This window comes from Oryzias latipes, chromosome 21, assembly GCF_053564925.1.
Source record: "Oryzias latipes strain Hd-rR chromosome 21, Olatipes_Hd-rR_3.1".
Classification (NCBI taxonomy): domain Eukaryota; kingdom Metazoa; phylum Chordata; class Actinopteri; order Beloniformes; family Adrianichthyidae; genus Oryzias; species Oryzias latipes.
This window is the reverse complement of record NC_136257.1, coordinates 26,481,205-26,534,817: the sequence shown is the minus strand read 5'-3', so window position 1 is coordinate 26,534,817 and position 53,613 is coordinate 26,481,205. Positions and strand designations below refer to the sequence as shown.

Genomic DNA, 53,613 nt, shown 5'->3' with positions numbered 1-53,613 from the left:
ACATCAGAATGGAGCGGAACAGGGAGCTTGTGGCTTTCTGATTGTAGCTTCTGTGTCACTGCTACAAACTTTTTTCAGCTGCATTTTTTTTCTGCTCTTGATTCACAACAATTTGAATAAAGAAATTATTTAAAAAAAATGCAAGTTTGAGCCTAAATTTCTTTATATGTGTCCTTCACCATCAGAACAATGCCACACACCAAAAACATAATTTTCATTCGAGTGGGTCTTTAAAATCAAGAGGTTTCTTGCACACTTTTAATTTAATATTACAGATTATTGGCGAGAGGCTTTACACTTTGCTCTGGGTCAGCACCGGTGGCTGCCTGAACACTGGTCAGTGGGGATGTACATTACAGGGGATGTTCAAAGTAAAATGGCGACATTTCAGATCCAGCCGCTCTTTCAGGCGGCTTTGGATGAAAAGAAAAACCAAAAGCAAAGGCATGTCAGAGAAATGAATTTATGATGATACCCGAGAAGAAAATGAGCAGTTTGTAAGTGACATTTTCTTCCATACCTTGTCAGGATTAGTTAAAGTGTCTTCAGTTCCTCCTTGGCAGAGGCTACTGGAGTTTGGGGAGTTTCCTTGTTGAGCAAAATCCAACGTTTCATTATCTGGGGATCTCTCCAGCTAAAACTCTGTGTTTTTTAAGAACACTGAAGAGAACAAACAAAGACACTTCATAATTTATTAAATTTTTTGAGCGCTCTTTAACTCGTGCTTCATGAATAAATCAAAAGCTGGAAGCTCTGAATATCTCTGGATACCTTGTCATATCGTCTTTCACAAGACAAAACTTGCTCTGTGACATGACTGTGAAGACTCGTACTCAGATTTTATTAAAAGAGAAAGCATCTCTGCAACACAAAGACTTCTTCCCCACTGCATGCACGGCCACTTTATCACCACTTTCTAGGGGGCTCTCCACAAACATTTCAAAATGTGAGTTTAATAAGAGAAGAGCAGAGAAATCTCGTCTGCTCAAGGTCTTCAGGCAAATCTCTGACGAGGTGGCTCATTTCTGCAGTTCCAGACTAAAGTCTGTTACAAGCCTGGGTTCCTCATCGAGAGCTTGTTTCAAACTTTCTCTCAACAAGCTTGCCTCCTCCACTGTCACATTCCCCTCTGCCGGTTCCTTTGTTTGCTTGTTTACACTTTCCACATGGAAAAAGAATAATTGGATGTGTACAATCATTGAAGGAAGGAGGTTCTTCACTGAAAAATCGTGACGCTTTTGATTCCAGTGCCTTCAAATATTTGGATAGTGAAGCTCATGAGTGACATTGCAGCCACTTTCTCAAAATCCTATCAGTAATTATTGCTCAGTGCTGAAAATCTTGGTTAGTTTTTGTTCAGATTCCTGCAATGTGTTTGTTAAAAATGTTTTTCTCCAGTGACTGAGGCTGAAGATACAGAATTCTTTTTATTCACTTTTTTTTGGTGAATGAGGTTTTTCCTAAGTAGTCATTCCAACATACATCAAACTATAACTGATGTTGATAAATCCCTAGCATTGGTGCTTGTTTACTGGTCCAGGATCTTTTTCTGCATTCGTTTACAGCTGATTAGCTGGGCGAGTCACGTCTTTGCATCATCTTTATGAAAGCCGGCCTGAGCAAAGCGCCACAAACAGTTGCGTCATCTACACAGTGGTCTAATGGAAGCTGCATGTTTTGGCCCGGGAGTAACACAGCTACTGTAGAATAACAACAGACTAGCAAACTTTAAATATCATCTCATCCTGTTTGGACATATTTTCACTGCAGGCTTCACAGACAAACAAAGATACAGCATTACTAGGGTCTCAGACTCATTTCAATCAAACCATATTTCAAGAAAATATCTTATTAATGCTACATTTCAAATGTACATATTTCACTTTACTGTTGAAAACCTTTTTTTAACTTAAATTTGTTGTTTTTTGTGATCTCATTTAATGTCAGATGTAGAATAATAATTAACTAATAAATGTGACGGTTCCTACGAAGAGTTCATTTACAATATTTGTATGAATTTGCTTTCATGACTTCTTTCTTTAACAAGGAAAGAAACCTGAAACTTCAAGTATCTTTTCTATTTTCTTCCTAACCTCCAATATTTCTTGCCATTTTTGTTGGACCAGTGATGTTAGGTCGGGGTTGTGAGGGGGCGTAAGCCAAAGGGAGAGCATGAAAATAATTGGATGATGGGAAGTGGGGGCGGGCCTACGGCTCAGAGGCAAATTTCTAATACAGCAAATTTCTGATAGACCACTGCCGCTCTGCAGAAACTACAAAATGACACCGGATTGTTGATTTTGCCTAAAAACAGAATAATTATAATTAAAAGACCACTCAGAATGATTCTAAAATAGATCAAAAGATGACTGGAGTGGGACTTTAAGCCACAGGTGCGTCCGCTCATAGTCATTGTATTTGATATATTAACCTTGTAAATCCCACTTCATCAAAGATTTGACAGAAAACTCTGTTTTTTTTTAATTGAGATGTTTTTTTGAACACTTGATGAAATCCACAAATGAAATGCAATATAATTTTTTTTGTGAGAAATACATTGTATCAATTATGTTACATTGGGAGATTTAATACGTTTTTACAACAATGTTAGTTTAGGATGCCAGCATATTGACATTAGTCTTCAGGGAAAAAAGCATCTTATTGAGCGCCGTCTCAAGTTTCATGGCCTTCACACATTTTTGACATGATGTTACTGTACTGAATAAAGAATAATGATCAACACATGTTGTATTCTTTCAATACAGCAAGTATTCATTTAAAAATGAATAACATTATATTAGTTAGTCTCCCCATACATTTTTTAAAATTACCCTTACTTTTGAGATTTTTAAGGAAGTAGCCATTTTGAAATGAGGAGGAGAAGCTCTTTTACTGCTTCTAGTGGAATAATGATTAACTACAAGGCAGAAAACATGGACCAAATTATATACAATGGGGTTTTAAAGAAAATTTGGGTTAAATATGATAAGAATATTATAGGTTTAAGAGGCAAAACATTTGGATGTATTTTTAGTGTCTGTGTGTGAAAATAAAGTCTATTTTCCCCCCGGAAAAGTGAAAATACAAATAAGTTAGAAGCTTGTTTCTGACTGAAATAATGCATTGCATTAGTCATCTTCTTTACCGTTTATTCCCTTTCGGGGTCACAAGGTTGCTGGAGCCTATCCCGGCCACTTGGGCGTAGGCAAGGGATGCCCTGGACTGGTCGCCAATCTGTCGCAGGGTAGAATATCCTCAATCACTCATCCGTTCGCTCTCACATTCACACCTATGGACAATTTAAAGTTGCCAGTCAACCCATGAAGCATGTTTTTGGAAGGTGGGAGGAAGCCGGAGATCCCGGAGAAAACCCACGCATACAACGGGGAGAACATGCAACATTGCATTATTTGAAGGAAATCAAACAAAAGTGAATAAGAAACATTCTGACATGAATTCTTAACAGAATGTTTCAAAAACTGGATTTTCTCATTTCACTTGTGATTATTTTGACACACGACATTAATATTTATTGAAAGCAAGATGCTTCCGTGACACATTCAATGATTTGCTTGTTTCATACAATCTTAGCCTGTTAAAAACATGGTTTCTGTATAATAAAAATCCTGGCATTTTATTATAATTCAATATGAGGCAGGAAAATGCAACCATTATCCTTTAAAGTGATGTCTACATAAAAGCAACCAAAAATCCCACAACTATGAGGGAGAGAGAGAGAAAAAAAAACTCATGCATTTAACTTGTTGAGCAAACAGAGTGAATTAGTTATTTATGAAAGTGAAGCCTGAAATTTTATGGCAACATGAAAGAAATTGCAGGAGACTGGAGAAAGGGCTCCAGTGAAAATCAATTCCAGACAGACTTTCTATCTAGAACTGTACTCCGGTGTTGCTAATGCATGCATGCGGTTTAATCTGTGTGCAGCATGCTGGAGTGTTAACGGTCTACGTGTATGCACAGAAAATTAAACTGCTCGGTTTAGAAAAACCGTCTCCTTGAAAACAAACAGAGCTTTGCTTCTGTTTCATGCTACTGTGAACACATTCAGCTGAATGGCAGAGTTTGTCAGAGAAATGTGTTTTAATGTCAGGGTGTTACTGTTTGGGGTGGCTGATTGATTACACACATTGGTAAAGGTTTCCTCTCTCTGACTAAAACACAAAAGAAAAAATGAGGCTTTTTTGATGGCTAGAGATTATATTACAGTTGTTAACAGTAACATTTTGACCCATTCATTTATTTTTTGTTATACTGCATTTGTTTAAAATACCCTTTTCCCAGAAATGTTAATAGAATTTCTATGTAATCAAATTACTTTTTCTGCATTCATGCTATGATTTCACATCCCTCTGGCCGTCTGATTTCTTCACGGATTAAGCTCGGAAGTAAGTTTTATTCGTGTGGTATTTCATTTCAATTTATTAAATTAGCAGACACTTATCCAAAGCTGCTTGTGGGTGAGGAACACTCGAGGGACAGTTCAGTGTCTCAGCCAGAGACAGTTCGACATGAAGAAGGAGAATTGAGCATCGATCCATTAACCTTATAAATGGTGATCTCTTTTGGTCCGAGCCTGCTTCAGTAAGAAAACACACATCCACCCAGAGTGTTGCTTTCTCTAGAATGTAGACAGCAGGGATTGGTCATTAGCTGTGTTTCCATTGACTATGAAATTGCTCAAATTGGATTTGCGACAATTAAATTGCCTTTTGAAACACGAGGATTAAATAAAAAAACTCACATTAATTGCAAACAAGTTTTTGTGCTTGGAGGAGGTGGTTTTAGAGGCGTATTGAAACTGACATTTTTCGCAAAACTGCAATGGAAACACTTTTTCAAATAAAATCAAATTTCGTAAGTTACGTGACAAATAACCGGATGGCAGTTTGCTTCTTGGCAGGAACTGGCTGCCTCAGGCATGGCACAGCGAACGCCACAAGTGGTCCCACAGCATGATCAAAAGTTGAGTGTGTCATGGGGAATTATTTACGGTGGCCCAGAAGGGTCACAACACAACACATTAACTTTATACACAACACACTAACTTTACACACAACACATTAACTTTACACACAACACATTAACTTTATACACAACAAACTAACTTTACACACAACACACTAACTTTACACACAACACATTAACTTTACACACAAAACATTAACTTAACACACAACACAATAACTCACAACACAACACAATAACTCACAACACAACACATTAACTCACAACACAACACATTAACTCACAACACAACACATTAACTCACAACACAACACATTAACTCACAACACAACACAATAACTCACAACACAACACATTAACTCACAACACAACACATTAACTCACAACACAACACATTAACTCATGGCCCAGAAGGGTCCCAACACAACACATTAACTTACCTCACAACACATTAACTCACAACACAACACATTAACTCACAACACAACACATTAACTCATGGCCCAGAAGGGTCACAACACAACACATTAACTTACCTCACAACACATTAACTCACAACGGAAGTAAAGCAGCAATTGAAGTGCTTTTATTCTGAAATTTCTACTGGGCTGAGCAGTTAACTACCCAACAGAGAGTAACGTCACAGTGAGCTGTGGAGGGAGCATGTTATTGCTACAAGAGAAGCTAGCAGCAGTGTTGCCAGAAACTTTGTCTTTACTACGGTTCTCCTTCCTCTAAACACACACAATATGAACGCACACTCCTCCCTCCGCTCTGACACCCCCCTCTGTCGCTGCATGCGCGCTCCTCTCCTCTCCTTTTTTCCGCTCCGTTCTCTCACACAGGCACGTGCAGTCCCCAACACACACGCACACACAGGACGGAGCAGTAAAAAGGAGAGGAGAGGAGCGCGCGTGCAGCGACAGAGGGGGTGTCAGAGCGGAGGGAGGAGTGTGCGTTCATATTGTGTGTGTTTAGAGGAAGGAGAACCGTAGTACAAAGTTTCTGGCAACACTGCTGCTAGCTTCTCTTGTAGCAATAACATGCTCCCTCCACAGCTCACTGTGACATCACTTTCTGTTAGGTAGTTAGCTGCTCAGCCCAGTAGAAATTTCAGAATAAAAGCACTTCAATTGCTGCTTTACTTCCGTTGTGAGTTAATGTGTTGTGAGGTAAGTTAATGTGTTGTGTTGTGACCCTTCTGGGCCATGAGTTAATGTGTTGTGTTGTGAGTTAATGTGTTGTGTTGTGAGTTATTGTGTTGTGTTGTGAGTTATTGTGTTGTGAGTTATTGTGTTGTGTTGTGAGTTATTGTGTTGTGTTGTGAGTTAATGTGTTGTGTGTTAAGTTAATGTGTTGTGTGTAAAGTTAATGTGTTGTGTGTAAAGTTAATGTGTTGTGTGTAAAGTTAGTGTGTTGTGTGTAAAGTTAGTGTGTTGTGTGTAAAGTTAGTGTGTTGTGTGTAAAGTTAGTGTGTTGTGTGTAAAGTTAGTGTGTTGTGTATAAAGTTAATGTGTTGTGTTGTGACCCTTCTGGGCCACCGTAATTATTGGATCCACAGCTCCTTTTTATAATCACCAACCACGATTCCCCAAATTGCTTTATCTTTATCCACGGCCTGAACAAGATGATGATGAGCGCTAGTGCTGTGGCGTAAATTTGAATGTATCTGCGGTAAATTGAATAATCGTTCACATCCGTTGCCATGTTTCTGAATGACTTATCATGTGATGTGGTTTGTGTTTATTCGCATAATTATGTTTTTGGAAACAGTGTAGTTGCGAAATTGTGTTTTTCTGGAATTTCAATAAAGTTTTGCGGATGTGTTTGATGGAAACGCAGCTAGTGAGATGAAAAAATAAATACTGTGTTGAATTTCAAGAACAGAAAAAAAATTTTTCATGATGTTCTTTGTGCTTCTGATGACTTAAAAATAGGTTTTAACTCTTCTGTGAAAAAGAAAACATCCGTTTTGAGCATCTGCGTTGTTGGAGCAACATGCAAGTGTAATTGTTCAGGGTTTGTTTAATGCACTGAAAGCTTTAAAAGTCAATGTAGTGACAATTCTGGCTATAAGTAACATCACATTCTCCAATGTTCCAGTTTTTAAACAAATACCGACCTGTGTGTAATATTTCATATTCTTCTCATTTTAAGATGAATAACTTCATGATTAGAAACTGTAATTTGCCAGATGTGAACCTTAGAATAAGCATTCATAATTCAGCACAAAGAAATTATTGCTTCCAGCTGGCCTAAAAAGAATTATCTGACAACTTAATAATTGTAAAATATCAGGTGAGCTGACTAAGCTGAAAGGAAGAAAACTTATCTCTGCCTTTAAGCCAAGAAATTAAAAAATGCTAATTTTAGCAGAAGCCAATGGAAAACAAGGAATGCTGGCAGGACTGCAGTCGACTAATGCAAGTTTTGCAATTTGTTTAAAGGAACAAAGCAAAAAGAGGAACTTTTGCATCTGAACACTGCTGTGTAGAACCACAACTGAACTAGCTAGCAGAAGGTAATTTTAAATGTTGCAATGAACAGCATTAATTTATATATAATTTATAGATACAGTATATGTCTGCCACACTGCAGAAACTACGACCTAATCCGAATTCATCCCCCACCCCTACAGCTGCTTCCCCCACCCCTACATTTAGCCCTCCAAATGGAGAGTTATGGAAAAATAGTGTCTTTAAATTTGAACGTTCCTCTTGCTCGTTGATGTCATCAATAGTCACTGGTGAGTTACGTTAGCGCGGTGCTGCTAGCGCTCGGAAAATACATAACAACATCGGATTTATGACTCTAAAAATGTCAGGCTAAAACAAAAAGTCATTCCTAACATTTACATGTAAACTTCTGTGCTTCTGAGCCCACTTACATGAAGAAAAGTGATTCTCCTCTGCGGGACAGCGTGATATGGAACCCCCCCCCACCTGGCAGCGGAGGGCTCAGCATCACTCCGCTGCCAGGTTTAACCCTTACAAAAACTATTTCGGACAACCCCATCCCTCTAAATGCCCCTACAGGTGGAGGGATGGGGAGAAGCTGTAGATTTGGCCTACGTCCTAGAAGACGACACATTTTTTTAGTAAACCTAAAAACGGCATATTCATAATTAATTAAAATAGATCAAATCATCGCAGTGTGTTGTTTTAAACAACAGATCTTTTTCGCAGTTGTTTGATTTTTTTCAGCGAATCGATTAAACAATTAGGTTTTTTTGGTTTGCCGTAAGAAAAAGGAGGAAAAATTAAGCAACAAACAAAACTAATCCTTGACTGAACATAATCATTTAGGCTTTGAAAATCTGTTCAAAATTGGTGAGGGAATCAGTTTTTTCAGCCTTAAAATGCTCTGCTGTTACATTTTCAATTAATTTGGCAAATGCGAAGAAATGCTTTTAAAGTGTTATAAAAGCTATAAACATGATTTCAGTCATTTGAACAAAGCGTCTTTGGTGAAAATGTCTTGGAAATAAATTGAGGCATTTAAAACGGGTAAGTACAAACAAGATGCAACTTTTGTTCTCTTGTCTTATAAACATGTGAAGCAAAGTATCATGATATATCTGCCTAAACCATCTTAGAATAGGGAGGATGCATCAAGGACAAAATCATTTCCAGTTTCAAGGTTGAATGTATTTATTATGTTCTGTAACTGCTTTCAGTTTTTGTGGCTTGCCTGTTTAAGTTGCAGAGAAGTACAAGAACAAGGTTCTTCAGTGAGTTTACATAATGTAATTCTGTAAACTCAGGCACAGTCATAAATGATATGCCATTTACGCATTTCTCCCTTAATTTGCATGGGCCTTTATCTTTTCGGGTGACTTCTCCTTTTCCCATTTGCTTGCTAAGTTGCTGCTTCAGGGCAATGAAACTGTAATGTGGCGTAATATCCCGCAAATTTGCAAAAGGGTGAGACATGCAGGTCTACATTTGGCCAAGCAGAGAGTGTTTTTCTGTGTTCTTCATGTGGGTGTGTTACTCCACAAAGCTTTGGAAAGACTTGTCATGACTGTACAAGAAAAACAAAGCTATTTTGGGTTATTATTCAATTGTAAATCTACAAATACATTGGTAATAATTAAAACTCTTAGATTTTTTTTCTTCAGAGTGAAATTGTTTTGCACATTATTTGTTTCACGTCTGTCCTGACCTACCTTGCATGTATTTACTCCATATTTAAGCAGACGATGCCCGTGGCTCGCATATGTGCTCCTGTAAGTCTTTATGCACACAGATGTGCTGCCCCAGGGTGAAGTTGGGAAGCTCCGAAAGAAGGTCAGGCTCATGTGGGGTAAAACAGAACCAATCCCAACGCCTCCAGGTGCAGATACCTCCACGGGGGTCAGATTCAACCTTTACAATGCACCCCAGTCAGATGTGATGCAGATGGTTACAAAAACACAGGAGGAACCCAGAAGGGATGTTAGGTCTGGGAGAGAAACAATAGAAGCTGTAATAGGATTTCAACGTCAAATTGAGGCTTATGTTAGGGAAGTGGATATTGCATCAGCAAAGCATATAAATGCTGACTAAGTTTGGTTTTTCTATGTTTTTATAAATAAAAAAGAAAATTGATTCCACTTTGATTTATAAAATGCGGCTTTCAAATATTTACAGTGGTAGATTTATAACAGTGTTTAATTTTAATTTATTTTACTTTTGCCAGCAGCGGATACCAACCCTTTCAAAATAAAGTGCAACCTGTGACATATCTGCCGCAACAGATTTACTTGAATTAAAGGGCCTATATTATACAAAGTAAACTTTTTGAGCTTTTGAGTGTATTGTAATGTTAAATCCTCACGAAAACAACCCCAAAGGGGTATTTTAATCCACTCATGCATAGGAATAAAACCCTGCTCTAAAACCCTTGTGATGTCACATTGTGACATCACAAAGTGGGGAACAGCCTCTTCCAGGAGGAATCTGCGCTGCCAGATCCGACCCCAGGCTAACACACATTTTTACAGGGCTAGCAGGGATCGGCAAAAACGCTGTTATTTTATGTTCTTAATATGGACATCCATCTTTGCAAAAGTTCTGATGTTATTTGTTTTCGTGGGTTAAATGCAGATACGCTGCTGTGGCCGGCTCTAGGTTGACGTCATGAAATGGGCGACACCCAAAAGGGGGGAAAAGCGGAGTCTCAGAAATCGAGTCATCTTAGTTCGTGGTAGGAAAAGGAGCTTGAGAAATTAACTGATATTTCATTAAAATCTTTCTTTAGTGGGCCAAAGCGGTTATTTTGTCATATACAGTTTATTCCTAAAGGCTTAAGAAACCCATGATGTAAGCCCTTTAAGAACTTTGCCTCTGAACATTAACTAGACACTGTTGTGCAGCAGAAGATAAGAATATGTGCTTTAAAGTAATTCTAATGATAAACCAATCTAACAGCATGTTTAATTAACATGCAATTATCCACTAGATTAGTAAATAAGTAGAATTGAGGTAGAAAAGAGGAATATATGAATAATGTTTCACAGATTAAACATTTCACCATGTTCAGTAATCGGACATTAAAAATCTAAATATAAATGACAAAAATTATTAACTAAAACAAATGAACCAAAACTACATTTTTAAATCGGTTGCATTTTTCTTCAAGGCCAAAGAGCCGGGGGGGTTGATGGTGCCAAATGCCTCTTCGGAGCCGCAGGTTGCAGACCACTGTTCTAAAGTAAACTTAATACTTTCCAGGTAATCTATAAAACATGTTTTTACTGTGGAAGGAGGAACTCATATGTGCACAGTGAAAACCAAGCATGTGTGGGTATACTTCATTTTCACACTATATAAACCAAGCCTGGGTTTTAACAACAGCAATTAATTGCTACAAAAACAGACCATGAACTGATTAATTTTGCTCATGTTTCCCATTTTATTTAATTAACCCTTCCTCAAAAAGTTGCTTAAGTGGTTTGGAACAAACAAGCAACTGCCTGGTAGTCAATTGTTACTCATTACTATAGTAAAGAAGACATTGTGTTTAGAGAACATGATAATGTAAAGGCAATTAAAGACATGACGTTGGGCGATAATAATTTATAAAACTTGACTTAAGAAACATCCTGGGATATAAATGTATTCAATAATAACAACTTTTTTGTTGTTGTTTTTTGACCCCTTTTTAGATGATGAAAATGTAGCTCTGTGTCAACATTTTTACCAAACACAGAGTACATGTCAAACTAAAACTGAGTAGTTTAAAATATAAATGCTCCTTCTGAAGCAAGCAGACTGTGACTGAGCCTTGGCTCAAATCTGCAACCTGCTCATTGCAAATGCAGTACAATGCTCACTGTTCCACAGCCTGGATGATGGATTTAACCGTCTAACAATGAAACAACAACAACAACAACAACAAACAGTAGCAGTGTGTGTTCACTGCATGAGGTAAAAGGTCTGATTTACTCCTGAGGAAATTCTTTGAAAACTAGACACCAAGAACCTAACATAGATCCATAAGATATTGTATTTCTCTGTGTTATTACTCTGTTTTCACACATTTGCATCAATATTGTTGAGAATTATTTACCTGGTGAAGTTTTTTAATTTGTACCAAGCTTTCTCTATTTGGTTAAGAGTCAAAAATCAATTAGGAAGAGATTAAATCTTTACTCCTCAACACCCATTTAATGGATAAATTAGTCTGATATTTATCAGTAAATATCTCAAACATTTACCACTTAACAAGAATCAAATCTTTTACTTCAGAAATATGCAGTTTATTTTTTATTAAAACATTACTGGTGGTCTGGTTTCTCTTTTGTTTACTTTGTCACTAGTTTCCCTAACGAAAAAAAATAAGGAATTGACCAATGACTAAGTACTAACAAGTAATTTCTGATTGATTTAATTTTACATTGAAATTTCCTTGTACAAAATCACAAAAACATTAAAGAACAAATTGTTTTTGAATATCCGGTAGACGTTTTGTGAAGACAAACATCTCTGCTTTAGTTCTGCTTGTCTTGTTTGTTTTATTTTTTTATTTTTTTATGTTTTTGTGGATATATTTTATTTTAGTTTTGTAACATTAAGGCTCAGTGAGAGCTGGTTTAGCTCGTGCTGGTTTGCGGCGCCTTCCAGCCGTCAAATCCAGGCTGCTCCCTGTTCCTTTCTCTGCTTCTGTGCCGGTCCCAAGCCTGGTTGCTTTGAGAGGGTTGCATCAGGGAAGGGCATCCAGCATGAAACATTGCCAAGTTTACCATGCAACTCGTTCGCTGTGGCAACCCCTGATGGGAAAAGCCAAAAGAGAAACAACAACAACATTAAGGCTCAGTAATTATGCCTTATCTTTTTAAAAATATTTTACACGCTTTCCTTCATATTGCCCACAGGCGCCTGTGTTCAGGTTCTACCACTGACTATGAGAGAACCGGACCGATTGACTTTGATGTCACCCATAGGAAATGTCTTGCTTCCGATTCCCATGAAATTAAATCATTTCAGTCACCATTTTTTCGCAATACCGCTGTCGACATGTTGGAACCAGACGTCCTCAATAAGCCGTAATTGATAGATAGATAGCTTTATTTGTTCTGCCACAGGTAGAATGAATTTAAAAGCGCTTTGTGGTCAGTGCAGCTCTCATACCTTGATAACAACCCAAGGTAAGAAAAAAAAAGGTCAAAGTCAGTCGTAGTCTACGTTTCTATGGCAACCACTCTCTCCAATCAGGAATAGGCATGTAGAAGACCTCATGCCTTCCACTGAAAGCCGGATTAGAAGAGTTTGTCAATGAAATGCTTTGCACGCTCGAGGTGAGACCACCTACTTATATTGAGGCATCTGATTGGACAGTTTATAACTTGAAAAACTGGCACTACAGCACACATATCTTGAAAAATAAATGGATTACCAAAAACATCTTGAAAAAAGGTAGCAGAGCAAGAATGGTTATTCTGACAAATATAATGACTAAGTAATAGTTGATTATCTCCCAATAGAACTCTAAGGGATTTCAGCTTTTGAGACTTTCAATTTGGAGTGCAAGGGGGAACGATTACTCCAGTTCTCTTATACAGTCAATAGGTTCTTCTCAAACCTCATGCCTGAAAACATGTGTACATTAATAAAAAAACAATACCTAAAAATCCTTTTATTTCCAGCATGATTTTTTTTTTGACACGTCTTCCTGTGGATTGACAGTTACTGGGCTTATATTCCTCTTTTCTACCTCAATTCTACTTCTTCGCTAAGCTACCGGTAGTTGATAATGCCAAAATAATTTCCCAATAATAAAAAACACATTCATTATGGATCATTTCTTAATTCAATTTTTACAATATAGTATTGTCTTCAACCACTTTTATTTTGAAAAGTCTTTAATGCTGGGGGAAAAGTCCTTGTCCTGCAAGATTATTTAAAAAAAAAAAAGCAAGCACTTTGTTCTGAGGGTAGTGTTATAGCTGTTTTCCCAGTAGAATACATTTGTTTATTGAGGATTATTAATCATGTGCAAAGCTTTCATCAAAGAGAATCGATTCAGTCTGTAGGGACAAAACGGATACATAACATTACCTGTTTCATTTGCAAATCAGGTCACTTTTCTCATCTTTTTAAAGCATTTTAATTTGATGAAAGACATTTTTTTTGTTTTTTTCATGGCCTATATTTCTAGTAAATCTGTCTCATTCTCATTCACTCAGACTCATTCTTCTGATTGGCTCCTTTTACCTTTTAGCCTCAAATTTTGACAGATAACTAAACACTGAGTGTGACACATGGGTAAATTCATAACAAAAGCACAAACCTAATTATGCTTCACCGTTTGACTTGTTTTGTGTAAACATGCCAGTGCTTTGTTTGATATCTGATGATCAAGTGGCTAACCTCCGAACTCCTCCGACAGCTTTATTTAATCTCGGCAGGAAATGAAAGGGGAAGATGTACGTTTATTCAAACCGTCTTAGTAAGTGGCATGAATGGTAGCATGCTTATTAGTTTTTGCTGCTTCGACTTGACAAGGCTCAAGGTTGCATTCAAGGTTTTCGCGCAGTCTTATCTTTTCCTGCTTTTCCCTGGAGTTAAACATGAAGCAGCTTACCTTAAATCAGTCGAGACAGTTATATATTTTTGTAAAAGAAAAACCAAAAAAAAAAACGTGAAATTGTGGAAGACAACCTCCCATTCAGGCTTTAGTTCCTTTTGTGGTTATTAATACATAAAAAGTGAAGCAACTTTATTGCAAGCAATATAGTACAATGAATGCCATTATAAGGCTTTATATCTAACTGCTCAGTGGAGAAGATGCAAGGCGAATAAAAAGAGGACATAACCCACCTCTCTTTTGTCTCTTTGTTAGCGGCTTTTCTCCCATCAGTCTTGATGAAGGTTCACATCAATCTTTCAATCACCCTCATTCTTTCTCGTCTTTTCCCTTTTTCAGGATAAGCTCTCATTTGCCTGCCGTCCTCTCAACAGAGGAGCCAAATAAAAGAAAATCAGATGTAAAAATTTCTTTTCACTTTCACCGCTCCTCAGCTTTGAACCTTTTCTTCAACCACAAATAGGGGTGATTCTGTTCTCCTGTAAAGGTTATCCAAGCAGTCATTATTTCTAATGACCTGCTGATCAGTAAAACAAACTGCTCTCACCCTCTCGGAGTGGATCGAATTTTCCAGTAGGTCACTGTGCATGAAGGGCTGACAGAGCTGCTGGCAGTAGCCACAGTGAGAAAGATGAACATTCTTTGTAGATTCATCCTCTGCTACCTGCAGCAAAAAAAAAACAGATTCACAATCACCTCTCCACCTCTGATATTACAGCCTCTACTTGCAGTTATTACCATGGGAAAATGAAAAAAAGGCCATAGCTGTCTTTTTTCAGACCCTGGACTCAGTCGACACCACCTCAGTATTAGGAGATGGTTTTGGCACTGGTCTGTATCCTGGGAGACGAGGTGAACCCAGATCCTGTGACAGCTCTTCATTTTTCTGCCAAAATAAAACAACATCAAACGTGTTTTATGGAAATAAATGTACATATCATTCATGTGTATGTATCTATATTTAAACCTGAACGTTCTACCCATAAAAATTACCTCCTCGTGGAAACACTCGAGCATTAATATTGCGGTCAAACCAAAGCCCACTTCAAACCAACAACCTAATTCTGCATCTGTATTATGCTTTTGTTTGCAGATTGCTACCTTGGTATTTTCAAATATGATTTTTCCTGTGATTCATCACTATGCAAGCTTATTTAAAACAAAAGAGTGTGTCCCAAGTGGGTAAAAATGCAAAATAAGAGAATACAAAAGACTTCATGAAGTATGCAAAGTGAATAAATAAAAACACTAAAGGAGGTGCTAATTTTAACCCTTGTGCTATCCTAGGCACTTTAACATTGGGAGTGGGGTCATCTAGACCCCACAAGACAGTGCGTTGAACCTTTTTTTCTTTAATGATTTGTGATCTTCACTAGTGTCCATGGATTACATGAAATCCTCTTCACCTTTATTCACCTTTGTCATGGTAGGGAGAACAAGTCAATGTAAGGATTGGGTCATTTGGACCCCATAGGATAGCACAGGGGTTAATAAACAAAACAATAGACAAAAGAGGTTACAAGATAAATTTTGTATAGTTTCATCACGTTGAACAAGTTGATCTTTACCAACCTAAGATTCTCAGTTTTGACTAAACTGACCGTCTACTTGCACTACACGCACACTGGGCATGTGTCGAGAGTGTTCAAGAACGCACCGGACACGCTGAATGAAAAATGCTAAATGAACAGGCTTTTAGCATATGGTGTTCACACAGGACTGTTGATACTAACTCAATTGGAAGAGGCTTGGTGCAAAATGTTGAAGCAGTGCAAACCTTATAAATCTTGCTCCAGGCTTTTTCTTTCACAGCTCTATTCCGATGTATGCAAGACGTGGTGACATGTAGTTATGACCAGGCACAAACTGCAATTATTTTTCCTCCATGATTACTTTCAAACGGCTGGCATTTCCGTGAATTAAATGGGACAGCATTCATACTAAATCTGAGTCCCCGAGTGCTCAAAGTTCAAACGGATTAACTTCCATTGCGCTTTAATTGGTTGTGCATTTTGTCTTGAAGTGATTTGGATGCTTAAAAAACTTCACCTTCTCATGTAAAAAGTTTGGTTAGGTTTCATTCTACACTCAAAATACAACCTAATCACCAACTCCTAACAGCCATGGGATGTCATATTTATCATTTCTCACCTCTGATTAGGAACTAAAACAATGAAAAGCCCACTCTATGTTTGACTTCCTGATGGTAACATTTGCAATAATTTGTGAAAATAATATCTTTATTGGAGCCTTCCACTGAACCATGCAGAAGGAGGTTCAGAGCAAATTTTCTGGTTTGCTAGCAGCAGACTAGCAAGCAAGTTAACAAACACGTCAAAAGGAATTGTAGAACACCCACTAAAGCAGAAACCTAAAGCAACCTGTCAAAACAAGACAGACTTGGGAACGGAACAAGGAATACCGAAGAGTATACAACGCATGTGTGGAATGCAGGTGAAGGGCTATCAGATCAACAGGAATGAGGCTGTTTAAATGTAACAGGAAGGAAGGGAAGCTACAAAAACAGAAACTGAAACACTACAAATAATCAAAACCATATGGAGGAGGTTGTCATTCTACTATCTTAGCATCTACCAAGGTCAAAGAAGGGTATTTCCATATCATATTTAAGGATTTATTGTTTTATAACTTTTCAAAATAAATTCCAAAATTTAATCTCTGTATTATGGAGCCCCTAAAGGGACAATGAAGAAAAAAAAGAATAAATACAAATAAAAACTAACTGGTAAGCACCCGTTACTAACAAGTGTGCATCTGTTAGTAATGGGTCCTCACCTGTTAGTAACGGGTGCACACCACTTAGTAACGGGTGCACACAAAATACCAGTTATTATCTGGACATTTATGATCATTTGCGCACAGAGACATTTACCCAAGTTACCTGGAAATGGCATTATGTGAGCTAATTGAGTTCTACTTTGGTTTTGGACTAGTCTACAAGGAGATTGCAGCTTTGCTTGCTCACCTTCACAGTTATATCATCTCTGAACGTCATCTTAAACGAGTTGTAAAGTCATGTGGTTTGTTTCGACGCAGGAGTTAAGATCAGGTTTTCCCTTTTATTCAGGAAGAATGAAGATCATTCAGTAAGCTCCATTAATATTGGTGGATGCATGCAAAGTGCGTTCAGAATGGGCTGCACATAAGGAAAGAACATGTCCGTCTCATTCTACGAGAACTTGACCCACAGGGTGTTGAACTCTGAAGAGCCAGACGTCTGCATCGCCACAGTTACTTTGCAAAGCGTCCAAATTTTATTTGGCATTTGGATTCTTACAACAAACTGAAGCAATTTAGTGTTTCTGTTAAGTTGTTTTTTTTCTTTTTTTACTTCAATTGTTTTGTTCGTTTTTCTTCAATGGCCCTTTAGGGGCTCCTTAACAATGCCAATTGTTAGCAGATAAAAATGTTCACAGTCACATTGTGCTGGTGTTCTGCTTTTACAAAAAAAACTGACAACATTTCACATTACACCTTATCTATCAGGGGGAGTCATTCCAAATTTTCCAATCATGACTTTTTTTCCTATTTATGCAGATATTCTACATGAATATCTGTTTATGGCAAACAGTTATGGTAGCTTTAGCAACACACATCTAGTGGCAATGGCAACGTTTATTTTCAGTTTGCAGTATGAAAAGCTTTTGCAACACTTCGGTGCCAAATAAGGATTTTTTTAACTCAGATGTTGGCAAAAAGTAAAGATGCAAAGAAGAAAACCAACAACTAAAAATTTCTGTAGATTTTTAGACAGATTTTGTAAACTACAGTTCCTTTCAGATTCTTTCAAGGTTCCTATAGGATCTTTTTTTTTATTTCCTTGAATTAATTCCAATCAAATGTTGCATTCACGCTGAATACTGTACAGAAAGTCTTGCTGTGAGCATTTCTCATATTCATTTTCAACTCACTTTTGTCTGTTCTTTGAGAGGAATGCAGGAGCAAACTTCCTCAAGGTCATCTGTCACCAGAGAAGCACAGATGTGAGGAGATGTGGAGTATTTATTGGGTGCACTTTTAACAATGGGATCTCTTCTAGTTGTAACATGTCCCAATGCTCCTCCAGGCTCTTCAGGCTGTCAAAACACTGTCAAGGGGAGAAGTCACCTTCTTAGGACTCTGGGGGGAAGCAGAGGCGCCGTATTCCAGGTAGGATGTGGTGAGACTCATGTTTTTAAAAGGTGGTATGTCAAATTAGGCAAAAAAAAAGGAAAAGTCACCTAACACTGAGCCCTTTCCTGTCATATTTGTTATACTTCACGTGCAGTTTCTTGGCAGTATAGTGGAGAGGATTTTTCTGGCATGCTTAAAATTAGTTATGGCTTCATACGGTGGTGAATCTTTTGTTGGTAAATGTACAAAGAAAGAGATTTAATTACATACATATATTTTGTGCAACAACATTGTTTTTCTGACACGATGATGGAAAAAAGGAGCATATAACCGAAGCTCATAAAATGATCTCACTATGAGATAACAGACGACTGCATGCTTTCATTTCAGGTGAGGCATCTGGAAAAGTAATTACAGTCACCACTGACAGATCGATGAGTAACAATACCTCGGTCTATAAAACCCCGATTTCCTATCGCTAAATTCAAACATTTACAGCAGGCGCACCAACAAAGACTGTTTTTTTGTGGTTAACAAACAGGCTTTTTCTTAGGTTTTGCAGAGACGCGTTCACAGTGTTTATGCACATCTGAAGGTAAGCTGGAATGATTCTCTGCGTCTCTCTGTATCTCTGTGTTTTGTCGATTTCTTCTTGCCTTTTGAATAGAAAATGAAATTTATTTTTCTCATCAGCTCCATACTTTGACGTGACTCAAAAGGCTAACATATTTTTTTTTTCACCTTCCATTTCTTAGTTCTGATTTGGAAAAAAATAAAAACACTTCAGCGCCTTTTGTGAAAATCATTAATAATGTGGACCTGGACGTTCATTCTGTGTTTTGGAAATATTCTCATCGGATTACAGGCAAGTGATCAGAATTCAGGATGGCTCCCTCTAATTGAGCGCTCTGAAACAGCCTCCCCTAGTCTTTTAATGCCAAATAAACAGAGCTCCAACAGCTCGTTTCATCCACCAGAAAAAAATGGGGGAAAAACACCCCAACATCCCATGTGCTCCCAGCCAGCTCGGATCAGAGACACCTTCAAATACATCAACCTACTGGCCTCTCTGCTTGTATTTGTTGTCGGGATTGTGGGGAATTCTGCCTTACTTAAAGTCATATATGTAAATAAAAACATGAGAAGTGGACCAAACATCATCATTGCAAGTCTCGCTTTGGGGGATTTGATCCACATTGTGATAGACATTCCAATCAACTCATACAGGGTGAGTTTCTCTGACATATGCAGAAATACCACAACAATACCCTTCATATCTGGCTTTTGTTTTTTGAATGCAGTAGTTTTCTGTTTTTTTTCCTTTTAAGAGAATCCTTTCTTTTGTTGCAGCTCATGGCAGAAGATTGGCCCTTTGGTTTAGTTCTATGCAAACTTGTCCCCTTCATCCAGAAAACTTCTGTTGGGATTACCGTATTGAGTTTATGTGCTTTGAGCGTTGACAGGTGAGGAGATAGGCTGAACTATTCTATGCCATCAAAGAGGAGTGTTTTGTTGCTACTGTCTGTGTTTCATCAAAGAGACACATTGGTTTAGCATTAGTCCTTGAATTGCATTTCAATTGAAAAGAAAGAAAGAAAGAAAAAAAGAAAGAAAGAAAGAAAGAAAGAAAGAAAGAAAGAAAGAAAGAAAGAAAGAAAGAAAGAAAGAAAGAAAGAAAGAAAGAAAGAAAGAAAGAAAGAAAGAAAGAAAGAAAGAAAGAAAGAAAGAAAGAAAAAAACAATTAAATTGCTCCATTGTTACAAACAAAGATCTCCAAGCCATAACATTTTCTGACTGATTTTGAAGATACCGAGCTGTGATATCCTGGCATCAAATCAAAGGCATCTGGGTTCCTGTGTGGACAGCAATTGAAATAACCCTGATATGGGTTATTTCAATCCTGCTGGCTGTTCCTGAAGCTGTCGGCTTTGATATGATAACGATGGACTACAAAGAGAAGCATCTGAGAATATGTCTTCTTCACCCCATGCAAACCAGCCAGTTCATGCAGGTAATGAAAAGCCGTGTGCACCTAGAGCACAACAGTATGAAATAAACAGATTGAGAGTTATTTCTGAAAGGGAATTAAATTCGTGATGACTGATTTTATTTTTTTGTACTAATTTAAGCAGAAGCCAGAAGTCAAAAGCCATGTTTATCGATGCCCTTGTTAGGCTAGATATGTATGTGTCAAATACTGCTAGATGGATTTGGTAGCATAGCAACCAGTGAACTTCATACCACCCGCAGCATTGACAAACTATTTAACACTTTCTTTTCTAACTTAGATGTATAAAGCAGGGAAAGACTGGTGGCTCTTTGGCTTCTACTTCTGCATGCCACTGGCCTGGACTGCAGTTTTCTACACGCTTATGACCCAGAAAATGCTAAGAAAAACAGAAAACACTTTGAGCGATCACATCAAGCAGGTTAGAAATGACTCTTTTTATTTTTGAACCACAATTTGCCCTTTTTTCCAACAAATAGGATTTTAACACCCTCTTTTTTGTTGTTTCAAAGAGGTGGGAAGTTGCAAAAACTGTCTTCTGCTTGGTGTTGGTGTTTGCACTCTGCTGGCTGCCTCTATATCTCAGCAGAATCTTGAAATTAACCATGTATGATGAGAAAGACCCTGATAGGTGCCGTTTACTGAGGTGAGCATCTATTTTTATTTTTACATCCCTTGAACTTTGACTTATTTTACAACAATTAATATGCTCTTTTTCAGCATTTTTCTTGTTCTGGACTATTTTGGCATAAACATGGCATCGCTGAACTCATGCATCAACCCAATTGCGCTGTACATAGTCAGCAAAAGATTCAAGACATGTTTCAAGGTAAAAGGTCTTTCTGATCTCACCTTAAAAGGAGAGAAAGGCTGAAACATTTTGAAAACAGTGCAGTCCACATTGGATGAGCTGGTGTGTGTGTGTGTGTGTGTGTGTGTGTGTGTGTGTGTGTGTGTGTGTGTGTGTGTCATCAAGCACATAATGGAGTCATGTCTGTGAAAGCTGCTGCCCAACAGCACAGAGTGCACCTGAGGGTGTAATAAGTGAAAATGGTCTGGAAAAACATAATCAGAAACAGACACTTGGTAGTCGACCAAAGAGTGAATCAGAGTGACGTGTTCTGTGCAAAAAGGAAAACATAGCTGCGGGGCAATTTTTAAAGTAAGAAATGTAAAAACGTTTATTGCATTACAAGCTCAGAGGAACATATTAAAACAACTGTTTTATTTTGACAAAACGTCAGGGCCACAGGACACGTAGAAAATTATTTAGCATGCTTGTTCTATTTGGTTTATATGACCTCAATTATATCAATGAAAAGAATCTATCAGATACACAAAAGAGCCATATCTTCCCAACCCCCCCCCCCAGTATCCCCTCTGAATCGCTCTGTGGATCTTCGCTGAATGAAATACAACACAAATAACATTTTCTCCCTGTGAAGTTGAGGAATATGTCTTGCTCTCTAGTCATTTTTGTTGTGTGCTCCTTCAGGCGTGTATGTGCAGTTGGCGTCTGCCTTTTCAAGCTGATACCCACGACGAGGCGCAGGCTGTTTTGAAGTCCAGAATGCAGGATCAAGGCTCAGAGCAGAGCTGCAACATCAAAGCTGGCGGAGAGACTTCCACACCCCTACCTGTTAACAATTTACCTTGTTAACAAAACTCACACGCATTTGTAAATTTGTGCTTTTGTCAATATAACTATATTAAATGGACAGTTAAAAAAAAAATGCCAGAAAATCTCTGGTTGCTCAGCAACCAGTCCCAATAACACAATATTACCTTTGAATAACAACGGAGCGCTTTTTTATGTAATGATGCCGTCAGTTAAACAGCTGTTTTGGCGAGAGCAACCTCCAATCAGACTGTTTAGACCATTGTTAGCTCCTGGGCGCATGACTCCCTTCCAACAATTACATCAGATCTCACCTGGTACCTTTGCTCTATCATGCATCACAGTTCTTAAATCACTGTTTTCGACACTGTGCTGTATATCCTGTCAAGTCTGAAGACCTGCATATAATTTCACTGCTGGGCTGTAGTACAACGTTATGCCATAGGATATCATGCAAATGCAAATTCAAAAGGACTCTCTCGGAAGAGGAATTATTAGCACTTATATTATTTTTGTTTCAGTTCCATGCATGCCCTGGATGTGGCATTTTTCAAGTTTATAGTCGTTCTTTCCCTGAAAAACATATCAAATTGATGCCACAAGTAAATCCTGTCCTCAACACTGAATGAACTGATTGATGGTGGCCTATTTTTAATGCATTGTTAAATGTGTAATGCATGGAGACACTTTATAAAAGACCTGAGAGTGGGAAAGAAGGGAAACGAAGATGACAGAATGAGGTCAGGAGGAGAGAGGCACGGGGGGTGTTGGGGTGGAGGGGATGCTGGTGGCACCTGATAGGTCTTCCCGTCACAGGACAAGGCAAGCACAAATGAAGCACAGTCCTCCCAGCTAATGCTGTATCAGCCTGAAAAACTGTCTGGCTGCTTGTGTGGCGGAACGCCTATTAAAAGTTTATCTTGTCTGAGTGAAGTTAAGTTGTTTGTTGGAACAAAGTTGTTGAAATAAAAGAGTGACTTTTTGTAAGATGTGTGGGATGCTCCTTCATAGTAAATAGGAACACGACTTGAAGGTGTTTTCTAAAAAACTAATAAAAGTTTCAACTTGAGTGTTTCAAACTGGCCAAATGAAAAAAACAATAAATACAAACAACATAAATATAAAATATAAGTGTCTTACAGAAAACACTACTTAATAGACTTTGTTAGTAACATTAAAGAGATTACGTTTTTCCTTTTTATATTTTATAGGCACGTTTTATTTGTGTGGCAAATTTCGTGTACAAAAACAGTTTAAAGAATTTACATAAAACATTAAGGGAAACATTCAAGATAAATATTACACAATTGATCATTAGAATAAAAAAAAGTTGACTTAATTAACTTAGTTAACTTAATTTTAAAGTACACTTAAAGTAACAGTCAGATGTAAACTTTGAAAAAAAAACTAATCAAATGCAGCACAGAACAGGTGGCTCTTTAACCTGGTGGTAAATAGACTGAGTGTTTCAGCTGATCTACGGCTTTTTGGAAGTCTGTTTCAGATCTGTGGAGCATGAAAGCTGAATGCAGCCTCTCCATGTTTGATTTTGACTCTGAGACCTGATCAAGATGACCGGAGATGACTGACTGGTCATACTGGGGCAGGAGGTCTATCATATATTTTGGTGCTAAAACAATTCAAAGCTTTATAAACCAGTAAGACAGGCAGCCAGTGTAAAGACCTTAGAACTGGACTGATGTTGTCTATTTTTGTAGGAGACCCAAGCAGCAGAGACCTAAATACGTTGCAGTTTCCTGTCCAGTAAAATCACTGTTACAGTAGTTATGTCAACTGAAGATGAATGCATGAACTTGTCATTCAAGGTCCTGTTTAGACATCAGATCTTTAATCCTTGAAATATTTTTAAAGATGATAAAAGGCTGATTTTGTGACTGCCTTAACCCTGAAGACCTCATGGGGTCATTTTGGCCTCCAATTTTCTAAAGTTTTTCTATTTTTTATTTTTTTTCTTGTTTTTACTTTAAAATATTTTTAGGTAGCTGTCAATTCTTGCTACCCAAAATGAACAAACAAAAGAAAAAAAAAAGGAAATTTCTTGGGTGTTCAAGGGTAAATGTGTTTATCAAAATCCAGGTCTGTATCCACACCCACATTTCTGGCCTGGTTGAGGTTTTTTCAATGAATAGATTAAAGCTCTGAAGCAACCCTTCAACCGTTTCTCTTTAGCCCAAGGACAGCTGACGTAGCCTAACTTGTTGCACATCCAGTCATTAATGTTGTAGAATTACATTGATGAAGGACAAACGCAAGAAACACTTATGAATTATATATTTCACGTAATCTCGTATCATTCTCATGTAAATTAGCATGTATCACGGCAGAACAAAATTTCATATGGAAAATGCGTAGATTGTACTTAGCCATAGTAAGACACGACACGGCCAACACTTAAAACTAGTGTAGATCAGGGGAATCCAACTGTTTAATAATAAAAAAAAAGCATTCCAATAGCCGGCTGACTTTAGTACTGATGCAATGTTATATCTGCTCGTGCTTTGAATGTCAAAACGTGTGACACAACCTTTATAACCTGGGTCAGTGGGATCTGCTAAATTATAGTGACCCCAAGACGGAGCTTTGGGGAACTCCATAATTTTGTTGTCTAAAATGGTAGGTTACCAATTGACACAAGATTAACAGATAGTAACATCAAAGTAAAACCATCATCTTTTAAAATAACTTTATCCTTAATGTTTAGCTTTTTAGTATACATCAATGAAAAGTTAGTTTTTATTCACGTCTGCAAACTGCAGATCTCAGAAGGAAAGTTGCTGTTGAATCAAGTGATTTCTAAAATTGCTCAATGAAAACTGTTTTTTTTTTCTTGCAACATTTTTTTTTTTATCATTGGATCAGTGTGTTCTGCAGTTTTCTTGAGCTATTTGTTGCAACATTTCGTTTAGTCTCTTTTAAAGACAAAGTGTCAGAAGTTCAAAAGCAGAATTTATTTAAAGAAATTGGACAGGATGGTTTTCGCCCATCCTGTTCAACCTTTGTGGTCAGTTAATTGTGCTTGAATGCTGCAGAGCTCTTCATCGATTAAAGAAAACATGTTCTTAAAAGTGTGTGTAGGTTTGGGTGCAGGCCTCCAGTCTTTTTTTTTTTCCTGAAAAGGTCCAAGTAGCTTATCTGTAATGATAGCAGCCCATTCCCATCCCTCTGCACGGTGCCCGACTCTAAATTGTGCCATTTGTCCATTAGTGATTCAGCACAGGTCGGTCCATCTGTTCCGTCGAGTCACTCTCATTACATCTGTCCGTAAAACCTTTGAAAAATCTGTCTGTCGGCTCCTCTTGGCAGAATCTGGCTGCTGTCGGTCATGCTTCTCTTTTTCCTTGTCTTTGAGCATTTGACACCTTGTACCATTTCTGGACGCTCCAAGCAGGTTGTAGTGATAGAAAATGCTGGTACTAAAGGACTTTGATTTTCTTTAAGCCCTTTTTTGGGTCAGACATTCCTCTTATTTCCAAGTTTTTTTTAATTTCAAGTATTTTCATTTCCTGTTAAGTATGGGAGCAATGAACTTCTCCACACATCTTGAATAGAATAGAATAGAATAGAACTTTATTGATCAAATAAAGGGGAAATTACCTTGTTACAATAGCTCCATTAAAAACAGCAAAGTATAGTCGTAGTAGTGAATTATTGAGTTCAAAGATGGAAAAAAAGACTGAAGAGTTCTTTTTGTTGTCCATAGGTAGTCATTCTTTCCTTTTATTAGACAAATGGAAGAATAAAGATGTGGTTTACCTTGACGTTGTGACTGAGTGCACTTAATACATGCAGCGCACATTCTGGTTTCAGGAGTTATTGAATCCACCATACCGCCTCTAAATGCCACCATGTTTTCAAGCTGCTCAGTAAAGATAAAATTGAAGCATCTTAATCAGCATGTGTTTATGCCTCAAGAGAACACAACAATCAACATTTGCTTTTTTTAGTTTTTTTGTGACCACACAGTGATATTTGCTGCTCAAACATTGAGGCACTTCTCTGTTCTGACATGAAAGGAACAGTGTGTCCAAGGCTTTGACCGTTGGAGGCATAGGTTTCATTTGCTCAGTTACGTCAAGGCCAATATATTGTAGGTTTGATCTAAAATATAGTCTATGCTCTTTTTTTCTATTATTTATTTTCTTAGAAAAACCATTTCAGCTTTAATTGCTTTCCCCATTTTTTGCACCTATCATATCTTAAACCAAGCTTTCTATTTTGGCATCTTTAGTGAAAATCGTATCACTAAGTCAGAGAATGACACCATGCTATCATGTCTGCTGCAGTGAGAGCTCACAACTGCAAAATGACACAATCGGTTATCCAGAGGAAGGTGATGTCAGTGTCAACATCGGCAAGGGAGCAGGAGTCTCAGACCCTCTTTAGTAATCTGTATGCACACAAGGCTCAATCCAGCTCCCCACGGTGCTGCCCATGCTCCCCAGACTGTGGATTTAATTAAGCAGTGTGAAATTAATTAATCAGTGGGGTGGCAGGTATAAAGACTTCTCACTGGAACTGCTCACACAACCAAAACAAGGCGTTTCATGTGCAACGACAGTTATTAATTTGCTGTATGTTTTATTTTAATGCTTCCATGATGAGGAACTGAACTTGTGTGAGGTTAAGAAGGTTGGAATGAAGGAAAAAAAAATCATGCAAATTAGCAAAATAACAGCCCTCCTCGAATCAAAGTATAAACCTGTGTTTGATCTGTTCAATCAATTAATTAAAAAAATTCATTCTGTATAATAATGCAGTGCAAATTAGATGGAAATGAGATAAAATATTCATTTAGTTATCTGGGGAATCACCCTACAGGGCTTTTTAGTCTTCAGTCTGGCTCAAAATGCTGGCCATATGGCAATTATGTACAGTGGTGTTGCAGGAGAATTGGTCTGATGCCTAGTGGCAGATAGGAGCCTGCCTGTGACAAACTGCTGCTAGGATCGGATGTGAGTTGAGGGAGATAATGAGGCTGTTGTAAGCCTTAAGTATAGAGCTTGCCCCCGGGGTGACATATCTAAGTGTGCAGGCTCCCTCATTGTTGCAGTTGAGGATTAAAAACACATTTGCTTTTAACTTCATAAACTTTGCCAGTTCTTTTTACAACTCCTAAAGACAACTTTGGCTTTTATGTGAAAAGCCTCTTGACATTGCTTTGAGGAGGAGCTGTTATTTTCTCACAGTCTGTATATGTGGAGCCCCGGTTTGATTCTGCTTTGAGCTATCTATAGCTCTTCTTAAGCATCTGCAAATTCTAGGGAACTTCTCCTTAAAAACAAAAGTTAGCACAAATGACACATTTTTGATAGAAAAGCTCTTTCATATTGATCCTTTGGGCACCCATTTCTGAATTCTGCTCAGGGCAAAAAGGAAAGCACATATTTTGGTTGACTGGTCTGGCCAAATAGAATGTGTTGTGGAGAGTGGGCTTCTCCCAGAGGGCTCATACATGTTGCGATTTGAAGATAACTGCTAACCCTTTCTTTAGAATTTATGACATCCACTTCAGGTTGGGTGCCTCTGCCACACTTGCTGTCACGCAGGCAGTATGTCCTTAGGAAAGCAGTGGTGCAAATTCCAGCACTGTGTCCAATTTACACCCACATCGCTCTACAGGTTCTCTTTTTAAGTATAACAAGGACACCATGCAACCAAGTGCAATACACAGAAGAAGGCAAACGACTCTCTGCAGTGTGTTCAGAGTAATTGCTGTGATGTTTCAGAACAGTTAAAATAATTTACTGAATGCAGGCATATCTGAAGCCAGTATTTGGGGGGGTTTAATTCTGTGAAATAAACAAGTCACACTTCTTTTTGCCGTCCTCACTGGCATTTGATTAACAGTCATTTGGGGCTTGCATACAAAGCAGGAGAGAACGGCAAGAGAGACGAAGAGAGGGAAGAAGGCGCTTCAGCCAGCAGCAGGGGAACTTCACGCAGACCTACAAAGGCAGGCAGAGTGCTGGGCAAGACTGCAAGCAGTCACTCAAGCATGGGATTAAAAAGCATTTAAGCCTTGCACCATAACAACCCTTCTTCCAGCTTCACATTTCTGACCATTCATTCGGTTTGTTACGGCTGGTGCAAAACTGTGTGTAACAGGTTCTCCAGTGCCAACAGTTATAAATGTATTTCAGTGCGTTCTTGCAACAAACATAATGAGCCAGCCTAAAAGGGTTTCTGTGTTCACTGTTAGGGTGCAAAATGGGCTGTCACTACTGTTTATTGCATTCATGGCTTGATGTAATGGAAAACATGCAATCAAATGTAGGACATGTCAACTAGAGTGCTTCACTTCACACTCTTGTTCACACTTTTAATGCCTCTTAGGCAACAGAAATAAATTTATGACAGACTGCTGCTATATTTACAGGGAGCTCTAGTGAGTGCATTGGATTGATCAGTATAAAATTATTCTAACAAAAAAATCACCAGCTAAGAATTCCCAACTGCGATGAGTTAAGTTTTGGTGCCAGGAGGATAGCTACTAAAAAAAAAAAAAAAAGCTTTCACGTTGCACAGCCCCCGCCTGCCCATGCTTGTTTTGATGGGAAATGATGAAAGCACAGGTGGATGCGGGAAAGCTCCCCTCCCTCGTCATCTGTGCGGATTCCTCATCTGTGGCTTCTTATTAACACAGGAGTGGAGGTTTACAGTCTGGCTGCTGGGCACAGTGGGTCGGCACGCACAAAGCTCTGTTTGTTCCCTGGCCCGCAGGGCTCCCAGGGTAAGCTCAGCTCCAAAGGGGAGACAAACAAAAAGGCACCACTGTCTCACACACTGAAGCTGATGTCCAACGCATTCATCTTTACTACTCAACAGGGGCGGATTTTCTTTTCAGAACCTCGAGGAAAAGCAAAAGAAGACGAGTTCTGTAGATACAGGGCCTCAGGATAAAAAAAACGGCTTTTCTCCTGAGCTATGTATTTTTTTTCTGGGCTTAAACGCCGTTTTGAATAGCTACTTGTTGTGATGCAGGTTGGCCTTTTTGCCTTCTCTTTTTGTGTAAACTTTGCTCTCCTGCTCTTATGCAGCCAACACAGTCCAAGAAAGGAAAAACAAAAAAAGTTCCATCGTGTTATGTATATTATTAGCATCTTTTTGATTGCAGCAACAGGCATATAAAGAACCGCTTTCCCAGCTGATTGATAATTTCAAGTTATACCTCATACCTGCTATACCTCTGTGTTATTTCTGAGCATTAAAGCAATGTTCAAGCTACTTCTACTGTGGCTGTTAGGTCAGACGTGCAGTGTTGTGCTGCAATCTGCAGTCCAAGTATAACTCCATTATTGAGGGGACTCGAAAGTGGGAGCTGTGTGACACACAGCAGGATGATTTAGTTTAATGACCATGGCAGTGACAGCCCTGTGATGGAAATTGGACTCCCCCTGCAAATTTACATCACTTGAGGGTACTTGGGGTTCTTTTAGCGGCTGCTCTCCAGAGCACGAGCCATCAGGAGGTCCTGGATATGTCATGCTTGTCACCTTCCTTTAAGTGTATCTGCGGACGTGGGAGAGGGATTAATATTATATCGCCCGAGGAAGCACGGAGGCCGTCTTATCAGCACTGCAGATGTGATAAGCACCTCTACCCCCATGAAAACCAGAAAAGAAATCTCCAAGCAAAAAAGACAAGCATCTCTTTGTGTTGCCTCCTCGCAGTGCTCCAGAGTTTCAATGCAGCTTTGTGGCAGATATGGTGCAATTTCACATCTGTTGTAATTTGATGTGCCTGGATCACCCTCTGTGAAATTGACTTAATCACAACATGGCTCCTTTCAATTATTCCGAGAGTTGGCATATGGCTTTAGAAATACTAATCTGATTTTTTTTATTGTAAGTTATTTAGACTAGCCGACACCACAAGCATCTGTGCAATAAATAATTTTAAAAAAAATGGCCAGTGCCCTCCCCTTCCTCAAGATTATGCTGTGAGCACATCATTTATGCTCTCTTTTTAAAAGAAAAACCGTAAATATTTAAAAAATATGTCACCTTTATGCTAATATGTTCCATCATTCCCACAACACTCATCTCACATTAGTTCACATCAATGCAGATGTCAATGTGTGCAAATTGAGTTGCCCTCCAACTGATTTAGAGCTGTGAATGGAAGTTATGGCAACTGTTGCTGTCACTTCAGTTTAATCAGCAGAGCAGCCGATGGAACCATGGAAACACCATGTGACACCAAAAACATCAACATCAAAGCCAGTTACTGTAATTAGAACATATTGAAGGCTGTTCAGTCAGAAAAAAAGTACATGATCTGCTAAGCCTTTGGATCCATTCCCATGCCTTCAACAGTACAGTGCGTTAAGCCTCAGATAGAACTAAAACGATGTGCTCGTCTGTAAATCTATTGGTGGAAGTAAGAATGTGACATCTCTGCATTCCTCTTTTACAGTATATTTGAATACATCCATATGAATATCTGTCACAGATATAGTGCCAATAATCAGATTTCACAATCTGCTCATTTGTCAAAGCATTTTGCAACATTTCCTAGAAATCTCAGAGAATTAACATAAAAGGTCAGAGACTGAAGATCCTTTCAGAAAAAACTCCTTTCGGTGTGTAGAATTTACACAACGCCTAAAATCCGTGCCACCCACCAGCGACAAGGCATGATGACCCGACACGCTACCTGGCACCCTCTGTGGTGGTAGGGCCAGGGCCAGTAGCCTCTCAGAGGGTGGCACACTCTCTGGCACTGAGTGTAGCTGCGGCGGCATTCTGAGCAGCAGATTCCCTGGTGCTCCAACATGGTGTCAAAGGTCACGGCGCTCTCGTCTCTGGCTCCTCCGCTGCGCTGCATTTATATAAACCAAATTCAGGAAAAAACAAGACCAGTTAACACAAGCAATGACTTCTCTTCTATCTTTCAACGGGCCATTTTTTTTTAACTCTATTTGCGATTCAATCTATCTGGCATCCATTCAGCTCTCAAAGGCAACGGGAATTTTTCATGGCCGCTGGGACTTTTTACTTGAAAATCTCAGTTTTCTTTTCTCTGGTGACCTATAATTAGAGGCACAATTGAGGTACCGTATTTGGCACAAACCAGAATGAATGATTCCAGGTAAACACCGCTCTCCTCTGATGAAAATCGTGTTTTTAGCAGTGATTGCATCTACAGCTGCAGCTCTGAACTAAGTCGCTAAAGAGTTGATGAAACTGTAAAAAATTTATGCAAACTGTTCTGTTAAAAGTTGCTTTGGGGCCCAGTGTGTTTCTCTTAATCAAAAATTCACTCAGGAGCATTGTTAATCATAGAGAGTTGTTGATTAAATCCTGTTGCTCACATGGTAAGGGTTTTCGGGGTTGTATGCTGACCCAGCGCCCGACTCCCCTCTGTCCGGACTTTCTGAGGCGTCATGCTTAGTGCGACTGACCGGGTCCCTCGCCTCAGCAGCTGCCTTCATCTCCTCCATGTTTAACTGCCGTTTGGCCCGCCGCACGCCTGGCTTTTTCCTCTCCCCATCTGTTGCAGCATCCACAAGAGGCGAGAGTACTGGGTCAACATCCACAAGATGCCATACATATCCTCAGAGCTCAATCCTACATAGCTGGAGTTGTCTCAGACGTCCTGAATAATTAAATTAGCAGCAGTGATATCAAGCAGGGTTGCATATTTTCAGTTCATTCTTTTTTAATGTAAGACTTTGTTAGTCTTTTTTTATACTCTAAATTTAGTGTACTCTTCAAGATGTTCAAGTGTTTCACTAACTTCTGAGTATAGGCTGTAAATTTTGCAATAAGATGAGCAATCACAGCTTAGACTTTAATAAGATATGAAAAATGTACAAGAGATCTCTTCGAACAGACTATGGAAGAGCAGCTATCCTTCTAGGCCGGGCAGGATAGACATAAAGAAAAAGAAAAAGAACCTTTAAAAACAACAGGCTGGAGCCAGAAAATGGGAAATTCGCCACAAAGATCCAGAATTTTGTTGCTCAGAAATGTGGTGTCCTTCAGTGGCTGCTCTGCTGGAACCCATACCAGGGACTCCTCACCAAACGTCGCAGGCAATAATTCGTCTGTCTGACATGAAAAAATAAAGAAAATCCCTGAATAACTCCAATTAAAGATGTGTTCTTTCCCTTCCAGTTGTCAGCATTGATGTCAAACAGTGTGCATGTACCAGGTCAAACATCAGCGTCTCTTTGTTGTGAGCTCCCAGGAGCGGAAGGTTTGCTTTGATTTGGGATTTTATGTAGCATTTGTCTCCTCCAAAGAAGCGGATTCCAGTTATTCCCTGCACCAAATCACAGAGATGCCATGTTTACCCTCACAGCTTTGTTACTTTGCTCAGCACACAGAAGGTCTCAACTGAGCCCAGCAAGAGAAAACAAGGACAAACTCACTCACAATTTGAAAGTCATGAATCTCCACAGCTTCCTCAGCTCCGCTCCCAGTTTTAAATCTCTCCAGATTGTTGTCAGAATCAATTTCCATGGAGCCCTCCCTCACCTCCCCGTTGATGTTCAAGCTGTAGCGAACATTATAAACCTGGCAGCATTCAAAGGGAGATGTTAAAATGACTGATTAGTCAAGTTATGTAAATCACAGAGTGGCAAACACAATAGCAGAGATCCGTGCAGAAAAAAAGCTTGGTGCTTTGTGATGTTATTCCCCCTCACAGATATTTTTGTTGAAGGAAATCCTCTGTAGTTTTACCACGCTGAGAATTTGAGTAAACCACGCTGGGAGATGCCAGACCTTGATGAGGAGGTTTGCACAACATGTGAGCTCATTAGAACACAAATAAATATTACACTGTTTCTTATGAAAATGAAAACGAGCTCCAAGATCAATTCATGCAATCTATTTGTGTGGAAAACAGAAGCAAAGATGTGATGAAACTCTGGCAGCAAGACATCGATATGATCGTCTCATTACAGTCTCTAAAAAACTGCACGGTGTTCTGCCTGTTAACGTTCTCAAAAATAATGCCGGGTTCCTACATTCAGCGCATGCTAAGCCAGATTCAGTTTGGAGCAATGTTTTGTTAACACTCACGTTCTTATCTCGGAGTTTCCACAGGTGAGGAGCAGTCACACAAGCACACAAGAAGAGCACTGCACCAAAGAAAAGAAGCACAGCTCCACATCCCAGCATATTACTGATTGTTGCCTTGCAGGAAGTTCTTTGTCCCTTAAAATCCACAGCACAGAAAGAAAAATAAGACATGCAGGAAACAGCAAAAGAGAATGGACCAATCTCAATCTTGCTCTCAATCCTCAAATGTAACTGATTTTACAGTTTTATCACACAAATGTCGGTTAAAATTCACAAAATACAAAGATTTCTTACCAGAGATCTGCAGAATGCATCAGTTGCATTTTTCACTTTGTCCATCTCTTTCTCTGTGTCCATAACTCCCTTATTATGTTGAATCTCTATGGAGAGCAGAGCTATTCACCAGGAGGCTATTTTACAAGTAACTGTGAATGATGTAAAGTTGATATTAAATTGCAAAATTCAACATCTGAATGTTACCTGTGGCTGTAAATCGCCCAAAGCAAAGTGGCCACCCTGTGGAGCCAACCTAAAAACCCACGTTTGAAGCAGCTCAGAGCCCAAGAGAGACGGGCTGATGTCATGTGTTGCAGGAGCTGATGCACTGAGTGCTGTGTGACCTCTCCATCGGTAAATCCTAGAAAGGAAATTTAGCTTTCACAGACCATGTATTTTTCATTCTACAGACCTCCTGTACATGGCATAAAATACTGGTATGATGGTTATTAGCTATATTTTGTTTCAAAAGCAATAATTGATAAATTGATATTGATAAATCATGTAATAAAATGGTTACAGTATAACGGGGTGGGATTATATAAGTTCACTTCCTTCCACTCCCTTTCAAGCAATGTATAACTGATGATTATATTGCTGTTGTGTATTATTTGTACTTAATTGCTTGAAATAAACCATTTCAAATCAAAATCAAATAATAACAATGACTTAAATAATATATTATACTTTCCAGTATCTGTCACGTTTTGTTCAATTTCTGTCTTTCATTTTTGTTTTAAGCTTGTGAATCATGTTTTTATGTTGTATGTAGTAATACATTTTTTTTGTGTATTTGTTTACATTGTCCAACTCTTCAAGTAAACATGTAAGTAGCTGTTAATGAGTCTGGCACCAATGCGTGAAAGAATAAGAGATTTTTCTGCAGCTTTAACTCTAATACTTTGGTGACTTTGGCACGTTTCTTGAACAATTGTCCCAGAACATTTCTTCTCAGGTTTACAAAGCCTTTTTATGGGACTGTGAAGGGGTGACTAATTCTATCCAGCTCTACTGCTGCTGAAAAGGAGAATACTTCATTTATACTGCTCTTGCCACATCCTTTAACTCTTTCCAAAAATTGTAGTCTTAAAGCATCTATTCAAAGGCCCATTTCCAGGAATATCATGTTTTGGGTATTTTTTATCATGTTCTTGTGATGTCTTACCAATAATAAAGGACTTATATAAAGACAGTTAAACGTAAAATTGCATTTCTAAGTAATTTTTTATTCAAATCGTTGTGAATCAGGAGCAGACGAAAAAATGCTGTTTGAAAAAGATCTTATCTGTGAGGTAGAAAAAAACGATGGGCTGGCACCAAGCTTTCTTCACCGCCCTATTCTGCATCCGCTTTCAGACGACTAGATCCATGTACGTCTTTGTTTTCCTTGTCTGATCTGGTATCTGGCTCAAAACTGCACAGCTGGATAGCTCTAATAATGCTCGCCATTTTTTTTAACGGTAATGTTATATTGGGGGTTTAAGGGATACAGTGGGAGAGAATGAAAACAGAGAGCTCTCAGCAACGGGGAGGGGAAGGGGGCTGGGGCTGCTCCATGCTAACAGTCCTGGCAACAACTTAGAGACTCATTTCTAACTACTGTTGCTCTGCAGAAAGTGTGTCCTGGAGAACAACATTTTTGGGGGGCTTAAAACTGCATCATAATTAAAAGACCAGTTGGAACACTTCATATATATAAATTCAAATTATTTTGATTTCCCAGCTAAAACGTTTTTTTTGCATTTTATTCTTTACTGCCCACAATGCTACTTTTGTCTTGATTTCCTCTTACCACTCTTAGTGTTGTATTGAGTTATCAGTTTCTCTAATAGGTCGATGCAGTTTAGTCTTGAGTTTTTCTCTTAAAAGGTCAGGGCGTTGACTTTGCAACAGCAAAACTTTCTGGAGAAAGACAGCAAATATATTTTTAGATGAGCTTTTCTTACTGCAGTTTTGCATCGTGCTGAAACAGACTACTTAAATAACTCAAGCACTGAATGTCACACAGGCAGTTTGTATTTTATTTACTCAGTGTACTTTCCTAGTTCTGCTTTATGGGGTTTAGGCTTTGGGGATTTCATTACTCAAAGCTACAAAATGTGTTTTGCTCTTGACAAATAAAAACATTCTGTAAGCCTTTGTGTCCTACCTTGAGACACAAAGTAAAACGTTTCTGAGTTGGGTTGATTTGGAGACTTCATTAAAAAGCAACGTTTAACAAAATTTTGCTATATGAAAAACATTTTATTTTTTACAAAATAAAAGGGTTTTCCCATTAGACTACACTGATATTCACTTTTTACTGACACATTTTTTACACAGAGCCTCAGACCTGAGAGCTAAGGGACTCACTTTAACCCAGGTAACTGAGAGAAAAAGGGCTGATGTGACTTTTAAAGTAAAAACATAGGACATAAGGCTGCAAGCCAGTGGGTTGAAATCCACAGTTGACGGAGATGTAAAACTAAATCCTAAGGTTAATTTCCTTGTGAATATTGATGACAATCCTGTAAACATACCTTAAATATTTGTTAAGAGCTCAAAATAATGGGTATATTATGCTTGTGTTTCCTCTTTTATGTAATTTTTTTCTAGCTTTAGCCTTTTATGATCAAGCAAGTCTTTTAAATGACCAGACTCACACCAAACAAGCCACTAAGTGATGTTGGGGGGATGGAGATCTGTTTCGAGTCAGATTATGACATCAATTCATCTCATTCATATTCTTGTATGTATTGATGTTCTTTATTTCCATAGCCCTTTAAAGCACAATCAGGAATACTGCCCAAAGTGTTATAAGTGTGCGCTTTATGCTGTTTTAACTTCTTTGCTTTTTCTGTATCCAGAATCAAACTAGAGAAAAAAAGTTTTCTGTATGAAAAGTGTGCCGCAAGTCTTCACAGACTTTCAAAACCTCACACATAAACTTTGCTTAATTATACATTAGAAGATCATTTTTTTCGGTTTAGATTGCTTGGTCTCTGTCATAATTAAAGACAGATGAATCGCTAGAAAAGATTCAAATGTTCAGCTACTGTTGCTTGGAAACTGATTCAATCTTTTTTTTGTTTTTTTTGTGGATAATTGGTAAGCTGGAAGGCAATCACAGAAGGTGCTGGGGGTGGGGGTATGGGGGGATTTTTTTGACCTTTGAAAAATATGTAATTGTAAGACAATTTGATCAGCAGAGCAATATTTGCATGCAAATTGTGCCGGCACAGTAACAACATTGTGTAGAATTAAAAGACAACGGCAATGGTGCTGGCCTCTTATCCGTTTAGCTGGGGTGGTCACATTTTATTTACTGCAGCTTAAAGGCCTTTGAGGCAAATGAAATACATTCGGTTGGTTAATTGAGGTTATTCTGGATGTTTTATAAATATATCCCCGGGATGGTGAGTTGATAGGATTGCTGTTATGTCCTGATGGCCATGGTTACTGAGAGCAAACGTATTTTAACTTTTAACTGTTTATTTGTGCAACAAAGTGATAAAATCTATCACACACATGTAAATCTTCCATATTGATTGTTTTTCACAGCAGAAAGGCCATTTTGGGCCTGAATGTTCATAGGTCATGCCTATAAATAGCAACACATGCTCTTAAAAAGTCATAATAAAATTCCTTTTTACAATGAATCGATATGAAAAATATATTATTAATGTAGAAAATCTTGCATATTACACAGGATACACTGAACAGTCTTACATGGGCCACATGACACACTACAAAACACAACAACATCCACCACGGAATCACATGACAGAGAAATACTGTACATTAAAATGTCTTTTTATTTAGATTTTGTATGTTTTCTAAGAGTTTGTATACTCTGGGATTGATATTTCATCCGTTTCCTGTATTCTAGCTGGCGTTGGTGGACCAACAAGGATATAATCAAACTCCTGGTGTTGCACCTTTTCATACACACTTTGCAGACCGCTGGTTTTGGGTAGGAGAGCAGGATAGTAGTTTTCCCTCCTGGCGTCCCGGGGAAGTGTTGCTGTCTTTGAAAATGTTGACAGATGAGGTCCACAGGCCATGCTGGTGTTGGGCCTTGTAGCGGACGGGCTCCAGCATCGGTCTGAGTGTCCCAGTACTTTGCATTCGTTTGTGCACGCCCAAAGACCTGTGGAGTACAGCAGCGATTTCAGGATAAAGTGAGTATAACAAGCAGTTTATCTTGCAGTCTGTAATTTGATTTTATTGGGTGGAGACTCACTGTTTATTGGTGGTGACTCTTTTTTGTGCACATCCCCGCTGATGTCTGAGTCGCTGTCGTTAAAGTCGCTGTCCCCTTTTCCACTGTCCTTGCCACTGAAATGGGGCTCTCTTGCTGAGATTGTTGTGAATGAATTTCCTTTCCATATTGTTATTGGCCTGACAGTTTCTTTTCCATATCCAGGCAGTGTGGAGTAGCCCTGAAAAGAAACAAAGACGTGATGAAGTCAAGTTAAAAAATGTCACATTATTCAGCAAAAACCAGATCAAAATCATTTTAAAACATACCAAATTGTCTTCATACCTTTAGTTTCCCCTCCATTCTGTTGTTTGGCTCAAACATGCCAGATGTCTGCTTGTCATCTTCACAGCCTGACCCTGCTGTGTTGCTGTTGGCTAGCGAAGGGTCCTCTGAAAATTGATGGCTATCAAATGCCTTGCCGTTGTGGTTGGCAATCAGTGAATCAATATGTCCGCTTTCCACTTTTTCCACATTGGCTGCATTTTCTTTTTCATCAAACCTCCCCTCCTTGGCCTCTTTCTTGCGGCGGCTGCAAATGGTTGTGATGAGAATGATGGCCAGCAGGAGCAGGGAGCAGCTCCCTGCCAGGACTATAATTATGGCCACGGATGTGTCCCATTCAAACCCCTCCTCGTTGCCTTCCTCAGCCAATGAAGGCAAACTTGGTATGGTACCTTCAATAAAACTCAAAATAAGTGCAGCTGTGGAGGTCAGTGAGGGGGATCCATGATCACTGACGGAAATGATTATTTTGACCATGTCTGTAGGATCATACGCCAGTTGTCGACTGACATGCACCTTCCCTGTGTCTTTGTGGATGGAGAAACCCAGGTGCCCCCCCTCTGCGATTTTATAGGACAGCTGTGCGTTTGTGCCTTCGTCAGCATCTGTGGCTTTTATTTGGGTTACGACGTAACCCGCGGGAGCGTCTTTGGGCAGGAAAACCTCAGCAGAACCCTTGAAGAGAGGGGGCTCTATGATAGCAGGCTGGTTGTCATTCTGATCAACTATTTTTAATCTGATGATGGCTGTGCTCTGCAGCTGTGGCGACCCGCCATCACTTGCTTGAACATGTATGTCCAGCTGTTTCATCACCTCATAATTGAAACTCCTCAGTGCATATATGGAGCCAGACATTGAATTGAGAGACACAAAGGTATTAACTGGGGACCCCATGATCACACCCTCCACAAGCCTGTAAGTGATTTTCCCATTGTTGCCCAGATCAGCGTCGCTGGCCTCAACTGTGGTGATGTAGGCGCCCGGGGCATTGTTTTCCACCACTGGGACCTCATAGACGGCTTTGGCAAAGTGGGGGGCGTTGTCATTCTCATCGTTTAGTCTAATGGTGAATTGGGTGATTTTTCTAAGCGGGGGGGACCCGAAATCCTCAGCCATGACGGTCAAGTTGTACTCCCTTATCCTTTCCCTGTCCAGAGCGGCAGCTGTCACAATCATGTAGCTGTCTTCGTGAGCCTGCCGGAGTTTGAAGTGGTCGTGGCCATACAGCGTGCAGTGAACCTGGCTGTTGATGCCTGAGTCTCTGTCCATGGTGCTGATCAGCGCCACCAGACTGTCCCTGTCTGCCGCCTCGCTGATGTGCGCCACACCTGTCGTGATGGAGGTCATGGGGGTGATACTGATTTCTGGGGCATTGTCGTTTACGTCTGTCACGTGAATGATGATTTTGCACACTGAGGGGGTCGGGTTCGGTCCCAGATCAGTCGCTTGCACGTCCACCTCGTACGTGCTTTTATCCTCAAAATCCACGGGGCTCCGCAGCGTCAGGTGACCCGATTTACTATCCACTTGGAAAAGTTCTCGGATCTCATGAGAAACCTGCTTTCCAAAGCCGTAAACCACCTCTCCGTTCAAACCCTCGTCAGCGTCAACTGCGTTCAAGTCCAGGATCACTGTGCCAGGCGGCGCGTCCTCCGGCAAACTGACGGAGAAACTGTTCTGGTCAAACACGGGACTGTTGTCATTGAAGTCCGTCACTTTGACGGTGATTTTTGAGGACCCGGATCTGTACGGGTTCCCTCCGTCTGTGGCGACCAGCTCCACATTATAAAACGACTGAGTCTCTCTGTCAAGCTCTTTCATGAGAACCAATTCCGCATATTTAACCCCATCCGCTCTCAGGAGCACATCTATGGTAAAGTGACTGTTCACAGAAATCTGATAGCTTTGAATGTAGTTTGACCCCACATCAGCGTCCACGGCTGGGTCTAATGGGATACGGGATCCAAGTGCTGCGTTCTCAGAGATCTCCACCATGTATTCCTTGCTGGGGAACTCCGGGGAGTTGTCATTAATGTCTTTTATTTCCACCTCAACGTGAATCAATTTGTAGCGATCTTTGGAGAAATTAACCACATCAAAAGTAATCAGGCACTGTGGAGTGTGCCTGCAGATTCTTTCTCTGTCGATCCGCTCCCCGACAGAGAGTTCTCCGTCGCTTTCTCTCACCCTAATGAACGAGTCGTTGAATTGTTTCATCATCCTGAAATTGCTCTTGGAGGAATGTGACAGACTCAAGGACATGTCCTTGGCAAGGTTTCCGATGACCGTTCCTGGTGGCTCCTCTTCTCGGGTCTGCAACCTCACAGTATTACCCTCCGAACGCGCCCATGAGGTGAATAAAAACTGATGGAGGGAGAAAATAAAAACCCAACAAGTTAGAAGTGTGCCCTTTGTCATCTTTCTGCTAATCTTTCCCCGGCGAGCAGCCTCTTTGTGCGCCAAACAAGCCTTCACATCTGCTGCAGGCTCCCGGCGCAGCTCCCGCTTTATGAACTGAACTGTTGTGAAGTGAAAGTTGCTCCTTGCGCGCATCCAGTCAGACGCGCTTGTTGCCTCGCCTTCCTCTCGGCTCTCACTTCTGCTTCTCTTTTCTTCTCATTTTTTTTCTCACAGCTTCTCATGCTAATGAGATGATCTGTGACCAATCCCTGCTTTAGAATTTAAAATACAACCTTATATTAATAAAACAAAACGTTTTAAGCCTTTTTAAAGATAGAGATAGGGAGAGAAAGACACAAAGAGAGAAAGAGACAGAAAAAGAGGCAGATAAAGGCTTTATTTTCTTGTTACAGTCATTTCCAAGTTGCAGTTTTATTAAACAAAAGATAATTTCTTTTGATTTTTTTTTTCTGTTTACTGTCAACCCATAGGTATGGATGCGTGCGCGTGGATGGACGTGCTGCGCATTCATTCCCGAGACCGCTTCAGTCACAGAGCTGCAGAGCAAACGTCTCTTGTGGGCGTTATTAACCTGGGAATACTATCTGCGCGGGAACATTCCCTTTGAAGTTGGAAAGAGGGAAATATTTGTGGAACATTTTGTTGTGTAGAGAAAAAAACTAAACGGTTATTATTCAAACAAACTGCTGCAAATGCATTAAAAGGACATCCTCATTTCATGGCAGCAGTTCAGACTCTTAATCCCATTCACGGATTTCATGCTTCTAAAATTAGGTGATGGAATTGCATTTCAAAAACACTGCTTACTTATTGTTTTTATTTAAGTATTTTGGTTCTTTTACAAGTATAGAAAACGTGGTACTTGAAACTTTAAAGAACAACTCTGACGGAAATCGTGTGTTTTGGTGTTTTGAACTAGTTCTTTAGCATTATCCTCATGATGAAGACATACATAAAGAAAATGAAGATTACATTTATTTTTCTGAGTATTTCTAATTTTGCAATCTTTGTGAATCAGAAGCATAGGAAAAAGGCAAGCCAAGGTTCCCGATCCACTCCATTCTGATGCATCCATTAAAGACTTAATTTTCCTTGTCAGAGCTGGAATCAAAACTGTACGGCTGGGTAGCTTCAATATTGCTCGCCATTTTTGAAGCACCAGTAACCCTTGTGCTATCCTAGGCACTTTACCATTGGGAGTTGGGTCATCTAGACCCACTAGACAGTGCGCTGAACCTTTTTTCTTCAATGATTTGTGAACCTCACTGGCGTCCATGGATTACATGAAATCTTTCCACCTTTATCCACCTTTGTCATGGTAGGGAGAACACGTCAATGCAAGGGTGGGGTCATAGGATAGCACAAGGCTTGTGAGCGACTGTATGCTAGCAAGAGAAAGTGTAAACAGATGGATGATGGGAAGTTAGGATGGACTTACTCCAGTTAACAGTTCTGTCTACAAATTAGATGTAAATTTCTAATGGAGTACTGCCTGTCATGGTGCCTCTGTCAGTCTCATCCCCCTCCCCTCTCTGCTTGGCTCCTGATGTGACTCAGCTGCGACCACTTACCTCATCACCTGCCTGCCTTCATAAGGAGCTCCAGGACCAGTATTCAACGCCAGTTCAATGCCCCTGATGGTGCATAGTATGGTCGTCACGGTCATAGCCATAGTTACTAAGCCTTGTTCTAAGTCTCGCTCTCTACCTTGTCCTCAGGATTCCAATTACCACGAGCGGTCGCCTGAGTCATTTACGTTCCCGGATCCAAGCCTCGGCATTCCCCCAGTCACGCCACAAGCCTCTGCCGATTCTCCAGTCACGCCACGAGCCACGGTCATATCCACCAGTGACGCCATGAGCCGCAGCTTACCATCTATCCTCGTCGTGGGTCCTCATTGGATACTCCTGCTCCGCCTGCAGCCTACAGAATCAAGAACTGACATTAAAACCTTTTCTTACTCACCTCAGAACTCACCTGTGTCTCCTTCCGGGTTCCAGCGTCTGGGTCTGTTTTGTATCGCTAGCCATGACACTGCCGCTCTGAAGAAAATGTGTCCCAGAAATGATGCAGGTTTTTGATTTTGACTAAAAATGGCATAGTCAAAATTAAAAGACCACTGCGAATGCTTTTAAATAGATCAAAAGATAAATTGGACTTTAATGCTTTAGAAGTTTATGATGCTTCAGAAGATTTCAAACCAGTTATTACCCTCAGTTTATTATCTGATAAATCCCCAAATGGAAATTAGTCTATTCTGGATTTGTCTTCTGTCTTCAAAGACCCACTTCAGAGCATAGAAACACAGAAAATGTTTTATTGGAGTGGGTCTTTAATCGTAGTTTGTACAAAGATTTTGATTTGAAATGGTTTATTTCAAGCAATCAAATGAGAATAATACACAACAACAATACAATCATCAGTCATACATTCATTCAATGACGAATCAAACTTAGGATAATTAGACATATTAATAAATATTACTTGAAAGGAAGTTGAAGGAAGCAAACTTACCGTATATAATCCCACCCCGTTATACTGTAACCATTTCATTAAATGATTTATCATTATCTGGTTCCTAGCTTTTATCAGACAGAATGAAGAATCCTGACGTATCAATAAAGCACAGGACAAAGATGAATTACTTAAATTATTATGTAAAAAATAACTTTTAGAAATCAACATGGCATATGCAGATCATTAATCCAAAATATATGCAGATTATGTTACTAATAAAAGTCATGTATAGGATTAATACAAATAAAACTATATCAGTAAAATAAACATAACATTGTGTCAAGAATTTTCTTAGCAAAATGTGATCAAGTATCAAAAGTTAAAATATGTGCAAAATTATGTTACATTAGGAAAATTCATGAATCAATTTTTCAATTTTTGGAGCACGTGAAGTAATATCATTAGAAATAAATCAATTTAACCACTTTCAATGATTGATTAATCATTTATTTTTTTAGTATTATTATTTTTATAATAAGGTAATGCTGTGAAATAAAGATAAAAAAAGGGTCCATAATCTGTCGAATGACCAAGGTTGGTATTCCATCTTCTGCTGATTAACAGCTGTTCATCAGATATATTTATCTGTGAATCCAGCAAAAAGAGAATAATTATGATTGACCCAATGCTGGTGCTTGTTTCATAGCAACAGACTACATAGCTACAAATCATTACTCATCCACTACCATGCTGAACACGTGGAATCAAATCTTGTGACAGCTTTATTTTTGCCAAAGCCACAAAGGTTATTTTTTAACATCAGCAAAAGATTTTCTATGTGTTCAACAAGCTATTGTAGATTTTCTTTTGTTTTGTTTCAAATGCAATCTGTACAAAAGTTTGATAAAAAATATGTTTTCTCTTTGTAACCATTAAAAAAAAATCCAATTTTCTGAAAATGTAGCATTCAACCTTTGCCCTTTTTCTTCTTCTTTTTTTGATTAAAAGATTCCTTTTCCAGAGCAATAAAAAATCTGACCTTGAATAACACTATGAATGATGTCTGTATCTAGAATGTTTGTTACTTTGAATCTATTTCTACTTGGTGGTTCATTTTATATATATTATTTTATTTATTAATTCAATGTGAATGTATGCATTTTCTTTGTATTTTGCTTATGACTAACAATCTCAACTACTGAACTACTGTTCTTTGAATCCCGGTTAACAACCAGAACTCCTGGTCCCTTGGGTTCAATGCGTTCTTGCAAGAAGTGACTATATAGCCTCACGTAGGTCACCTGGAGGCCACAGATGACTGTTGTTAGTTAATTCTCAAACTATGCGTGCGCAAGAAGGATCATTGAGTTCTTAAAGCACCGCCTCTGGCTGTCAGGAGGGATAAAATAGATCAAGCAAACTACTAAACAACCTCCTGTGTAGTGCTCATGTTTGCTGATATTCATTTTGCTTAGTGGATTTGATTTGCTAAAGATAACTGCTTTGTGTCTTAATATGACGGGAAGGAAGATGTTTTAACATTTCTTTATTTATTTAATTATTCCCTACATTCTTTAAAACTACATCTGCGTTTTTAAATTCTTTATTTTTTATCCTTGGCTGTATCATGTTAAATAGTTGGTTCAGGATACACCCGGCTCTATCGAAATGGTATGAGAAAGATCATTTCTTTTTTTCCAGCATGACAAATCTGATTTGATTCAGAAAATATGTCTTTGTGGTTAAAGGAGCTTGACTGACCAGCACAGATCACTGCTGGTTTCACCAGCTTTGGGTTAAATTTGGAAAGTCCAGTGAGACGCAGACCTAATCACTCACATCAGTGTTTGACCTCATTGAAGACTGTGATGCTAAATGGGAGCACAGTCCTCTGTTTAATTACAAACCGTTTATTTTAATTTTTTCAAAATTCCTCCAGAAGGACTGAAGGACATATTAAAAGAAAATTAGGCTTAAAATTCCATTTTTAAGTATTTATCTTTTGAAAATGTTGTGTGTGTTGAGAGCCGACAAAAAATGGCTGTTTTTAAAACAGTGTATTTGTGATGTAGAAAATACACAGGGTGGGCAACAAGCTCCCTGCTTCACACCAATCTGATGCATCCACTTGTAGATGACTAGATCCGTGTACGTCTTTGTTATCCTTGTCTGAGCTTACATCTGGCTCAAAAATATAAAGGGATAGCAACAATATTGCGCGCCATTTTTGTTGCACCTGTAATGTTAGTGGTTTTAATGGGCTGTAAACTAGCAGGAGAGCATGTAAACAGAGATATCTTAGCAACGGAGAGAGGAAGTGGGTCCCGCCCACATTACAGAGGCGAATTTCTACTGAACTACTGCCGATCTGCAGAAACCATGTTCTAGAAAACAAACAGGATTTCTCATTTTCGGCTTAAAACAGCATAATCATCATTGAAAGACCACTGGGAACGCTTTGAAAAAGGAGATCAAAAGACAATAAAAGTGGGGTTTATATGTCTGCATCAAAGGACCAGGCCTTTCTTTATAGAGGCTTCAAAGTTTTGAAAAGTCCAATTATATTTTTCCCAGTCATGTCCTTTTTCTGACTGACAGAGTTGTAACAATCGCATCATTTGTTAGTAGATTTATTGCAGGACTGAAAAATTTTCCAGTTCTATTGACTCTGTAAAACCATTAGCACACCTGTCAAGCTTCATTTGGTTGCTTTGTGAAATGATTTTTTTTCTTTTTCTTTAATTCATTAATAAAGAAAACAAAGCTGCAGAATTTCTCTTAGGGTTCCGTTTAGCTTCTATTAATTGTGTGTGGATTATTTGTTTCCAAAGTGTTCTGTCAAATTCCTCGTGTTTCTAATTAAAATCACCCCCCCCCATGTGAATATGCTTTCATTCGTCTTTGTTCTCCTGCTGGAGGATGTCTAAAAAAAAAAAACAGACCGAAACTATGTTTTGTTTTGTTTTTTCTCAGCATTTGGATCAAAGGCAGCAAACAGTTTATTCCTGACTTTTGGAACCAAGTTCTCTGTTGCTTCCCTCTGATGATAATTAATTAGATGGCCAAACTGTCAAAGCTTAGTGCAAAAAAAAAAAAGCACCTAATATAAAAGAATACGCTGATGAAGCTACAGCAGTGATCGTCATTTAAGAAGTCATAGAGTCCAAAGAGACTTACTTTAAAGAGAAAGTTAAAGGAAGGACAACACCTGGCTTTCTGAAAAAACAACTGTAACAGGGTTTTTATTTTTTGTAAGATCTTATTGGGGAGCAAACTCATGTTGTGAGAACCAGTCTGTATCTGAACACGTTTAATTGTTTTCTTTCTTTATTATTATTTATGTAAAGGGGTAATTGTAATGATAAAATTATGGTAAACTGATGGTACTTGTAGAGCGCTTTACCTTCCTCAAAGGCCCAAAGCGCTTTATAGTCTCAGTCTCGTTCACCCAAGCACACAAACATTCACACACTGATGTGTGGCTCCGCTGCCGAACACTGACGCCAACCTGTAACCTCCGGAGACAAATTTGGGTTCGGTTTATTGCCCAAGGAAACGTCGATACATGGGTGGCCAAGGCAGGAATCTAACCTGCAATCTTCCGATCAGATCTAACACCCTACCTTTTTACCACAGAGAGGCAATAAACATCCCAGATTTTTACCTGTTGGCCATGAAATATGAAAACAAGTAAACAATGACTTATATTTAACCACAAGGGTACAACTTGAAACATTTCCAAGCATGATGACCTATGTATATATTTATAAAATAGGGAGAGAAAATAGTCTCACCAGATTTGTGTTTGCATGATTCCTGATTTGTGATGAGTGTTTTCAAAACGCATTTTTAGATTGTAATTTATTTTTTAATCTTTGGGCATATCTGTTTAAGAAAGTGGAAAAAATGTCAGGTTTTTACAATATTTTTCACAATCTAAGTTCAACGCGGCTGATGAGAAATCTCTGATGACCCAGCATTCTATCAGAATTTGAACGCACCACTTTAACACAAATCTGTAGATGTGTAAGTAGTTGTACTTTTTTGTACAGTTTTCTGTGTGTGTATCAGGCGGTTGGTGTGCGGTTGGTGTGCACCATTTAAGGATCTGTACGTGTAGGAGCCATTTTTAATTCATGCTCAATTTTCAGCTGTTGCAATTTCAAGTTGTGTGTACATAAATTGTAATTTGTATTTTTCGACATTCGAGTGTTACAAACTAAATGTACTGTATGAGTTACAAATCAAGAATTAAGCACACACAAATCCAGAGATACTTTTTTGTCTCCATAAAAACCCTTACATCTTTACATTTATTCCACTGACACATTCCAATGCACCCATTATTTTATTTTTTTTAGAAATGTGCATGGGTAATCTGCATCTGCATCTATAGAAAAAACACAAACCTATCATTAACACAACAAAATGACGCAACAGTAAAATGACTGTTACATTGAATCGTCTTTGCACAAGTATGACACAAGATAGAATAATGTAATATGGTGTTCGATAACTTGGAAATTGTGTTAAGTGTAAATACAGTTAATCTGGAATATAAACACAATTTACACAATTCAACAACGCTTGTTGCTCTGTTGTGTGTACCAAAGGACACACACATGCATTACTCGTACATACACATCTCCATAAAATGATTTTGGAAGCTCTGTAAACACACAGTCACAATTAATTAGTTCACACAGATCAGGGATAAAAAATAGAGCAAATCTGGGTTCAGCTGGAGCTTCAGCACTTTACAATTCCAAAACTGCCAGATACAGCAGTAAAAATGAGGACAGTTTTGAGTTCATCTTAATGGGCTTTTCCTTTCTCAACATTTATGTGTCCATGCGTTTCATCTTTTGTAATATTTTCAGATAAACACAATATATTCATTGTAAAAGCTCCAACTCTTTTTTTGGTTTATTTTGTTTCTCATTTTTCCACTTGTAATTGAGAGAAACAACATCTTCCCTTAAAACAAAACCAGAACACTGTTAGATGCAATTAAATCTACCAATTTAGCAATTGAAACATTGTTAGATTTAGAATATTCTAAATGAAAATAAGTCATACTCTTTTAGTGAAACACACCAATTAAGTCTTTGTGTCTTTAATCTGGTTTAATAAATTGATTTGAAGAGGAATTAGACAAGTTGGTAAGCAATAGAGCTCTTTCTGTGGATCACTGAAACACCCGTCATTTTACAGTCTTTTTCTTAAAAAGAAGACAACAATAAATTATTTCCACAATAAAATTGTCACTCTTTACCTGATTCTGAGTGTTTTTTATTATAAATAACTACATGACCAGATAATTTGACGGCAAAGGTCAGTAAGTAAAACAGTATGAAACTGTAATGAGTTTATTAGAGCTAAAATCAAATTTCCAGTCATTTTTGATGTTATGAAACAAATTACAGAGAAAATACGTGCAAAAAAAGCATTCTGCATGATATAAATTAGGAGTGTAACAATTCATTTTAACAGCAATTCAATTTATATACTAATTGGTGGTTGCTGATTTACACTAGATATTAGTTCATTTTTAACGATCCCATTCACTGACCTAAAGGTGATCCAGGACATCCTTAGCCAAAACTTCAACCAGTGTGATTCAGAGATACATCCCTGGGTACTGAACAGTGCAGATGAAGTTTTCCAGATTACTTGTGATTGTTGCAAGATAATCGAGTGTAAATTAAATATGCGTACAAACAAATAAATAAGAACTGTTGGCAAATCCATTCACGTTTTATTTTCCTAAAGTTCAGTCCACTGATGCTATTCCACATACTGATGACATTATTGGAACAATCTAGCACACTGTCTGGTCACATGTCTTTTCACACATTGGACTGGGACGAAGGCTTGATCATTTTTTGCTGCCATCACATGTATTGTCCGCTGGGATGACACATGGTCACATTTATGATATAGTAAAATAAAAAGACAGTGTCTCAATCCAAATGGTAATTTCCAAGATTGTTTTGATTTCCTTTTCATTTTGAAACAATTGTAGAATGGTACAATCGTGATCAAATCGTAAAAAACCTACAATGTCCCAATCTAAATGGTATTTTCCAATATCAATTCCATTATCGAGAATTTCTTTTCCCCCCAACTTTTTAAAAATGTGTTTGACTGTATTTTAAACTCTGCTTTGGCTTTTTGTTGCTTTGATTTGCACATCTTTTTTTTTTTCAAAGACTAATTGTTGTAATGAGCTTTACAAAGGTTGTTTTGAAAGAAGTTACTGCGCTTTGCCTTCATGTTAATAATTAAGATAATGTGTGAAAACTGTACAGTGGTGTTAAGAAGTTTTAATCATAACTTTAAAGGGTAAAGAGTGAAAATCTATTTTTTTTATCTCCATACATGATTTTTCATGGTATATCCATATTCCCTTTAACCCACTAAGTTTTTTTAAAGTTTATCTTTAAATGTAGAAAAACATCTCTTTTCAGTCAAAGGCTTGTGACAAGGCACTCAAACAACATGAAAGCCCAGGATTTTATTTTTCTTCAAAATTCTTAAAAGATGTATTTAGAACACAGAGTCCTATTTACTCAAGGTGGCTTATACAATAAGTCCTATTCAGCCATTCCAAGCTATGTACAGCTTTGTGCACATGGCCTTCTTTTTATTATACACAGACTGATGAATGCATCACTGAGGATGAGGGCTTCAGTGTCGTGGCCAAGGACAACTTTGGGCTGAGGAAGTCGCGGTTCAAATCTGTGACCTTCCAGCTGGCAGATTTCTCACCAACAGTTGCCCACATGCTCTTGATTTTTGTGATAAAGACAGTAGTTCTCTTCTTTAAATAACTTAATATTTATGATGAAGTGCTTGATGAAACCTTGTGGATGTTAGATGGATTTTCATGAGATTTACACAATCTTGGTCTTGTCAATTGATCATTAAACAAACTTTTTTGAGAAAAGTTTTTCTGCATTTTAATGAATCCTGCATTTGCAAATGTTTTCTTCACAGTCCCATGGGGCGCTTAATTTTTTTTTCTTATTTGTCTTTCTCTGTGCAGCCAAAGGAAACTCAGTTTTATAGTTTGTAAATGTTTTTTTTAATGCAAATACTTAATTAGCCTAGTTTTAAAGAAAAAAAAAATACTTGCAAGAGTAAATATTGACATACCTCTTTACTCTTTCAGCAAAAAATAAAGCTAAGGTTTAATCATGTTTTGTGGGTAAAAACATTAAACTGTAAAAAACACCTTGTGTTCAAAATAAGGCAAGAAATAATAATAGAAATAATTCCTTGCGCTTCCTGGCACACATATATTTTCTTTTCATTTCAGAGCCAAGCTGCATGCTCTGCAGGCTGAGTTTTACTTTAATGAGAACAAAGGTATTCGCAGATTCAGCGTGGGCGACTCTCCTTGGGTTACATTAAACCAGGTCAAATGACGGTTTTGATAGATGGATTATGATACAACAAAGCAGCGTGAGTTTGAACTGGGACACGGAGAAGTTAGTGTGACTTTAGATTGTAGAAATGTCCAAGAAAGGTTGTTGATTAGGTGGGTTTTTTTCAATGTGGGGAGCATTTTTTTTAAAGTTTTTAATTTATTCAGGTATATATTTGCAAATTATATTTTTTACACTTTAGTTCAAGGTCGCCTCCTAGTCAGGAGGAAAGCTAGGCGTTGCAGAGCCACATTATTTTGATGCCTGATTTTAAATCTCGGCGCATGGCAATTTAAAACTATTTTCTTTCGCAGTAAAAGCTATCAACTGTCAGAGTTATCGGTCCCAACAAATGTCCGCATTTTGTGATTAATGTTATATAATTATGCCAGCCAGAGCTACTTCCATTAAACTTACAGGCAAATTATTCACAGCCTCAAACACATTCCCAGAGAAAGTAAGGGAAGCGGGCGGCAAACAGAAAATGTATGAGAAAAGAAATTGTGGCAGGGAAAGATATTTCAAATTTACCGTTGGCCCACAGACACAATTCCATATTTAATGGGATTGTAAATGCATTCAGTTTCACGGGATGTCTTTGCATTTTAAGTTCTATAATCACCCTGGTCTACAATGTGGCTGCAGAAATGCACTGGTAGTTGGAATTTGTGCAAGACATTTAGCTTTGCATACTTTTGCAAAGATGAGAAATAAGGGGGGAATTAAAATGTAGCGGAGCTCAGTAGAGCTTTGTATTATTCGCTTTAAAGAACTCTGTGTGTTTCAGCAGAAAAACTTTGTTCCCCCTCTCTGGATGTGTCTCTGCCCCCCCCCCCCCCCCCACTGTTTCGGGAGGAGGGAGGGTGTCAATCTGATTCCCTTCTTAAAGAAATGACTCTTTCTGTTCAGCTGTCAACTTCCACTTAGCTTGCTATTGCACAACACTGTAAAGGTAAGGATAGAAAATATTTTTAGTGACTTCTGCCTAAAGAAAATCCATCTACACACTCGCTGATGGCATTTTTTAGATTTTTTTGTCCACATGAACAGAGGCGGAGCTACAGGGGGGGTAATTTTTTTAATCATTATTGACAAAGAATGAGAAATCATCGATACAAGCTTCTGTGACCATTGTACTTTAGCTACAAAAACATATTTAATATTTATATCAATACTAAAACAGTTTGAAACATATACTTTTCATTTGTAATGGCCGTCTTCCAATTCTTCTGGCCCCCTCCTGCCTCCATATAAAATGTTCTAGCACTGCCACTGGACATGAAAGAATTAATAAATACATTTTATTTCACTGTGTTCTGTGAAAATATCCCAAAATGAGTATAAAGTTACAATTATCAGAGCCTTCTACAAGAAATAAAAGACTACCAGGCAATAACCTTTCTTTTCTGTTTTTTGAGGATTCCTATTACCACTGAGATGAAGTGGTAATGAGGTCACAGTCTCTCCATTTATCTGGATCCTTTGTATTCCATCAGTGTCTACATGTTGACCTTGTTGGGTGTAATTGCCCCATTGTGTTGCAAGATGTGACACACATCAGAAGAATTTTAAGCCCCACATGCAAGTGGTGTTTTAAACACAATGCAGCAAGGTTATTTGAGTCAACGAGAATTTTCAACAAGTCTTTCAAGTCAATCAGTTTGACTCAATCAGGGCATTGATGAAGACATTGAGAATTTGGGGTGAAAAGAAGACAACAACAGAAAAAAAAAAGACGGTTTGTGTTTTGTGAGCCCCAAATGAAAGGCACTATGGATTGTCGAAGCTTATTACGAGCCGTTGAGATGCATTCCTCAAAACAAGATTTTAAATGCAGGCTGTGAAATCTCAAACGGCTGCAGATTCCCACAGGCAACATCAGATCTTTTTGTTCTGGAGATGGTCTCTGCTGATTAATTCAAGCATCAAACCAAAGCTCGAGTGCTTTTTTCATAAACGAGAAGAAAGCCAGCAACGTCACACAAGGGCTTCAAACCCCTCTGGAAGTCTTAAACTCAGAAAAGAAGCCAATGTTATATTTTATTGATTCTTCTCCTTGGGTCTGGAGACAATAAGGCAGTTGAAAACTCCACTCTATTCTTTATGTTTGGAATGAGAGCTGTATCCGGATGTTCGTGGCATCTCTCCAGATGTGTCCCACTGCAGACATAAACAAAGTTATTAGATGAACAAGGCGTGATTCAGGTGGAAATTCAGTTCTGGGAGCATTGGAAAAGCCCTCTGACAGGATGTTCTGGCAATTCAGGCTGTCATGCTTTATTGTTCTGTGGGGAAAATAGCTGCTGCTTGACTTTACGCATTGGTAACAGGCCAATGCCATGCATATAAATGAAGATTTAGATTTTGGCATTATGGAATTAGATCGTGCAAAAATGTGTACAGAAATTGCAAAGCATTTTTGGAAATGTAGGTCATCTTTCACAAGCAGTGAGACTCTTTATTTCACAGCAAAGTGTTGTTATTGCATGTGTTAGCCCGTATTTGAGAGTGCATGTTATTTGTGTTGCAGCTCGGCCCTTATGTCTCCTATGGTGCAGATGGAAGAAGCAGCTTTAACACGTAGAATTCGCTCGTCGTTAGCATTATAATTGTTGCATTTTCTCATGTTGCTTTGCTGTGAGCAACATGATGTTCGAGGCATGCACTTCACAGGGCTGAATGAGGTATAATTATGTAAATTGCATTTAAAAAAAATCAGCAGCAGCTCATGCGGAATGGATGTGTCAACAAGGTGTCCACGTTTGCAGTGAGATTTTGCTAATTAAACGCGACACCCTTTCTCCCCCAAACACATGGGCACAGTGAAGACATTCTGGATTACAGAAAAATGAAGTGATGTATGTTGCATCGCTGGCTGGCAAATAATCTTCTTAGGAAAAAAAAAGCCTTTCATTTTGCTACATGAAGTGTGAAAAAATTTGCCCCGGAGTTTACAGCATGACCATTAAACTTTGGGCGTGTTGTTGACATGTGTGTAATGAAAGTGCCTAAACTTCAAGCAGCTTGTCGGTGCTATAGCTTCTCTGATGCTCGACTACACAGAAAAATGGATGATTTATTACACTGATTATTTGTCCGCCCAACCAAACGCTTGGCTTCTATTTGACAGCAAGCATAGATAAACTGCTCTGCTTCGATGCCTGAAAAAGCGCCGTACCTGAAAAGGAGAGATTAATCCAGTCTCTACTGCCAGGCAAAGGGACATTTTCAACTTTTCTGCATCATGCTTTAGCCTCACCATTATTCATTATTCACTGTGAAATTATCAGCAAATTGTCAAATAGAAAGGAAAACAACAAGATAAGAAAAACACAAATGATATACATATATAGATAGATAGATAGGTTTTTTTTTTTATATGTGCATGTAGTCATCCTTCACTTGACCCTGTAGGCTGTCATCCATCCCCACCTCTGCCAAAGACCTGCGAATGTAGGTTCTGGAGCCAGTCTTCCAGCTTGAAGGGGTTACAGCCCAAGTACTACATTTACTACAGAGATCACCTTTGCTTTTATCTCTTGCATCTTTTCTAGCTTCTCTAAAAGCCCCTTGATATCTCTTTTGTTTCTTCTTCTGATGTTCCCATTGTTAGAAATTGCTACAGCGATCATCTTCTT

General features: G+C 38.6%; 3 protein-coding genes and 1 long non-coding RNA gene across 5 annotated transcripts; 1 reads left to right on the top strand and 3 right to left on the bottom strand.

The window, feature by feature from the left end:
* Window positions 1-10,857: 10,857 nt before the first annotated feature.
* LOC144988624 (uncharacterized) lies at window positions 10,858-15,044 on the bottom strand. Its single transcript, XR_013652564.1, has 3 exons — window positions 14,794-15,044; window positions 14,289-14,719; window positions 10,858-12,238 (listed from the first exon to the last, which is right to left on the bottom strand). It is a non-coding gene; the product is annotated as an uncharacterized LOC144988624 (long non-coding RNA).
* A 3,617-nt stretch (window positions 15,045-18,661) lies between these two features.
* On the top strand, window positions 18,662-22,785 carry LOC100049225 (endothelin receptor type B). Its single transcript, XM_004081947.5, has 8 exons — window positions 18,662-18,784; window positions 18,945-19,417; window positions 19,540-19,652; window positions 19,996-20,200; window positions 20,478-20,618; window positions 20,710-20,843; window positions 20,918-21,026; window positions 21,693-22,785. The coding sequence occupies exons 2-8, from the start codon at window positions 19,001-19,003 to the stop codon at window positions 21,855-21,857; spliced, it is 1,284 nt and encodes a 427-aa protein (XP_004081995.1). The 5' UTR covers window positions 18,662-18,784; window positions 18,945-19,000; the 3' UTR covers window positions 21,858-22,785.
* Window positions 22,786-29,970: 7,185 nt separating this feature from the next.
* Window positions 29,971-33,446, bottom strand: LOC101167660 (leukocyte cell-derived chemotaxin 1-like). Its single transcript, XM_004081783.5, has 8 exons — window positions 33,347-33,446; window positions 33,161-33,246; window positions 32,867-33,001; window positions 32,216-32,356; window positions 31,989-32,102; window positions 31,735-31,888; window positions 31,150-31,328; window positions 29,971-30,656 (listed from the first exon to the last, which is right to left on the bottom strand). Exons 2-8 carry the CDS (start codon window positions 33,221-33,223, stop codon window positions 30,429-30,431), a joined length of 1,014 nt encoding a protein of 337 aa, XP_004081831.1. The 5' UTR covers window positions 33,224-33,246; window positions 33,347-33,446; the 3' UTR covers window positions 29,971-30,428.
* A 3,149-nt stretch (window positions 33,447-36,595) lies between these two features.
* pcdh8.2 (protocadherin 8, tandem duplication 2) lies at window positions 36,596-40,567 on the bottom strand. Of its 2 annotated transcripts, none has more exons than XR_013652484.1 (3): window positions 37,652-40,351; window positions 37,365-37,563; window positions 36,596-37,271 (listed from the first exon to the last, which is right to left on the bottom strand). XR_013652484.1 is itself a non-coding variant. In XM_004081782.5 (3 exons), exons 1-3 carry the CDS (start codon window positions 40,218-40,220, stop codon window positions 36,958-36,960), a joined length of 3,066 nt encoding a protein of 1,021 aa, XP_004081830.1. In that variant the 5' UTR covers window positions 40,221-40,567; the 3' UTR covers window positions 36,596-36,957. The 2 variants fall into 2 exon arrangements, 1 of the variants encoding a protein (XP_004081830.1); XM_004081782.5 differs by having other exon boundaries at window positions 37,668-40,567.
* Window positions 40,568-53,613: the final 13,046 nt, after the last annotated feature.

What these genes read in the sequence shown, in the direction of transcription:
- LOC100049225 (XM_004081947.5), top strand. Translation starts at nt 19,001, where the DNA reads ATGTGGACCTGGACGTTCATTCTGTGTTTTGGAAATATTCTCATCGGA. An exon ending in TTCCAATCAACTCATACAGG is followed by an intron (nt 19,418 to 19,539) that starts GTGAGTTTCTCT and finishes CTTTTGTTGCAG; the next exon opens with CTCATGGCAGAAGATTGGCC. An exon ending in GATTCAAGACATGTTTCAAG is followed by an intron (nt 21,027 to 21,692) that starts GTAAAAGGTCTT and finishes GTGCTCCTTCAG; the next exon opens with GCGTGTATGTGCAGTTGGCG.
- LOC101167660 (XM_004081783.5), bottom strand. Translation starts at nt 33,223, where the DNA reads ATGGACACAGAGAAAGAGATGGACAAAGTGAAAAATGCAACTGATGCA. An exon ending in ATGCATTCTGCAGATCTCTG is followed by an intron (nt 33,002 to 33,160) that starts GTAAGAAATCTT and finishes GTGGATTTTAAG; the next exon opens with GGACAAAGAACTTCCTGCAA. An exon ending in ACCCCGAAAACCCTTACCAT is followed by an intron (nt 30,657 to 31,149) that starts GTGAGCAACAGG and finishes ATATAAATGCAG; the next exon opens with CGCAGCGGAGGAGCCAGAGA.
- pcdh8.2 (XM_004081782.5), bottom strand. Translation starts at nt 40,220, where the DNA reads ATGCGCGCAAGGAGCAACTTTCACTTCACAACAGTTCAGTTCATAAAG. An exon ending in GAATGGAGGGGAAACTAAAG is followed by an intron (nt 37,564 to 37,667) that starts GTATGAAGACAA and finishes GTTTCTTTTCAG; the next exon opens with GGCTACTCCACACTGCCTGG. An exon ending in AGAGTCACCACCAATAAACA is followed by an intron (nt 37,272 to 37,364) that starts GTGAGTCTCCAC and finishes TGTACTCCACAG; the next exon opens with GTCTTTGGGCGTGCACAAAC.